General features: G+C 38.0%; 1 protein-coding gene and 1 pseudogene across 1 annotated transcript; both read right to left on the bottom strand.

The window, feature by feature from the left end:
* Window positions 1-21,916: 21,916 nt before the first annotated feature.
* Window positions 21,917-50,312, bottom strand: LOC139198107 (protein TRANSPARENT TESTA 1-like; annotated as a pseudogene).
* Window positions 50,313-52,823: 2,511 nt separating this feature from the next.
* Window positions 52,824-66,265, bottom strand: LOC139198106 (uncharacterized). The gene is made up of 2 exons (XM_070826369.1): window positions 65,931-66,265; window positions 52,824-52,914 (listed from the first exon to the last, which is right to left on the bottom strand). The coding sequence occupies exons 1-2, from the start codon at window positions 66,263-66,265 to the stop codon at window positions 52,824-52,826; spliced, it is 426 nt and encodes a 141-aa protein (XP_070682470.1).
* Window positions 66,266-72,089: the final 5,824 nt, after the last annotated feature.

Genomic DNA, 72,089 nt, shown 5'->3' with positions numbered 1-72,089 from the left:
ATGTTTCGATCAATTTCCATAAAGATATGACTCTACCCGCCATTCCTCGAGAACGCATGAGGTAAAGTAACATCACCGTTTCAAAAAACTCCAGGTGGTCTCATCCAACTCATACCGCTAAGATTTTTTCGTTTCTCCACACTCATTTGTAGATCCGACTCTGCCCGCAATTCCTAGAGAACGCATGTTGCAAAGTGGCATTGCCATTTCGGATCTTCAACCGGTCTTAACCATACTTGCTCATACTGAGATTGCTTATGTTTCGTAGAGTATCGGTCCGATGTTGAAAGTCATCCATCAATCCATTTCGTCACCGATGAGGCATAATCTCGACACGAATTCTTGTATTTCAACCAAAATATGACAATTCAAACAGAGAAATGTTTGTACAACTGGGCCGAATGGCACCAAATCCGAAAGTCATTAAGACCGACACACTACAACAATAACATAATATCCTAAGTATGCTCTGAACAACCATGCTCTGATACCAAATTGACATGCCTGACCCTGATATCCTCCAAACACCAGGGTATGCACGTGCTGGCCGACACCTGAAGGTGACGAAGCTATACTAACATGCATGAGAACTATGAAGAAAGAATGAACATAAATAAAACTCGTAAATTTAACTATGATGAATATGCAATTATGGAACGTGTTCAGATGCATATAACTAAACCAGAACATTGAAGAAGGAATAATAAAACAATTATTCTTCAACGTACTAACCCCCAAAGTTTATGAAAACTCCATAGTATAATATGTATTAGGTTTTCCGAAAACCTTAGAATGCCATAAAACCTTCGTAAAACATATATTATATATAGTGTGCTTAGTAGTGGTATCACAATCGCCCGAAAGCACTACATCTTCCGACCGAAGCCATATAAATATCTTCTGCCCATAGGCACTACAACCCCCGGTCAAAGCCAATGTAAGTATCTTCCGCCCGTAGGCACTACAACCCCCAGCCAAAGCCAATCTAAGTATCATTCGCCTATAGGCACATAGAAAGAGTAACCACTAAGTAAGCACATAAAATCATGAACATAATCTTTCCAAAATATATTTCATCGGTGCTTAGTAGCTCAAACATCATATCATAAATCATATTCATGAATATCTCAATAAATGTAAATCCAGTGAAACATGATATTTCATAAGGCGTAAAACCAATTTACTCATAAACGTAGCCATTAAATCATGTTTTTCATGTATACATTTCTAATAGTAAAATCATGCATTTTAGAATAGGTCCACTCACAAATACTTTGCCGTCGAAGAGCTATGCAACTAACGAAGACGGAAACGCCACAAACAAATGCACCTAAGCACATAAAGGGACCAATTAATAAAACTATTCTAAGATGATTGAATTTGGAAAAATGGACGTCGGATTTGGGCTCACCACGCAGTGCTGCATTTGCGATACTTTGTTATATGGTATATATGGTATAACAAAGTATCAAAATTCTACCAAAATAACCAATAAATTAATACTAAGATTAGGGTAAAGTATATGGTATAATATCGCCTCATCAATGACACAAATACAGGGGAAAAAAATCTTCGTTTATTATGTCAAGAAATAATAACTAACTTGATAATAAAATTGACTAATGAGCTAATAGCGTAATAGTTTTTAGGGTAAATCTCAGTTTACTACCCCCCAGTTTCATGATTTTCAACATTTAGTACACGAAGTTTTTTTCGTCCCAGAGTCATACCTAAAGTATTAATTTTGGAACAATCTCATACATCCGTTACTCTGGCTGTTAAGTTTCTCGTTAACTGATGATGTAGCGTCCATGTGGACAGTGACAGGCGCCACGTCTCATTAAAGGGTCCATGTGGAAATTAAAAATTAAAAAATTAAAAAACACGTCTTCTACCTCCCCTCAGCCTCTTCCCTCCCTTTCGCAACCCATAACCTCATTTCTCTCATCTGCAAACCCCACCCATCCTCCATCCCTTCTCTCATCTACTACCCTCATCTCCTCTGATACATAACCTCTCTCAGCTCCCCCAAATTGTAAAACACCTACAACCCAACCCCCCCTCGGCTTGGTTAAAACCCTTCATCATTCTCTCCTCCATACGCAACTTTTCTCTGGTCTCTTTGACCCACTCGAGTTCGAAATCGACCACATCAATGCCGGCAAGGTCGTATTCGTTGTAGAGAGCTAAGATCTTGCAATGGAGCTGATTGGCCTTGGCGAGATCAAGGCACTCGTGGTCATCGGAGGCGAGGGATCCGAGCTTACTGGAGAGGCAGAGGGCTCTAATAGAATGGTGGAGAAGATCAGATAAGGCATGGAGATTTTGGAGTTTATGGAGTGGTAGAGAAGATCCGGGCCTGACATTAAGGTCACCATCGACCTCCCCAATGAGCACCTCTCCTCCATCGCCAAATCTCAATCTTTCACTATCAACTGGGTCCAGCGAAACGTCGTCGCTTACAACCTCAACAGCCATATCGAAGCTATTGGCGTCGACAATGAGGTCTTGACCAGTGGGGGAACCCCCTTGAGGCCCAAAGCAGATCTGGCTGTCTACCTCTTCACTCTATTCAACGAGGACAAGAAATTCGATCCCGCATCAAAAAGAAACTACGGGCTCTTTTTCCCTAACGAGCGAAAGGTGTACGACATATAGTTTACTATCGAAAAACTAAAGAACTACCACGACCGCCGGTCATCCGTATCCGGAAACTAGCATGTGACTGCTTCAGTCAATGAGGGAGGGGACGTGTCGAAGAGCTTGATCGGGAACACGTGGTGCATGGTGAATAAGGAGGCCGGAAAGGAAAAGCTGCAGGCAGGACTAGACTACGCTTACAGAGGAGAGAATGGAGGCTGGTGTGGTTTGCATAAGTGAAAATGGAGGGACTTGCGGGTTGCAGAGAGAGATGAGAGTGAGGAGTGGGGGTGGGGTAAGAGACGAGTAGGTTAAAAAAAATGTTTTTTTTTTTGTATTTTTAATTTTTTTTAAATTTTCATATATTTAATTTTTTATTTTTAATTTTAATTTTTAAATATTTTTAATTTCCTCGTGGACCCATTTTGACACGTAACGCTCAGTCATAGTACATGTGGGTGCCATGTCATCAGTTAATGAAGGTTCTAACAGAAAACTTAACGGATATATGAAAGTGTCCCAGAATTATGATTTTAGGTACCAAACTGGAACAAAAAAGAAACTTCATGTACCAAATGTTGAAAACCAAGAAACTTTAGGATAGTAAACTGAGATTAACCCTAGTTTTTAAGTGTTGCTTTTGTCGACTTTTAGAAGTCATGGACCAAATTTTTGCTGGTAGCATACAAAAGGGGTTCTAAGTGGTAGACCTAGGTACAGTTTGGTTTGATCAATTTCCCACACCAAATATCGATCAAATCAAACAATTATTGTGCATTTTGTTTTGGCTGGTTTGAGCTTAATTTCCTAGACGTTCTCTCTTTTGTTGTTTCTAGTTAGTTACCCAATTGTAATTTGTAAAGCCAACTGAGATTCCTTTCATTTTATCGGAAAAAGTGGTGATGGACTCGGTACAGTTAGACTCGGATTTTTGTCGGAACCGACAAACAAACTTATGTCATGTTTTTTTTTAATTTTATTTATTTATTTATTTATTTTTTTTTAAGGGAGACATCTGGTAGCAAGTCACGGTTATCCACCCCTTCTGGGAGCCAAGAAGACTCACAAAGACATTTCAGCCTCCTCCTGGCCACAAACTAGCAATTGAGTTCGCAGGATGCAGAGGATATCAAAATTGTGTTAAATTTGTGAATTTATTAAAATTTAGGGTTCTTTAGAGAAAGGCCCTTGAAATTCTTATTTTTCAAACAAAAACCCAATTAATATTAAACATTCAAATAAAACCCAAATTTCAAATAGACTACCATGTCGATAAATATATAGCCAATTATTACAACATATTTATAAATTATGCCACAAAACCCTAATTATGTTAATAAATATTATTACTCACCCTAATTATGATTAGCAATTAACCCCATATGGAAATTTTACCTTTTTTGTTTCATAAATATTATTAACATATATATATATTAATTTACCCATATTCATAAACAATTATAGGCATATTTTTCGTATAAAAAAAAAAGGATCCTTTGTATAATCAGCTATTTTGCATCAAATAATATTGTTTGATAAAAAAAAACAAGAATCAATTAATATTCTTTTATTTTGTAGGTAAATTATTTTACACAGATTATTACATACATTAGCCATTTTGATTTGTTATTATATATCCGTGTCAAAAATAATTTATCTATATTTATATGTAAAGTATAACTAAATTAATTTTTTTATAAGAATTAAATAATAGGTAAATTATATTGAATGTACATTATTTTTTTTTTTTTTTAAAAAAGAAAAATTGAAATTTATAAACAAAAAGTAGTAGATATATTATCTTTTCAATCAAATTACATTCCTTTATTTTGTAGATAATTTTTTTTAAAGCATTATTACATATACCATATACCGGGCACATTTTACTACTAATATATATATGTGCAAATAAATATTAGTTTTAGTAGGAATTATTTATATTAGGTACATTACATTTGTACAAAAAAAAAACAATATGTCACAACCCGTCCCAAGAAATAATTATTGTGGTTGTGAAAAGGCGAATTTACCTTTGAGCGTCGGGTGTGTGTTTGTATTTTGGGTTAAGAAATTGGGTCAATTAGTTCTATTCCTAACTAATTGGACCCAATTAGAACTAAAAGATTAAAGAGTTTTGATTGGTGTGCATTTTGGAACCACTCACACATCCGTACTCTTTCTCTCTCTTCTCTCCCGTACTCTCTCTCTCTCTTGGACTCACCCTCTCCTCTCTCTCCTCCGTACGGACAACCTTGGACCAAGCCAAATCTTTACAGATTAAGGGTGTGAAGCACACCATTGTGTTAATTGTTCCATTACGAGTTTAAAGGTACCCATTTCAGGTAAGAACTCGTCCGATATCATGTTGAAAACTCAAGCTCCGAGTTGAGCACTATTCATGAACTTTGAAATGGTTATGTTTTAGGACAATCCAAGCTCACAGGAAGCTCTATGAGGATCTCACGAAGCTCGGAGTGCTTCGTTGGCTCGGTTTTGACGTTGGGATCACGAGGTTCGAAGGTGGCCGATTTGGGTAGGATTTTCCAGACGAGTTTTCGAGAGATTTGAAGCTCCAAAGAGGTATAACCTTCTTCCTCTCGTAATTTGTGGCATTTCGGTGAAAATTTTGTGGAAAATGGTCCAAAAACGAGCGAGAAAAAAGCAGTTACAGGTCTGCCCAGAATCCTGCGCCGGTGACACTGTTCCAGCGTCTGGAGGTTGAAGATGATGCGCATGAGGCCGTGCCATCCTCGGCGTGTGAGGGCACCTGAGCCATAGAAAAAATATTTTAAAAATATCACGATGTTCGTGAGGTTGTGTAGGTCACGTTGGTATATTCAAATACCAAAATTGAGCTTTGTATAAGAAGTTATTAGCTAGTTTTACCTATGTGCTTTAAAATAACATTTTTATAGTTAATTCGCATATAGGTGAGACGTATCCCGAGGACGAACGTATCCAAGGGCGACTCGGGAGCTACGACCCTTCGACATACCAGTGAGTGGGTTTTTGGTTTTCAGTATATATTATATACTTGATATTTTCCCAGAAAAATGTGTTTAAATGATAGTATGCCATAATACAATGCATATAAGTTTATAATTCATACATGAATTGGTATGTGATGCTTTATATTTATAAATGTGGTGTTGTGGACGCTCAAGTAAGCTCAGGTAAGTTGTATTTGGTTATGTGAATCATTGATGAAGTAATGTGATTGATTAATGTTGAGCTCATAAAACTACACTTAGGGTGATTGTGATTTAGCCATAGATATGGCACAGGTTTGTTTATTATGTCACGTCGCACACCATATGCTCATATTGGATCCAATTTAGGTGCACAGTCTTGTCGTACAGACCTTATTTATGGTTCCCACTCGTAGGTGACTAGTGATTTATCGCCCAGTTATTATGTGAGAGTAGTATTGAGCTTGATTGTATTACACCCATTATTGTCATATAGACCTTTTGTTTGGTTTCGACTCTTGTGCAGTATATTGTCGTATAGGTTATAGTAGTGACTTTGGCTAGAGCGACTTTTGGAGCTATGAATTCAGTTTGTACCATACTTAACCAATCCTGAAATTACTGAGCACTGGTTAACGTTATACCATCAAGGACCCATAAGAGTTTCCTCCAACCAGGAGGCCAATCACAGCGCGGCACGTGTCGACATCAGAAGCCAATCATAGCGCGACACATGTCAACATCAGAAACCAATCATAACACGACACATGTCAATGTCAAAACAAAGCTAGAAACTCTCTTCTATAAAAGGATATCATTCTCCCACAATATTTCCTAATGTCATTTGTACTAAATCATTCACTTGTACTCACTAAAGGAGAGCTTGAACCTATGTACTTGTGTACACCCTTCACAATTAATGAGAACACCTCTACTCCGTGGACGTAGCCAATCTGGGTGAACCATATACATCTTGTGTTTGCTTCCCTGTCATTATCCATTTACATACTTATCCATACTAGTGACCGGAGCAATCTAGGGAAGGTCACAAACTTAACATTTTCTGTTGTACCAAAGTCCTCACTGATTTTATGCATCAACATTTGGCGCCGTCTGTGGGAAAGACACTTATTCCCACATTCTTTACCTTTGTTAAGCTAGTTTCCACCTTTCGTACACTCTCTTTTGACCAGGCATCCCTTTCCAACATGGGGAGCGTAGGAAGCCACAACACACAGAATAACACCCCTCTTGCACCTGGTGCGAAGCAACGAAAAAATTAACAAAATAAGTTTGCTCTTCAGGCTAAAGTCAATGAACTAGAGGCTCAGAACAACAAGATAGCAATGAAGAATGAGATCCTCCAATAGCAGTATGAGAAGGTCTTCGAGATGCTCTACGAGGCTAGTATACTAAAACACACGAGCTTATTACCCTTGTGGAAGTCAACCATCAACAGGGTGCCCCCCAACACGGAGGGTCATTTGCCCTCGACATGGGTATTCCTGTTGAAGAGCGAGCTATTCATCGAAATGGTGACCAACATGAGACTTTTCTCAACCCAACAGCTTCAACACGAAGCAGGAGGAGTGGATGAAGGCACCTTCTTACAGAATGAGTGGAAGGATCGAAAGCCATCTTTCGTGACTGTCAAGACTTCCTAAAGCAACATCGAGAAAATCCCATCCATGTAAGCTCGAAGATCAATGACCCAATGGTCTTTAAAAGACTCGATCCCCTCCCATGTCCTAGGCCAGCTACCAATTTGGGGAAGAGGCAACAAGTCCTAGAGAAACACGAAGGTATAGGGGACTCAGAGATGTTCTGACAGATATACCTTGGAAGTCAGTATGAAAAATCACATACTCTTGATTAAACCTTCCTACTTCCAAGAGAGGATGGAGATTTACGAAAAAAAGCTCCAGTGGTACATGACTCCACTCAGGACCCTCTTGTCCTACAGCTCCGTAAGGAAGTAAACAAGTTGAAGGCCGAACGACAAGCTGAGATACCCTATTGGAACCAACCTAGGCCTGACCCTCTTACAAGGAGGATCCTCGACATCCTCCTCCAAGCAAAGACAAAGCAGAAGCTTGGCTTGCAACTCTATACTGGAAAGGATGACCCGATTGAACACCTTAACCTCTTTAAGTTAACTATGGCATACCAGATACACACCGACGAAGAGCGATATCTTCTCTTCCCCTCCACCCTTTATGGCGGAGCTCTAAACTGGTATTGCCATCTTCCACTTGAGACAGTAAACTCATTTGAGGAATTGAGGAAACTATTTGTTTCTCAACACATTTTCCAGACCTATCGCTTACACTCTGCAGATGACTTGTACATTATTCACCAGAAGCCGGACGAGTCATTACGTATGTATACTGGCCGCTTCAGCCATAAGTATTCCCGTTATGCCGAGTCAGATGACAAGACTGCCCTCAAAGCCTTCACGGTAGGCTTACATGACTGTTTCTTTAAGTACATGATCAATGCCAACACTTGGAAGACTTACTCTGAGGTGATGACGCATGCTTATAACCATGCCTCCGCCGAGGCAAGGACATACCAAGAGAAACCCCCAACAACCATCCCCTATCAGCAAATGGGGAGTGGAAGCCAGACCTACCCAAATGAGAAGACCTTAACCTTCCAAACGGCATTGTTGCCTCCTCCTGCCTTACTTAATACTTCGCCAAGTCAACAGACATATCAATCTCAGGGCAAAAGAAAAGATTTCCATCCTCACTAGTCTCATTTTAGTAAAATGAGTAAGAGACACTATCGCAATAACCAAGGGTATCGCCATGATAATCCCTAGCCCTAGACAGTCAACACAGTGGGTCAAGCACGTGTCAGGAGAGGCCCTACCCCAAGGTATGAGGCATACACACCTTTGAACATCACATGCATGGCCATTTACCCCAGCATAGCACACCTGATACCGAAGTCAATGCCGAGGCAATCGGGTTACAACCCCACGAAGAACACGGGCACGTTTTGCTGCTACCACGAACATAATGACCATGACGGCGAGAAGTGTATCACCCTTCATGATCATATTGAAACTTTGGTGCATGAAGGAAAAATTGATCGATTCCTCTTTCACCCTTCAAGGGATAACCGTAACCAACACCAATGTGATATATTCCATAAGCGGCGGCACACCCATATCTGAACCTTCCAATAGGGCCATGAAAAATAGCAAACGAACTTTAAGGCCTGGCCACCAAGTGTTTCATGTGGAAGACATCAAGAGAGGCAAGTATCAAAAGCCTAACTAGGATCCAATATGTTTCTACCTTGATGAAGAAAGAGGTATCATCTACCCTCGCAACGACCCACTGATCGTGGAGGCTCACATTGCCAACTTTGAAGTAAGACGAATCCTGGTAGACATGGGGGATTCGATGAATATCAAGTTTGCTGAAGCTTTCAGGGCACTTAATGCAGCTAAACACTTGCTCGATCGCTCGATTTCTCCTCTGATAAGCTTCTCCGGTGATACTGTGCAACCTATAGGGAGCATACACTTACCTTTCACCATTGGTATAGGCCCTTACACAACTACCATTACCATTAACTTCCTGGTAGTTGATTGCCCAACAGCATACAATGTCATCTTTGGACGCACAAGCATCAATGATATCAAGGCCATGGTATCCACACATATGTTATTGATGAAATTTCCAACCCCCTATGGCAATGGTTACATCAAAGGAGATTAACTTAGTGCACGGTCATGTTACAACACTTTGGTCAAGCAACAAAACCTGCCTATGCCCAAGGCAACCTTTTCTATACATGACCAAGTCATAAAGACCAACCCGGACGAAGCCAACTTGGATCTTCACGGTGGCAACAATTAACCCGACGATCCTCGAGATGATTATTTCACCCAGTAAGCACAACCCGCTGAAGAGTTGGAAAAGGTTTCTATATCAAAAGATTATCCAGATCACATGGTAAAGATTGGCACCACCTTGTCACCACCCATTCGGTTGGCATTGATCTCTTTTTGAAAGAGAACACTAAGGTCTTCGCCTGGTCATACGAGGACATGCCAGGCATCTCTCTTGATATCATATGTCATCGCTTAAGTATTGACCTCAAGACCAAGCCAGTGAGACAGAAGTAAATATCTTATGACGGTGAATGATACGAAGCAATGAAGGTGGAAGTTGAAAAACTCAAAGGCATAGGCTTCGTCCGCAAAGTCAATTACCCAACATGGGTAGCAAATGTGGTCCTTGTTAAGAAAAATCCGACCAAAGAAAGTCTTTTGCTCCAAAACGTCTTGTGGAGAATATGTGTCGACTACACCGACCTAAACAAATGATGCCCGAATGATAGTTTTCCTCCTCTTCTCATTGACAAACTTATAGACTATACAGCAGGGTGTGAACTCCTAAGCTTCATGGATGCTTACTCAGGATACAACCAAATCCTCATAAACCCTCCGGACCAAGAACACACAGCTTTCACTACTGACAAGGGACTATATTACTATAAAGTCATGCCCTTCGGCCTAAAGAATGCAGGAGCAACTTATCAGAGACTAGTCAATTCAATGTTCGCCGAACATATTAGGAAGAGCATGGAAGTTTACGTTAATGATATGCTAGTCAAGAGCAAACATGCTGACCAACACATCGCTAACCTATCTGAAACTTTCACCATTCTGAAGAGGTATCGAATAAGGTTGAACCCTAACAAATGTGCCTTCGGCATAGGCTCCGCCAAATTCTTAGGCTTCATGATAAGCCAACGGGGCATTGAGGCTAATCCCAAGAAGATCAAAGCAATCCTCAACATGAAGGAACCGGTAACTTCAAAAGACATCTAGAGCCTCACTGGCAAGGTAGCAGCCTTAACTAGGTTTATCTCTAAGGCCACAGACAGATGTGCTCATTTCTTCAAAGCACTTAAAGGAAGTAAGAAGTACATTACATGGACTGATGAATATGCCGAAACATTCAAGAACCTCAAAGACTATATGAGTAAAGCCCCTCTGCTCTCCAAACCTGAAGATGGTGACACTCTCATTATCTATCTGTCGGTATCGGCTTCAGCAATAAGTTCCGTTCTCATTCAAAAGGATGGTAATGTCGAACGGCCTGTCTACTACGCTAGCAAGGCCTTACAAGATGCAGAGACACGATACTCCAACTTTGAGAAATTGGCTCTAGCATTGGTCATGTCTGCTCGAAAACTTCACCCTTACTTCCAAGCACACTTCATCATCGTGCTTACCAATCATCTTCTTCAACAGATACTCCAAAGTCCTGACACTTCGGATCGAATGATAAAATAGGCAATAGCATAGGGTGAGTTTGACATCTCCTACCAACCAAAGCCAGCTGAGAAGGGCCAAGCAGTGGCAGACTTCATTGCCGACTTCACATATCCTGTTGACATTATTTCCATGCCTAAAGAAGTGGTTTCATTACCCTCGGAAGCTCAGAAAATATAACCAACAGCCCCAGCATAGAGTCTATATGTTGATGGCTCGTCCAACCAACATGATTGTGGAGCAGGAATAGTCCTTACGACCCTTGACAAAGTGGCGATGGAGTACGCTCTTACGTTCTAAGATGCCTTACGCCCACAGAGGCGAAAACTATCATTCAGGAAATACATGAAGGAGTTTGCAGAGATCATGCTGGATCTCGATCCCTAGCACATAAGACTTTTTACCAAGGATATTACTGGCCAACACTCCACCAAGATGCCATCAGAATATCCAGCTCATATGATAAATGTCAACGTTACGCAAATATTCCTTACTCCCCTCCCGAGCCGCTCACTCCTATGATCGGCCCTTGGCCCTTCACCCAATGGGGACTTGATTTGATCGGCCCAATGCCTGCAGGGAAGGGCAAGGTTCGCTATGCAATAATTACAGTTGACTAGTTCATAAAGAGGGTCGAAGTAGAACCTTTGGCAACCATTACTGAGGCAAAAATAGAAAACTTCGTATGGAAGAACATTCTTTGTAGATTCGGTATTCCCAATGCGATAGTCACTGAAGATGGGCGACAGTTTGACAACAATTAGTTCATGATGTTCTTCTCTAAGTTTAACATCAACTTATGCTTTGCCTCCTCAGCTCATCCCCAGTCTAATGGAGAAGTTGAAGCCATCAACAAAAAAATCAAGCGAACTTTGAAAACCAGCTTGGACAAGGCTAAAGGTTGTTGGCCAGAATTTGTACCCCAAGTTCTTTGGTCATACCGCACTTCGTATCGGACATCAACAGGAGAAACCCCATTGTCACTTGCCTTTGGTACAAAGGCAGTTATCCTAGTTAAGCTTGAGCAAGCAACATTCCAAGTCCAGAACTACGTGTAAAGCAAAAATAACAAACAACTTACCTCAACTTAGATCTAGTTGAGGAACATAGAAACCAAGTTCACTTGAGGAATGTCGCCTACAAGCAGCGCATCTCCAACTACTATGACTCAAAGGACAAACCTCGTTCTTTCAAAGTGGGGGACTAGGTATTGAAGAAAAGATTACTCTATGACAGAGTCCCAAGTGAAGGAACACTTAGTCCAAACTGGGATGGACCGTTTAAAGTTGTTGGCATCAGTGGCCCTGGGTTCTACAAGCTTAGAAGCTTCGATGGCAAGACCTTTGGCCATCCATGGAACGCTGATCACTTGAAATACTATTACAAGAAAACTCACATTGTACAAGTGTAAAGCTTCAGACGTTTGGCATCTTATGTAACGAAGACAATTTGGCATGAATTCAATAAAAAGGTGATTTAGACAACTCGGTCCTAATTCTTTTACATTCCTAGTAATGAAATACTCAGGTTCAAAGCTTCAACATGAATGCTTTCAACATGAAACAAAGTCTATGTCAACAAGACTATAAAAATAAACGAACAGCTTCACAGTATATTCGTTCAATCATACATTCCAACACATTCATACATAAGCCAACTGTGCCTCGAAAGGGTTCAACATACTTTGTGTCATTCGACACTTGCTATAATGTGCCTCAACACCTTGCCCTTATTCTCACCAACTAGGTGATGAAATGTGAAGAAGGAACTCATCTTCATGTCACAAACCAGGTGATAAAATGTACAACATGTACTCTTCTTCATGCCACCAACCAAGTGATGAAATGTACAACCCGTACTTTAATATCATTTGGCAACTTGCCACTCATGCCACCAACCAGGTGAAGAAGGAACTCATCTTCATGCCACCAACCAAGTGATGAAATGTACAACCCATACTCTCATTCATGCCACCAATCAGGTGATGAAATGTACAACCCGTACTCTAATATCATTTGATAACTTGCCATTCATGCTACCAACCAGGTGATGAAATGTACAACCCGTACTCTCCTTCATGCCACCAACCAGGTGATGAAATGTACAATCCGTACTCTAATATCATTTGACAACTTGCCACTTATGCCACCAACCAGGTGAAGAAGGAACTCATCTTCATGCCACCAACCAGGTGATGAATTGTACAACCCTTACTCTCCTTCATGCCACCAACCAAGTGATGAAATGTACAACCCATACTCTAATATCATTTCGCAACTTGCCATTCATGCCACCAACCAGGTGAAGAAGGAACTCATCCTCGTGCCACCAACCAGGTGATGAAATGTGATGAAAGTCATGAAGGAACTCACCTTCGTACCACCAACCATGTGATAAAAGCAACTCACCATTCATTCCATCTACCAGAAGACGAGTGGTACAACTTATACATGTGAACTCTTAGCATTCACAAATAATCAAAAACCCTCAAGCTTAACAACTCAACTAGGGGAGCACTTATGCCCAACAAGAGTTATAGTCACCAACAAAGTCTTATTGCAAGCCAATAACAACTTCAGTGCATGGTATACGAAGATCAAGTTATTCAGCCCTCTTTCTTCTGCTTCAAACATTTCCCCTCTGTAACAATGGAAACACTACGACTCGTAGAAAGCTTCACACACAATTGATCAAGACAGTGTGAAGCAAAACCAATTTATGGTACCAACAAGAGCTTTATCAAAGGAGGGTAACCACAATTCTCAAAAGCTTCACACACTCTTGATCAAGACAGTGTGAAGGAAAACCAATTTATGGTGCCAACAAAAGCTTCATCAATGAAGGGTAGCTACAACTTATAGAAAGCTTCACACACTCTTGATCAAGACTATTCGAATCAAATTCAATTTATATGGTTTGTCCAAACCTTCGACTACTACAAGGTGTGGCTTGCGTCACAATCTCTTGCTCAATAGTGTGGAAGAAAAATTTGTATATGTTGTCTCTCCCACATTTTCAAATTTCTAGTTTCCCAAAAAAAAAAAGGGAAATTCAACACATTTCTAGTTTTCCAAAAAAAAAAAAAAAGGGAAATTCAACAAAGCTTCATCAATGGAGTACAACTACAAATTCTCAAAAGCTTCACACTATCATGATCAAGATACTGTGAAGCAAAATCAATTCATGATACCCAACAAAAGCTTCAACTCCAAAGCTTCACCTACAAAGCTTCAACTCCAAAGCTTCACCTACAAAGCTTCAACACAAAAGCTTCACCCACAATAGCTTCACCCATAAAAGCTTCACCAAAAAAAGCTTCACCAACAAAAGCTGCACCAACCATAAAAGCTTCACCTATAAAAGCTTCACCCACAAAAGATTCACCCACCACAAAAGCTTCACCAACAAAAGCTTCACCCATAAAAGCTTCACCAATAAAAGCTTCACCCACAAAAGCTTCACCCACCACAAAAGCTTCACCCATAAAACCTTCACCAACAAAAGCTTCACCCTTCACAAAAGCTTCACCTACAAAGCTTCAACACAAAAGCTTCACACTATCTTGATCAAGATAGTGTGAAGCAAAATCAATTCATGGTACCCAACAAAGCTTCAACCTCAAAGCTTCACTTACAAAGCTTCAACTCCAAAGCTTCACTTGATCTTAAAACGTTGCGTTGAAACTAGCCTTGTTCTTAATTGGGAAAAATGTAATTTCACGGTCAAACAAGGCATAGTTTTAGGTCATATTATCTCAGAAAAACGGTATTGAGGTTGATAAGTCAAAGATAGATCTTGTGCGTCACTTACCCTCTCCTACTTCGGTTAGAGAGGTTCGTTCTTTTCTTGGCCATGCAAGTTTCTATCGTAGGTTCATCAAAGACTTCTCAAAGGTTGCCCAACCTCTTTGCCGACTCCAACAAAAGGATATGGCGTTTGACTTCAATGAGGAATGCACGGCATCATTCAAGCAACTCAAGAAGTTGTTGACCACGGCACCAATCATTGTCCCACCGGATTGGAGCCTACCTTTCAAGCTTATGTGTGATGCGTCCGATTACACTTTAGGAGCTGTTTTGGGCCAAAGGAAAGACAAGAGGCCGCATGTTATCTACTACGCCTCACGGACGTTGAATGATGCCCAATTGAACTATTCCACTACGGAAAAAGAACTTCTTGCCGTTATTTTTGCTTTAGATAAGTTTAGATCATATCTAATTGGTACTAAAGTAATTGTTTTCACTGACCATGCAGCTTTGAAATACTTGCTCACTAAAAAGGAAGCCAAGCCACGGCTAATTCGTTGGATGTTGTTACTTTAAGAGTTCGATATTGAGATTCGTGACAAGAAGGGAAGTGAAAACGTGGTGGCTGACCACCTAAGCCGAATGGTGCATAATGAGGAGTCCCTACCCATTGCCAAGACATTCCCCGATGAACAATTGTTGTCCATCAAGGTAAGTGAGCCTTGGTATGCCGATTTGGTCAATTTTTTTGTGTCAAAACGAATTCCTAGCACTTTCACTAGGCACCAACGTGATAAGTTAAAGCATGATGCACAGTTTTATGTGTGGGATGATCCATATTTATGGAAATTTTGCCCGGATCAAATTGTACGTCGATGTGTTCATAATTCTGAATTTCATTCTATTCTAAGCTTTTGTCATACATATGCATGTGGTGGGCACTTTGGCACACAAAGAACAGCCCTCAAGGTATTACAATGTGGATTCTATTGGCCTAGTATATTTAAGGATGCTAGAACTTTTTGCTTAACATGTGATAAATGCCAAAGAATGGGTAACATAGGTGCTAGGGATCAAATGCCGCAAGTTTCTAGCCTTAATGTTGAAATTTTTTATGTTTGGGGTATTGATTTTATGGGTCCCTTCCCTTCCTCGTATGGTTTTATGTATATTTTGCTTGCGGTGGATTATGTGTCAAAATGGGTGGAAGCAAAAGCCACCCGGACTAATGATTCTAAAGTGGTTCCAGATTTTATTAGAACTAACATATTTGCAAGGTTTGGCATGCCACATGTAATCATAAGTGATGGAGGGTCTCACTTTTGCAACCGGACCATTGAGGCGTTATTGAGGAAATACAATGTCAACCATAGGGTTTCTACACCTTACCATCCTCAAACAAATGGCCAAGCCCAGGTTTCCAACCGTGAGATCAAACAAATTCTAGAGAAGACCGTTGGGCCTACAAGGAAGGATTGGAGCTTACAGTTAGATGATGCACTTTGGGCGTATCGTACGGCATACAAGACACCCATTAGAATGTTCCCATTTAGGCTCATCTATGGAAAGTCGTGCCATCTCCCCGTTGAATTGGAACACAAAGCTTATTGGGCCGTCAAGAAGTTCAATATGGACCTAAATGCAGCGGGAAGTCATAGGAAGTTCGAATTAAATGAACTTGATGAGATCAAGCATGAGGCGTATGAGAATGCTAGCATTTACAAGGAGAAGACCAAAGCTTTCCATGAGAAGATGATTCGAGGCAAAACATTCTTCATAGGGCAGAAAGTGCTATTGTTCAATTCCCGTTTACGGTTGTTTCCCGGTAAGTTACTTTCTAAGTGGATTGGACCATTTGTTATTACTAATGTTTTTGTTCATGGTGCAGTCCAAATCCAAAGCTTGAAAACGGGACATGAATTCAAGGTGAATGGGCATCGATTGAAGCCCTACTATGACAACTTTGTGGAGCATGCCGTGGATGACATCCCCTTGCATGCCGTGGGCTCCAATGAGGAGCGAATGAGTTCTTCATCAGGCTGCACGACGTTAAAGCAAGCGCTTCTTGGGAGGCAACCCATGTAATCAACAAAGGAAGACCAAGAAAGCACTCCAATTCCAAATTTGCATTCCTAAACCCTTCTCTTTGTTGATTGTTTCGTTTCTGCCATATTGATTTGTTTAGTTGCTGTTTGTTTGTTTATGTTTTGTTTTTGTGAGTTTATGCTTGAAACATTGAGGACAATGTTTGATTTAAGTGTGGGAGGGTAACCAAAGTGTTTTAATGCAAATTCGTAGGGTTTTATCACCCATAACTTCCAATGTTGTTCTTTGCTGTTTTTAGGTGTTTTTAGGCTGTTTTGGTGTGTTTTAGTATGTTTTGACATAAATATTCGAAAATCCCATAAAAATTTGAAAGAAATGTTTTGAAAAACCCAAAAAGAGTCGTTTTAAAGTTGTTTTGTGTGTTTGTTTGTGTCTTAGGGTACCTTCCAACACAATGATGAGGATTCAGTTTTAATTGCATGACTGTTAAAGAGAGTTATAAACATGGATGGAAGTTTGATTTACTCTTTGGTTTATGCTTGGTTGTGGTTATAACTTATGAATTCACATGTAATCATAAAGGAAAAATTAGTTTTTGTAACATGCTTGAAGGAAGGAACTCAAACTAACACTACAACCTTGAGAGACTTGAGCCAAAATGTTTATTTGGAGAGTTAATAATCTATGCATTGTTGTTTTCTTAAGTCGTTGCATGATCTCATTATTCTTTGCTTGGTTGCTACTTAGAAGGCGTTTCATCATTTAGTTCCAAACACTAGAACTCATGCCCATTTCATTCAAAGCATGCTATTGATTTGCATAACACATATTCAAGATGAAGTTGTGTAGTGACCACCATTTAAGCCAAATTGTCGTGTCCCCCATGTTCATTTGTTTTGTAGGTTTTAACCCCGTTGAGCCTTGTTTAGCCTATATTGTTTGTTAACCCACATTATCCTCACCTAGCTTAGATTAGGACCATCCATACCCTTGTTCTTGAAGCATAGTAAAGCATGACTCAAGATGAATTCCTTTTGATCAATGTATTGCAGAAAACAAGTGTGGGGGAAGGGATGTATGTGTGTGCCAAAGTCTTTAATGTGGCACGGGTAGAAAAGAAAAGAAAAAAAAATCGTGGAAAATAGAAAAAAAGAAAAGAAAAGTTGTGAAAAGTATGGAAAAGAGTGAAAAAGATGGGAAAACAAGCTCTAAAGTATGGTTGTTGAAGAAAGGGTCCAAAACGCTTGAATTTGACCCTAAGTGTTGCATGAATCTTCCCCTTATGTTTAGAAGTTGATTTATGCATTCTAAAGTGAATTCTAAGTTTCAATTTCATTGCTTTGCTTGCTATTGCTTTAAGAACGTTTGTTATCTCTATCCTTTCTTTGTTAGCCAATACCCCAAGCCCCGTTACAACCCTTGACTTCTATTTTAAGTGTTATGTGTTTCAAATTGTGGAGTTTGAAATTGGTATGAGCATATGGTGTCACTGGTTCTCGTATCTAAGTAGTAGCATTCCATTCATGAGATCATATCTAAATGTTTATTAACTCCAGAAATTTCTTTCTTTGTTATACATATATGTGAGCGTTCGTTTTCATGTTTACATCAATCTTCTCACATATAACTAGTATAGGGTCTGTAGTTAGAAAATCAGAGTGAAAATTGAGTGCATATCTTGTAAGGAATTGAGCAAATTCTCTAAGGCATGTTACTACATTCAAAACATCGGTTTAATTGGTTAAATGTTAACTAGTAAGTAGTGACTATGATTAAGTATGTGCTTAAGTGTGAAGATGACTAAAATCTGTGGGAATGGTGATTTTTAATATGTCATGTGCATTGGAAATCCCGGAGGCAAACATTGGAAGGTTTAGGTTTTGTTTGTTTGTTTTGTTTCGTTTGTTTTTCTTTGTTTCTTTGTTTTGCTCGAAGACTAGCAAAAGCTAAGTGTGGGGGAATTTGATAGGAGCATATTTATGCGACTTAGTGAGCTAGTTCTTATTCATTTTCGTTATGTTTTCTTAGTTAAAGTAGTCTTTTAAGCTATTTTCATGTGTTTTCAAGTTTTAAGGGCAAAGTATGCAAAACAATGCAAATTGGAGCTTTTTGGAGCAAAAGTGAGCTTGGATTGAATAGCACATGCTTGGAACAAAAGGTTTGGACGAAATTGAAGATTTGAAGATTTGAGGATTCCTAGTCCAATGAGGATTCCTAGTCCAAGAATGAGTCCTAATTGAAGAAGGATTCCTAATCAACGAGGGATTCCTAGTTGAAGATGGATTCCTAGAAGAATGAAGATTCCTACTCAAACAAGGTTTCCTACTTGAACTAGGAAAGTTAAGCCTAAAAGTTGCTATTTAGGGTTGATCTTTCCTAAACCTATATGACCTTAAGTTTCAGCAACATTAGAAGGTTCCTAAGCGTTGGAAGACACAAAGAAAGGTTTTAGAACATTTCCTTATCCTTGTCGTGGGTTAGGTCCTATTTCCTCTTGGTTTTGGGCTTCTAGAAGCCCTATCCTTTTCCCTTAATCCTTGCCGCACCTATCCCTTTCTAGAACCCTTTTCCTTGCCTTGCAAGGCTTTCTGGAAGCCTTATATTACCCTATCCAAACCTGCCGCACCTATTGGCCTTTTTCCCCTTTTAATTCTGATTTCTAAGCCTTTTTCCTTGTGGATTTGGGTTATTCAAGTCCATATCTGATTTCCCTAGGGTTTTTAAGTGCCTATATATACTCATGTTAACCCCTTGGCCGAATTACCACCTCCCATATACATCAATTCACGCCAGAAATCATCCTTTGCTCTTTGCCGCAGCTTTCCACCACCATACTCCATAATTCCTACCCTTAAACACCCTTGCCGCACCAACCATCAATCCTAACCACTACCACACCATTCCATATCCATTCCTCCATACAAATACCACCCAAAACCTGTCCCCAATTCTTATGCCGCAGCAAGGAAGGAGAAGGAGAACTTTGGACGTGCTTGCTGTTCAAGATTGGATCGTTGGAGCGTCTAGGTGTTTTCTTTCTTTGGATTTCAATGTTTAAATTTATTTATCTTTGCTTTGTGCGTATGAGGAACTAAACCCCCCTTGGCTAAGGGGGGATTCGAAACCTTGTTTTATGCTTGCTATATGATTTGATTACTTCTAATTGCGTTTCATAAGTTGTGAATTCAATTTGCTTATCTACATGAATTAAAACTAATTTGTGTGTGTTGGTTGAGAGTGCACGCTTAATTTTCATGCATAAATCTAATGCTAGGATACAAGGGAGTTTCACCTAATCGTTATGAACTTATATTTGCAAGTAGTAAAGGTTGTTGATCACAATCGTGTTAAGTAAATTCTTGGCATAAGTTTCATGCAATTCATAGTAACAAGTGCCTCGTCAATGCTTATGGTTTTCATAGAACTTAATGATTCTTGCTTGTATCTCTATTATGCAATTCATGTAGGGAACTTGTGGGGAATGCTTTGGGTTGTTGTATGCAATCATCCAATTCAATAACTTTAGGAAAATCTGAGGGTTAATTAGTGCAATTCACGGTTAATCTGGGGCATTGAGAATTCATAATCTATTGAAAAGCAATTGGAAATCGTTTCGTATGCAAGTGTGACATGTGTGGAGAAGAACCCCTTAGCTAGCTTTCCATCCATTCACTTTAATCAAATTCGTTTTAAAATCTGTTTAGTTTTCAAAGTTTCTGTTTTGTTTTAAATTTCGTCAAAATCAAATCCCCATTTATTTTGAAGTGTTAGATTAGTTAGAAATCAATTTAGTTTGTGTTTTTAAGTGTCTTGAGTCAAGTTATAACCTATTTTCGTCCAAATTTGTGTTGGTGTTCAAAACTGCCCAGATTGTGTTTTTAAGGCAGTTTTGAGTGTTTCTGTGCTGTTTTGAGTCTTTTGGTTTGTTTTAGTGTTTTAGAGTTTAGTTTTGCATTCTTTAAGTCTAGTTTAGTGTTTTAAACTTTGTTTTTACGTTTTTGAGTCAGTTTTCAAGTGATTTAGCAATCCCTCCTAATCCCCGGCCTAGAACGATCCTTACTTACATACTTTGCTACAATTGATAAAAAGAGGGTTTAATTTGTGTGCTTATATATTTCGCATCAGTGCCCCTATATAAGAAAGGGCAACAAGGCCGTTGGTTCAAAAATCAAAGAGGCACCACTCTTCGGATTTCAAGAAGCAGATTTTCCTGAGTAAAATATGTCGACAATCCCTATACGCAACATCAGCTTCTCGGGTACCACAGATAACTTTGCCAAAGATCTTTGACAAAGTTTAGACACATAAATTTTGAAGGTCCAACTACCCTACTATTACCCACAAGGGTAAAGGAACAGCACCACTACTGGCTAACTGAAAAGTCTCTATGTGTGCAATTTCCGTGTTCTCCGTGGCAAGGCAGACTGGCAAAAATGCCCAACCTTTACTCACATTTTAGAAAACACTCTTAACATGATTGGTTGCTCAAAAATCGAAGAGGCATAGCTCTTTGAATCTCGAGAGCCAGACTCCCAACAGGATTACTTGCTTAAAAATCGAATAGGCATCGCCCTCTGAATCTCGAGAGCCAGACTCCCAAAATGATTACTTGCTCAAAAATCGAAGAGGTACATCTCTTCGAATCTCGAGAGCCAGACTCCCAACAGGATTACTTGCTCAAAAATCGAAGAGGCACCGCTTTCCGAATCTCAAGAGCCAAACTCCCAACAGGATTGCTTTCTCAAAAATTGAAAAGGCACTGTTCTCCGAATCTCGAGAGCTAGATCCCTGACAGGATTGCTTGTTCAAAAACCGAAGAGGCACCGCTCTCCGAACTTCGAAAGCTAGATTTCCTTGCATAAAGCTTGTCTGCAATCTTCACATGCAACATCAGCTTTCCAGATACCATAGACCACTTTTTCAAAGTGCTCTAACAAAGTTAAAACACGTGAATCTTGCAGCTCCCACTACGTTGCTATGACCGAGAAGGGTAAAGGAACAGCGTTACCACTCGCAGTTGGGACAATTTCTATATATGTCAACCTTCATCCTCCACAGCCAGGCAGACTTGCAAATAAAAAAAACGCTCAACTTCTCTTCACATCCGAGAGGGCACTCTCAGCAGAGTCTCTCAAATACTTAGCTTCTTTTTCCCCTGATAATACCTCTGCAAAAAAGCCACACCAGAGCAAGATTATCTCATATCAATAGGGTTAAAATCAAGAGTATCCCATATCATGCTTTTTCCCTATCTTTTCCTTTGGCCCTGTTCTTACCTGCAAGATAAGAAGAAAAAGAACAATCAGTCAGCACTTGGAATCAAGCTTCCAGTCAAAAACTGATTGCCTGGAACCCCTTGCCTGATTACTTACCTGACATTGATCTCGAGTACTAATCTTCAACATCTTATGCTTCCAAAGAAGATACCACATCTGCCTGAGGAACAGATAGCGCAAGTGAGAATGATACAAGGAAGCATGTGGAGATAAGCGTACCAAAACACGTGCTGATACATCCACCACTTTGTCAATAGAAAAGTATCCCATATCATCAAGGTCGAACGTACTATAGATTTGATGGACTTGTTTTGACCCTCAAATTCTTGAGTCGGCCTTAAACTTTGGAGGAAACCAGAAAACCCTCCAGCCCAGTTCAAGAATAAGCCTGTGGAAAGTTACATCTTCAAAAGCAAAAGTATCCCATATCATCTCTTCTCCTTTTTCTTCTCTTTATCCTTCATGCTGCCTGCAAGATAGGGAGAATGAGAACAATCAGCCAGAACTCGAAATCAAACTTCTGATTTAGCACTGATTGCTGGGAGCTCTAATTGCTTACCTTATCTGTCACCTCTTTTGGTGGATCTCCTAGCTCGACGACTTGGGGGACTCCTACTACATGGTTTGTATCGCACTTGACCAAGTCTAAAACTACAAGTAAGCTTCAAGTAAAATTGATACATTACCTTGTTCATTTCCACAGGTTAAAGATACCACCCTTGGATGGAGGAAAAGTACTTCCAGAGAAGATGCCACATCTACCTATGAGACAGATAAGGCAAGTGAAAACGATACCACACTTCGGTACTTAGAAGTTTCATGATTACTCAGCAGCTTAGATCTTGCAAGTCCCCAACCGAGGAGATTCCCTCACTCGGGAACTTAAGGGAGCACTATTTGTACCATACTTAACCAATCTCGAAACTACTGAGCATCGGTTAACGTTATACCATTAAGGACCCAGAAGAGTTTCCTCCAACTAGGAGGCCAATCATAGCGCGACACGTGTCGACATCAGAAGCCAATCATAGTGCGACATGTGTCAACATCAGAAGCCAATCACAACACAACACATGTCAATGTCAAAACAAAGCTAGAAACTCTCTTCTATAAAAGGAGATCATTCTCCCACAATATTTCCTAATGTCATTTGTACTACATCATTCACTTATACTCACTAAAGGAGAGCTTGAACCTATGTACTTGTATAAACCCTTCAAATTAATGAGAACTCCTCTACTCTGTGGACGTAGCCAATCTGGGTGAACCACGTACATCTTGTGTTTACTTCCATGTCTCTATCCATTAACATACTTATCCACACTAGTAACCGGAGCAATCTAGCGAAGGTCACAAACTTAACACTTTATGTTGTACCAAAATCCTCATTGATTTTGTGCATCAACAAATTCAGCCGTACAGACTACCATAGAGGTGGCTCACATGTTATATTTCTATGAAATTATCCTTACCTGAATTGCTTACTCTGTTATATCTTAGCATGGCATATATATATGATTATGATTATGTGATACATGAATTGAATTGATATGATTTCATATATTATGTATATGCTTATATCTTGATTTTGGGAAAAATTATACATGTTTTACAGCGAGGGGTTAGTTATGTTGATAAATGAAATGGTTTTGTAAAACATTTGTTTTTGCCCACTCACACTTTCTATTTGGTGCCCCTCCAGGTTTTAAGTAAGTGATGTGAGAATTACTTGACACACAAATTAAACCCTCTTTTTGACAGTTGTAGTATAGATGTAAGTAGGGTATCGTTCTAGGCCGGGGATTAGGAGGGATTGCTAATCTATTCTAAATTAATTTAAAAATATTAAATAAGACTCAAGGACACAAAACTAGGCTAAAAACTCTAATAACTCGAAACACACTTAAAATGACTCAAAATAATGAAAACAATTAAATTAAACACTAGGAACTGAAATGGACGGAAATTAAATTAAAAGACTAACAATAAAGAAAACTAAATAAATAATATAATTTAATAATGGATGGGTGTTTGGTTTTGATGAAAAGTAAATTAAACTTAATTAAATTACAGAATTGACAAAAACATGAAATTAAGGTGAAAGGATAAATGACGGACTAGCTAGAGGGTTCTTCTCCACACATGACACATATGCAACCTAAATTGATTTTTAGTTGTTCTTTCAATAAATTGTGAATCTCAATACTCCAGATTAACCGTGAACAGCACTTTTTTAATCTTCAAGTTTTCCTTAAGTTATTGAATTGGACGGAAAAACGCATACAACAATTCAAAACATTCTTCAAAAGTCCCCTACGTGAAAAGCACAATAGAGATACAATCAAAGATCATTAAACTTTGTGAAAACTATAAGCATTGACGAGGCATTCGTAACTATGAAAAACATGATACTCTTGCCAAGAATTTACTTAACGTGATTGTGACTAGCAACCTTTACTACTTGTGAAAATAAGTTCATAACGATTAGGTGAAATTCACTTATATTCTAGCATCAAATTCATGCATGTAAATTAAGCGTGCACTCTCAACCAACATACACAAATCAGTTTTTATACGAACGGATAAGTAAATTGAAATCACAACTTATGAAATCACAACCGAAGGTAATCAATTCATATTACAAATATATTCATGGCTTTGAATTAACCTCTAGCCAAAATAAATTTAATTACACATTATTAAAACATAAATAAAATAGAAGTTTGGAAAGATTTAACCGAGAGAGAAGGAAGTGAAGCTTTGCTTCCTGTCGTGCCTGACTTCTGATTAAAACTGCCCAAGGTAGCTTTGCTGCTTTCTTCACGCTGCAAGGCCCTTGTCTTTTCCGCACTGACTCCCCCTTTGACCTTCCGTGTCAGTCTCCTGTCTCTCACGCTGCCAATGGCAGCTTGTCTTTTGTTTCTTATTCTATTTCCTCGCTGCCAAGCTTTTTGTTTCCCCCGCTGCCTAACGCAGCTTCCTCCTTCTATCCTGCAAAGCCCCCCCGTGACCCTCACTGCCCTGCCTTCTCCTTCTTTTTATATTTTTCTTTCCGTTTCTGGTGGTCTCTCCCCTCCCCGTAGCTGTCTCCCACTTCTCCGTTTCTTTATTTTTTTTATTTCCTTTTTCTTAGCTGTCCCAGCAGCTCCCAATCCTCTTCCCTTTCTTTTCTTCTACAAAACAAAACCATCATGATGATGTTTCAAACATCATCATGATTTATCATTATTATATTTTCTTTTTAATTTAATTTAAAAGCTGATCTACACAGACAGTTTGACGAATTTATTACATAAAATTTCACTTGTTCTATTTTTATTTTCTTTGCATAACAAATCCTATAAACACAAAAATAACGTAAATAGCTCAAAAATAAAAGAAACTAACTAAGAAAAGACGAGTGAATTCGAAGTAAAAATATATATAAATATGATCCGATCAAATACCCCCACACTTAACTTTTGCTAGTCCTCGAGCAAAACAAAGAAAATAAGAACAAGAAGTAACAAGAAAAACATTAGCTTCCCTCTATGTGACCCTCATAGAATTTCATTCAAGAAAACAAATCATCAAGAACCATAGCTAGCATCAAGGAACTAATCCAAGTTCATCTTCCTTATTCAAATATTAGCAGTAATCTTTAAATCATCCTTGAAGTGTAGTGTGTGAGATAGCCATGCTAATGCAATTTCAAGTTTTTATTTTTAAAATCATCATATGCAAACTAGCGACCTTCTCACGGGATATGCACTGAATCACACATGTGTTTAGTTTTAATGTGTTTTGCTCAAAGAATCAAATGTGAAATTTCTACCATAAGCTTGCATAAAGATCTCATCTCCACAATCATAATTGCAAAACTTAAATCAAGAGGACTTTTATTGGATGTAATGAGGCTTAGGGATAGGGTTATTGAAACGAAAGAATAGGAAAACACAAGTTCCAAGCTACATTGCAAGCGATTCTTTTCTTTAGATTTATAAGAACTCAAGCTCTCCAGCAATTCTTCTAGCACCTCCAATCACACCCTTAAACTGAAACTTTAAAAACTTTTTATTTTCTTTTTATACAATCTTTCTCTTTTCTTTTTCTTTTCTTCTCTTTTTTCCCTTTTTTTTTTTTTTTTTTTATACAAACATGAAATACCCCCACACTTATTCTTTTGCCAAACACCTTCAAAGTACTTCACAAACGTTTCTCATAAGACAATTTCGCATTGCTCGCTTGGAAAGGGTAAGGAAAAATGTTTCAGGTATAAGGGTAGACATATCTGGTGATAAGAAATAAAAGGCTCAACATACACGGCTCAAATTGGCAATCTAATGATATCATTTTTCTTTGGGAAACATGGTTATTTGGGCCATGGTGGTAAACCTAATGCCTCTATCATTTCCAAGTTCATGCAATCAATGACAAACATTTCGAAAGATCGTTACGCAAGTTCTAGAGATGTATCTCACATAAGTTCATCACACATGAAAGAATAGGAGTGTATGAAAAATGCACACACTTTCAATCGGCTCAAAAACTCACATAGGATGTATATGGTCACTAAATTCACATATGAAGCTTTAAGTCATACTTTAGTTTCACATCAACAAGGCTATGTGCATTTGGTTTTTCAAAGATGATCAAACATGTACAAAACTAACAAGAGAATTAGGAATTTCATAAAACACATGTTAACTAAGTTCTTGATAATCGTGATTCAAATTTGATCTAATTATATCATTGGGTCGGGAAACTAACAAAAATCTAATTCAAAACAATAAGGGAAACAAGACAATATTTTTGGATTTTTAAATTTTCCGAAATTTTTTTTTAATTTTTTTTTTTTTTTTTTAAAGAAAACAAAACTAATTAAGAACACAAAAAAAAAAAACAACAACACAGAGACAAATGAAATTCTGGAGATTTCTACCCCCACACTTAAACTTGACATTGTCCCCAATGTCAGAAAACACTATAATGCAAAAATAAATAAAATAAAATAAATAAATAATAAGAAACAAAATAACGCAATTGGACTGAAAACTTCCCTAATTTGCAGTAAAATCAAGCTATGACCCCCAAGCTAAAATTCTGCAATCAACTTCAAGGGTGGAAATAACCAAAAGTTCCTGCAAAGAAAAGGAAAAATTCAGTTAAGTACGCAAGAAAATTAATTAAAAAAAATTGCAAACGAAAAATTGAAAATTACGATAAAAGATAATGAATAAAACTAATAAATAATCATTGGTCGTGCTTGTTGACTTTCCACAGCTTTCCTCTTGAACAGGGTGACACTTAGCTTTTTACTATTTGATGATATTGTACGGCGGAGCTTTGCTCTTTGGTTATGTTGCAGTTCCTTATTTGTTCTCCAAGCAGATGTGGCAGCTTCTCTAGTTCCTCAGTTCGGACTCCTTCCGCTGGGATGATTGTGCAAGCTGCATTCTTCTCTGCTTGTTTCTTCTGCACAACGGGCAGGCACGAGGGAAAGGTGTTGGTCCTTATTTCTTTCTTCAATCTTTCCAAGTGCCCACCTCTTGCTTTCTTTCTCCTTGTCCCTAGCTGAATTGTCTCCACATGCTTCGAGGTCTCATTTTCACCTCCCTTACTTGTCCCCCAAGTAGATGTGGTAGACAAAACGGAAGCATAAGATGAAGAAGATGAGTACTCGAGAGCAAGGCTAGGTAAGCAATCAGGAAAGGGTTCCAGGCAGTTGGCTCCAGATTGGAAGATTGATACCAAATGCTGGCTGATTGCTCTCTTTCTCCTTGTCGGAAAACAAAGACAAGGAGAAGGACATGGAGAAAGCATGATATGAGATACTCTTGCTTTCAACCTTCATGATATGAAATACTTTTGCTTTGAATGGGTTGTTTTCAGGAGTATCCCAAGGAATGAGGAACACAGAGTAACTTAGGAGGATTCATTGGGAATGCATTTTCGGAGATGAAGAAGTGTTGAGAGGGTGTGCTGAGAGAGTGTGCTTTTGCTGTGGAAGGCGAAGGTAGAAACTTATAGGACTTGTCTTCACAACCGGAACTGTTCTCTCACTTAGTGTCGGCAGCCGGTGGATGGGTGAAGAATACAAATTACGCGCTTTCTGACAAAGCTGCCCGTAATTTCCGCAAAGCTGATTCCTCATTGATATCTGTAATCGGCGCTTCGAGCTCTGAGCATCGTCGATTGTAGAGGTAGCATGTGACACGTGCGGATAAATCTGGAAAAGAAGATTTTCCCGTGGGTTGAAGCCCAGCTTTTGAGAAAGCTAGCGTGTCTTTGACTGTTGAATTTCCCTCTTCGATTTCTGAATTGGTGCTTCGACAAATTGCCCGAGATTTCCGCAAAGCAATTTGCGTGTGACAAGTGACGACACGTCTGGACAAATTGATCTTTTGAAATCCGGGGTTCGGCTCGTGGTTTCTGAGCAAGCCCAGCCTTTAAGAAATGAAACGCCTCTTTTGAGAAAAGAATCCGGCTTTTGAGAAAGGAAACTCCTCTTTTGAGAAAAGAATCAGACGTTTGAGAACGGAGCCCCGACTCTTCGATTTGCGAGAGGACGCTTCTCTGAGGAGCGCCTCTTTGATTTCTTCCTTTTTATAGAGACGTTAAGCTTGTTCCACAACACACTTGAGTACCCTCCTGTAAACACTCCCTTCTTGCACTTGTTTAATCTTGATCATTCCGACTCTCTTCTTTCTTCACCACCTCTGAAAAATGTCTGGCCCTTCCGATCGTCGTTTTGACTTGAACCGTGGTGAAGAGGCAGCTCCGCCTTCACCAGACAACATATGGCGCCCATCTTTCATATCCCCTACCGGTCCTCTTACCGTTGGGGATTCGGTGATGAAAAATGACATGACCGCTGCGGTGGTGGCCCGAAACCTTGTCACCCCCAGAGATAACAGACTGCTCGCTAGACGATCTGATGAATTGGCGGTTAAGGAGTCTCTGGCTCTTAGCGTGCAGTGTGCCGGTTCCGTGTCCAACATGGCCCAACGCCTATTTGCCAGAACCCGTCACGTTGAATCCTTGGTGGCTGAAATACAGAGTCTCAAGCAAGAGATTAAAGGGCTCAAGCATGAGAATAAGGAATTGCACAAGCTCGCACACAGCTATGCCACCAGCATGAAGAGGAAGATTGACCAGATGCAGGACACCGATGGTCAAATTTTACTTGATCATCGGAGGTTTGTGGGTTTGTTCCAACCGCATCTGCCTTCGTCTTCTGGGGCGGCACCGCGTAGTGAAGCTCCAACTGATCAACCTATGCCGCCTCCTCCTTCTGTGGCCCCGCCGACTACTGAAGCACCACCCGACCAATGAATACTATTAGTTTACATCATTGTAAAATATTTGTACTTTTTTTTTTTTATTTTTTTTATTTTTTTTTATTTTTTATTTTTTATTTTTTTTTATTTTTGAATTTTTTTTTTTTATTTTTTATTTTTTTTTTCTTTATTTATTTTTGTTTTTTATGTATTTTTTTTTTTTTTTTTTATCACTAATTTTAAATTTTATCTTTTTTTTTTTTTTTTTTTTTTTTTTTTTTTTTTTTATATATGTAAATTAATGTAAAGAGACTTTGGTTAACCTTCCCCCATACTTAAACTAAATAATACAAACTGACAGAAATCAACCAAATAACACAACTAACTAAACAAAACAAAATGAAAGCAGTAAAGATAAGGGTGGAAGAATGCAAAGCTGATTGGGTTAGCGATTCCAAAGTCTCCCTTTCGTTGAATGCTTGGGTTGCCTCCCAAGAAGCGCTTGATTTAACGTCTTTAGCCGGACGCATCTTTCCTTTAAATTTCTTTCGGCTCCATTTGAACCTAAAATCAAAGAAAGAAAAATAAATCAAATATCAAAAGTAAAATACACAAACACCAATATAAACATAAACAAAAACAAAAATAAAAGGATTAGCAAAGTTGCTAATCCCCGGCAACGGCGCCAAAATTTGATGTGAGAATTACTTGACACACAAATTAAACCCTCTTTTTGACAGTTGTAGTATAGATGTAAGTAGGGTATCGTTCTAGGCCGGGGATTAGGAGGGATTGCTAATCTATTCTAAATTAATTTAAAAATATTAAATAAGACTCAAGGACACAAAACTAGGCTAAAAACTCTAATAACTCGAAACACACTTAAAATGACTCAAAATAATGAAAACAATTAAATTAAACACTAGGAACTGAAATGGACGGAAATTAAATTAAAAGACTAACAATAAAGAAAACTAAATAAATAATATAATTTAATAATGGATGGGTGTTTGGTTTTGATGAAAAGTAAATTAAACTTAATTAAATTACAGAATTGACAAAAACATGAAATTAAGGTGAAAGGATAAATGACGGACTAGCTAGAGGGTTCTTCTCCACACATGACACATATGCAACCTAAATTGATTTTTAGTTGTTCTTTCAATAAATTGTGAATCTCAATACTCCAGATTAACCGTGAACAGCACTTTTTTAATCTTCAAGTTTTCCTTAAGTTATTGAATTGGACGGAAAAACGCATACAACAATTCAAAACATTCTTCAAAAGTCCCCTACGTGAAAAGCACAATAGAGATACAATCAAAGATCATTAAACTTTGTGAAAACTATAAGCATTGACGAGGCATTCGTAACTATGAAAAGCATGATACTCTTGCCAAGAATTTACTTAACGTGATTGTGACTAGCAACCTTTACTACTTGTGAAAATAAGTTCATAACGATTAGGTGAAATTCACTTATATTCTAGCATCAAATTCATGCATGTAAATTAAGCGTGCACTCTCAACCAACATACACAAATCAGTTTTTATACGAACGGATAAGTAAATTGAAATCACAACTTATGAAATCACAACCGAAGGTAATCAATTCATATTACAAATATATTCATGGCTTTGAATTAACCTCTAGCCAAAATAAATTTAATTACACATTATTAAAACATAAATAAAATAGAAGTTTGGAAAGATTTAACCGAGAGAGAAGGAAGTGAAGCTTTGCTTCCTGTCGTGCCTGACTTCTGATTAAAACTGCCCAAGGTAGCTTTGCTGCTTTCTTCACGCTGCAAGGCCCTTGTCTTTTCCGCACTGACTCCCCCTTTGACCTTCCGTGTCAGTCTCCTGTCTCTCACGCTGCCAATGGCAGCTTGTCTTTTGTTTCTTATTCTATTTCCTCGCTGCCAAGCTTTTTGTTTCCCCCGCTGCCTAACGCAGCTTCCTCCTTCTATCCTGCAAAGCCCCCCCGTGACCCTCACTGCCCTGCCTTCTCCTTCTTTTTATATTTTTCTTTCCGTTTCTGGTGGTCTCTCCCCTCCCCGTAGCTGTCTCCCACTTCTCCGTTTCTTTATTTTTTTTATTTCCTTTTTCTTAGCTGTCCCAGCAGCTCCCAATCCTCTTCCCTTTCTTTTCTTCTACAAAACAAAACCATCATGATGATGTTTCAAACATCATCATGATTTATCATTATTATATTTTCTTTTTAATTTAATTTAAAAGCTGATCTACACAGACAGTTTGACGAATTTATTACATAAAATTTCACTTGTTCTATTTTTATTTTCTTTGCATAACAAATCCTATAAACACAAAAATAACGTAAATAGCTCAAAAATAAAAGAAACTAACTAAGAAAAGACGAGTGAATTCGAAGTAAAAATATATATAAATATGATCCGATCAGTAAGCTTGTTGTTGGTGGCTTGAGGGCGTCGACAGTTTTGACCTACCTAAATAATAGTAAGACATTCCTAGTACTGTGTAACTAGTACTTATCCTACTAGACTGCACCTAGACTTATTATGTTCTGATTAGGAGTGTTTATAGTTGTAACTAAATTTTATCACTTCATGTTTAGTAGTGAACTCTAGTAATTCAGTTTTTAATTATTTGTATATTTCTTATCTTTATTACTTCCGCACTGTACACATGGCTACGTCACTTTCACGTGACGGCCAGCATGTCTTAATCTCAGTCGGGGTGTGTCAGTTTGGTATCAAAGCCTAGGTTTAGCAGTCATGTATAATTCTTGAATGTTTTAATCCTTGTGATGTCTTATGTTAGAACTATGCCACCTCATAGTGAGCCCCGTCACTCAGCTGAGCCTAGTTTCCCCGATATTGCTCAATTAAGGGAAGCTATAGTTTCTGCCATTCAGTATGCATTCCATCCTCCCCAGAGGACACCTCTTGAGATAGTGTATAACCTCAAACTGAATCACTTCATTGGAAATAAAGGTCATGAGGGGGCGGAAAAATGGCTTAATCATATTGAGAAAACCTTTCTAGTGATGCAGAGTCAGGGAATCTTCCTCCTTATAGGTGGGTCGAGACGACTACCTGGTTTTTGGGAGAGCGGCCTGCAGCCTGCATCCTGGTGGAGACAGGAGTCTTACCAGTTGACCCCAGCGGAAACTACGGATTAGGGAGTATTTAAAGAGCTGTTTCGAAAAAGGTTCATTCCTCCTGAGTATATTGATCATAAGAAACAAGAATTCACTCATTTGAAGCAAGGAAAGATGTCAGCTAATGAGTATTACAGGATGTTTACTAATTTGTCGCAATATGATCCAGAAGTTACTGCTAATCTGGTTGAAATGCTTCGTCGCTTCAGATTAGGTTCTAAGAAGAAATTGCGTTCCATAGCGACATCGACTCACTGTGCCACTTACCAGGAGTTTTTTGAGGTTTTACTGCAGATTGAGGACTCAAAGAACATGCCTAGTGAAAGTGAGGATGAGGAAGGAAAGAATGGGAACCAGAGGCGAGATGATAAGGGCAAAAGGCAAGCATTTCAGGGACGTCACAAGACTAAGAATTTCAAGAGAAGCGGTGGCAGTTCTAGCTCTTCTAGTGAAGGATTGAGTACTAATATGCAGATGAGAGGTGGTAGATTTACTGAAGGCCTTAGGTTCCAGAGGCAGAGAGATTTTGGTGTTTCAGGTGGATCTAGTGCTCCCTTATGCCGCAGGTGTAATTTTAGGCATTTTGGGGAGTGTAGGAGAGGCAGCAGTGGATGTTTTATTTGTGGTCAGATGGGTCATAGGGTTGCTCAATGCCCTCATAGTCAGTTAAGACCCCAGCAGCCTTCATTCCCAAACCTGCACCAGCCCAACAAGTTTAAGGACCTGGTGGTTATACCCAGACTGGGCGAGAAGGTGCTTATCATTATCAGGGTGACGCCGCTCCTTACACCTCAGGACAACATCAATACTCCCAAGATGCTCAGTATCAGAGTGGGTACCTTCAGTATCAGGGAGGATCTATGTCTTATCAGACATATTCAGCCAGAGGATCTTAGTGGTACCAAGGGGGACAGCCCCAGCAGGGAGAGATTGCTACTAATAGTGCAAGATCTTCGAGGCAGTCGGGTCAGCAGAGGCAGGGACATGGTGTTCATGCCAACAGAGGTCGCGGTGGACGACAGCAGAATCAGGGGTGTATCCACAACTTGTCATTGCAAGATGCCCAGAATAATCTAGATTTAATCATGGGTACGTTAAATATTCTTGGTCATTTTGCTAGAGTATTGATTGATTGTGGTGCTACACATTCTGTTATTTCTCATACTTTTTCTCAAGTGACAAACCCTATCCTACACCTCTAGGATATAATTTAGAATTTTCTATGCCTAGAGGGGATAGATGTTTTATGGATCAGGTATATCCAGGATGTTCAGTGATAGTAAAGGATGTTATTATGCCGGCTAATCTTATGTCGTTAGATATTATGGATTTTGATGTGATTTTGGGCACTTATCGGTTACACTATAATCGTGCCAAGATAGACTGTTATGGAAAGACAATCACATTTCATTGTCCTGGATTACCTGAAGTTACATTTGTAGAAGAGCCTAGTGGGGGGTGAGACATGGTATTATTTCTGCCATGAAAGCCAAAAGATTGTTGTCGAAAGGTTGTCAGGGATATTTGGTTCATGTGGTATTAAATGATGATACTCCTAGTAGTATGGAGGATGTTTGTGTGGTTAGATATTTTCCGGATGTATTCCCTGAGGATTTGCCTGGGTTGCTGCCAAATAGAGAGGTGGAGTTTGTTATTGATCTACTTCCAGGTACGAATCCAATATCCTTGACTCATTATAGAATGGCTCCTGCTGAATTAAGGGAATTGAAAGTTCAGTTGCAAGAGTTAGTGGATAAAGGTTTTATTCAGCCTAGTACTTCACCTTAGGGAACTCCAGTTTTATTTGTGAGGAAGAAAGATGGAACTTTGAGGCTGTGCATTGATTACAGGCAATTGAATAGGGTAACCATTAAGAACTGTTATCCACTGCCTCGTATAGATGATTTATTTGATCAACTCAGAGGTGCATGTGTATTTTTTAAGATTGATTTGAGGTCAGGTTACTACCAGTTGAAGATTAAAAATGAAGATGTCCCTAAAACCGCATTCAGGACTCAATATGGTCATTATGAGTTTCTTGTAATGCCATTCGGGTTAACTAATGCACCAACAACTTTTATGGATTTGATGAATCGAGTATTCCAGCCATATTTGGACAGGCTTGTTATTATCTTCATTGACGATATTCTGGTATACTCTAAGTCTAAGGCTGAGCATGCTAGAAATCTGAAGTTTGTGTTGAGCAATTTGAGGGAACACCAGCTATATGCTAAGTTTAGCAAATGTGAATTTTGGTTGAATCAAGTGGCATTTTTAGGACATGTCATTTCTACTCAAGGCATTCAAGTAGATTCTCAGAAAGTGGCAGCTGTGGAGAATTGGGAGCAACCTCGAACAGTCACCGATGTACGAAGTTTTCTTGGCTTAGCAGGCTATTATAGACGGTTCGTTAAGGATCAACCTCGAAAGGATGTTAAGTTTGAGTGGGATAATAAATGTGAGCAAAGTTTCCAGCAGTTGAAGTATTATCTCACTCATGCACCTGTTCTAGCACTTCCAGATGATAGCGGTAATTATGAGGTTTATAGTGATGCTTCTCTGAATGGTTTGGGTTGTGTATTGATGCAACATGGTAGGGTGATTACTTATGCTTCGAGACAATTGAAACCTCATGAGAAGAATTACCCTATGCATGATTTGGAGTTGGCAGCTATCATATTTGCTTTGAAGATTTGGAGACATTATCTTTATGGTGAGAAATGTAAGATCTTCACAGATCATAAGAGTCTTCAGTATCTGTTTACTCAGAAATATCTTAATCTTTGACAGAGGAGGTGGCTTGAGTTACTTAGTGACTATGATTGCATAATTGAGTATCATCATGGTCGTGCAAATGCAGTTGCGGATACACTTAGTAGGAAGACTCCAACCAGACTTAATGCCATTTATGATTGTCATGTTCCTTTTCTAGCAGATTTGAGATCCATCGAGAAGAAGCCTTGCTTGCTAATTTTCAAGTTAGGCCAATTTTAATTGATCGTGTACTTGACGCTTAGATGAATGATGAGGAGACATAGGAAATAATTCAAGCAAGAAATCAAGGCAAAAAGAAAGATTTCAGGATTCGAGAATCGGATGGTATGCTTATGCAGGAAAGCAGAATGTATGTGCCGAATAATGCAGAGTTAAAGAAAGAAATTTTGGATGAAGCACATATTTCGGCATATGCAATACACCCAGGTGGCACTAAGATGTATCATACCATTAGACCATTTTATTATTGGCCGAGTATGAAAAAAGAAATTGCCGAATATGTGAATAGGTGTTCCATTTGCCAGCAGGTTAAAGCTAAAAGGAAAAAGCCATTTGGATTGATGCAACCACTTCCCGTTCCACAATGGAAATGGGAAAATATTACTATGGATTTTGTGTACAAGCTTCCTCGTACACAGGGTGGATATGATGGCATTTGGGTGGTAGTTGATCGGCTTACGAAGTCAGCACATTTCATTCCAATGAAGGAGAAATATTCTTTAAGCCGATTAGCTAAGTTATTTATATCACAAATTATGAAGTACCATGGTGTGGCAGTTAATATTATCTCGGATTGGTACCCTAGATTTACTTCCAAGTTCTGGATAGCATTCTAGGAAGCTATTGGTACGAGACTGCTTTATAGTACAGCATATCACCCTCAGACAGATGGACAATCTGAAAGGACTATTCAGACATTAGAGGATATGTTGAGATCTTCAGTGCTGCAATTTAGGGATAGTTGGCATGATTGTTTGGATTTGATGGAGTTCACCTACAACAACAGTTATCATTCGAGTATTGGTATGGCACCATTTGAGGCACTTTATGGGAAATCTTGTCGTACGCCTTTATGTTGGTCAGAGGTTGGCGAAAGAGTTGTAGTGGGCCCTGAGATTGTGGATGTGACTACTCAAAATGTTCAAGTAATTAAGTCTAACCTGAAAATGGCCCTAGATCGACAAAAGAGCTTAGCAGACAAGCATGCCACTGATCGAAAGTGTAATGAAGGTTATTGGGTATTTCTAAAGCTATCACCTTGGAAAGGTGTTGTAAGATTTGGGAAGAAAGGAAAGTTGAGTCCTAGGTACATTAGACCATATATGATCACCGAGCGAGTCAGTGAGGTTGCTTACAGACTTGAGTTGCCTCTAGAGTTGTCCAGGGTGCACGATGTATTTCATGTTTCAATGTTTCATCATTATGTTTCAAATCCTTCACATGTGATTCCTCCTCAACCTTTGGAAATTAATCCAGGTTTGAAATATGATGAGGAATCAGTGATTCTTTTGGATTGGAAGGATAAGGAAATAAGGAATAAGACCATGAGCTTGGTGAAAGTATTATAGAGAAATCATTCAGTGGAAGAAGCTACTTGGAAGACAGAGGATCGGATGAGAGAGATGTACCCACGCTTGTTTTATGATTATTAGTGGATATATTTGTTATGTGTAATTTCGAGGATGAAATTTTATAAGGTGGGTAGATTGTCACAGCCCGTCCCGAGAAATAATTATCGTGGTTATCAAAAGACGAATTTACCCTTGAGCATCGGGTGTGTGTTTTTATTTTGGGTTAAGAAATTGGGTCAATTAGTTATATCCCTAACTAATTGGACCCAATTAGAACTAAAAGATTAAAGAGTTTTGATTGGTGTGCATTTTGGAACCACTCACACATCCATACCCTTTCTCTTTCTTCTCTCCCGTACTCTCTCTCTCTCTCTCGGACTCACCCTCTCCTCTCTCTCCTCCGTACGGACAACCTTGGACCAAGCCAAATCTTCACAAATTGAGAGTGTGAAGCACACCATTGTGTTCCTTGTTCCATTACGAGTTCAAAGGTACCCATTTTGAGTAAGAACTCGTCTGATATCACGTTGAAAACTCAAGCTCCAAGTTGAGCACTATTCATGAACTTTGAAATGGTTATGTTTTAGGACAATCCAAGCTCACAGCAAGCTCTAGGAGGTTCTCACGAAGCTTGGAGTGCTTCGTTGGCTCGGTTTTGACGTTGGGATCACGAGGTTCGAAGGTGGCCGGTTTTGGTAGGATTCCCAACAAGTTTTCGAGGGATTTGAAGCTCCAAAGAGGTATAACCTTCTTCCTCTCGTAATTTGTGGCATTTTGGTGAAAATTTTATGGAAAATGGTGCAAAAACGAGCGAGAAAAAGGCAGTTACAATTCTGCCCAGAATCCGACGCTGGGGACACTGTTCTAGCGTCTGGAGGTTGAAGATGATGCACGTGAGGCCGTGCCCTCCCCGGCGCGTGAAGGCGCGTGAGCCACAGAAAAATTATTTTAAAAATATCACAATGTTCGTGAGGTTGTGTAGGTCACGTTGGTATATTCAAATACCAAAATTGAGCTTTGTATGAGAAGTTATTAGCTAGTTTTACCTATGTGCTTTAAAATAATGTTTTTATAGTCAATTCGCATATAGGTGAGATGTATCCCGAGGACGAGCGTATCCAAGGGTGACTCGGGGTCTACGACCTTTCGACATACCAATGAGTGGGCTTTTGGTATTCGGTATATATTATATACTTGATATTTTCCCAGAAAAATGTGTTTAAATGATAGTATGCCATAATACCATGCATATAAGTTTATAATTCATACATGAATTGGTATGTGATGCTTTATATATATATATATATATATGTGTGTGTGTGTGTGTGATGATGTGGACGTTCAGGTAAGCTCAGGTAAGTTGTATTTGGTTATGTGAATCATCGATGAGGTAATACGTGATTGATTAATGTTAAGCTCATAAAACTGCACTTAGGGTGATTGTGATTTAGCCATAGATATGGCACATGCCTGTTTATTATGTCACCTCCCGCACCATATGTTCATATTAGATCCAATTTAGGTGCACAGTCCTGTCGTACAGACCTTATTTATGGTTCCGACTCATAGGTGACTAGCAATTTATCGCCCAGTTATTATGTAAGAGTAGTATTGAGCATGATTGTATTACACCCATTATTGTCATATAGACCTTTTGTTTGGTTCCGACTCTTGTGCAGTATATTGTCGTATAGGTCATAGTAGTGACTCCGGCTAGAGCGACTTTTGGAGCTATGAATTCAGTCGTACAGACTACCATAGGGGTTCCGGCTCACATGTTATATTTCTATGAAATTATCCTTACCTGAATTGCTTACTCTATTATATCTTGGCATGGCATATATATATGATTATGATTATGTGATACATGAATTGAATTGATATGATTTCATATATATTTATGTATATGCTTATATCTTGATTCTGGGAACAATTATACATGTTTTACAGCGAGGGGTTAGTTATGTTGATAAATGAAATGGTTTTGTAAAACATTTGTTTTTGCCCACTCACGCTTTCTGTTTTGCGCCCCTCCATGTTTTAAGTAAGCTTGTTGTTGGTGGCTTGAAGGCGTCGACAGTTCTGACCTACCTAAATAATAGTAGGACATTCCTGGTACTGTATAACTAGTACTTGTCCTACTGGACTGCACCTAGACTTATTATGCTCTGATTAGGAGTGTTTACTGTTGTAACTAACTCCTATCACTTCCTGTTTAGTAGTGCACTCTAGTAATTCGGCTTTTAATTATTCATATATTTCTTATCTATATTGCTTCCGCACTATGCACATGGCTACGTCACTCTTACATGATGGCCAACATGCCTTGATCTCAATCGGGGTGTGTCACAATAGGTAAATTAAAATTCATAAAAAAAAAGTAGTAGATATATATATATATATATTTTTTTTTTTTAATCAACTTACATACCTTTATTTTGTAGGTAAATAATTTTACATGGATTATTACATATATTGGGCACATTTGAGTAATATATATGTGCAATTATACTTTATTATATCAAATGTAGATAAATTAATATTGAATCAAATAACTTTTTTTATTTATTTTGCAGATAAATTATTTTGCATGTATTATTACATATACTAGGAATATTTTATTACTAACACATATGTCCAAATAATTTACCTATGTTTTTATGTAAATTACTGATTACGCCATAGTTCTCTTTCAATTTCCATTTGGTAAGAAAATGACAAGATTAAATTAAAAATTTTATTTATTTATTTATTTATTTAAAGGAAAGTATAACATTAATGTTTTTTTTTTTCCAGAAGCATTAACATACAATTTGTTATGATATATTAATATGCAATGAATTTAAACATTAATACATTTTTTTTTTCATTAATCCCTCCCTTCAAATTTGCATAGAATTAAATGTATACATTAAAATTGTAATTATGGGTATTTTAGGCATCTGAAAAATGCAAAATGTGTAAAGCCAAACAGAATTAATGAATTTGCTTATGTGGAGCCTAGTCATTGGGTTTTATTCAAGTAAAAAGACTATGTCGGGTTTTATGTAAAGAAACTTAAGTTTCAAGGGCTAAAATCATATTTTCAGTAAAATTTATTTAGCGCATGGTGTTCGATTCCAATCTACCATGGGTTAGGCCTGTGATTATTGTCTAATTGACAATGCACTTTGACCATAGTAACTTTTTATCATGTCTAGATTCTTAATGGGCACAATGTCCATGATAGATTGCAATTTATCACAGACATCTATTGTTGTAGATGTGGGTTTGTCTTCTAGTGAAACTGACATTACCAACTCACCTACATTGACGGAATCTAGCCGAAATTGAGTTGGCCAGTTCTCTTTAAATTAGGCGAAAAACGGAGCAGTTAGGGTTTGAACTGCATATCACATATTTGGAGCATATCTTTACATGCAATAGGTGTAGAAGGTAGCTAAGGTGATCAGTAGTTGTTTGAGACCAACCTAGAGGCATTTTGTTGCCTGAATCATCAAACTGGTCGCTAGTCGTTGGTCGCCACTGTGTTTTTTGTCAATCCCGGAGAGAAGAGCTATAGAGAAGGGAGAAGGAAGAGTTTGAAGAGAGGGTTTGGTTTTGGTTGGTTTGAGGTTTGAGAGTTTTTAGGTATCGCAGAGAGAAGAGCGAAGAACGAAGAACAAGAGCGAATGAGTGAAAGCAAAATGAGGAGAAAAATCGTTACTCCACTGTACTTATGAACAGTGATTCATGTTTGAATTTTAATATTGACTAATCACACTTAGAATTTTGGATCTAAATATTTAGATGGATCTACGCAAGGCGACCGATCTAGTAGGTATATTGGAACTAAGGTTAAGTAGAGTAGATAGCTAGGTAGGCATACCAATATACAAATGCTACTTGGTTGATTTAATTCATCTTTCTTGATGAGTTCTTGTATTGTATGCTTTGACATGACATCATTTATTCATAAGTTAGACGAACAACCTTTAATATTAACACTTTAATATTAACATAATAATATTGTCATAGGTGGTACATTATCCTTAGGTTAATCATCAACTTATCTTCTTCATAATTAATAAGTTTTCTTGCATATCACTTTATCGCTTCCTTTTCAATTTTCACTTCTAGTTTGTTAGAAACATCAAATATAATATCCCTTTTTGTGCTTCCAGTACTTCCGTGTTTAATGTACTAGTTCGTCTAAATTAAAAGTGGTTTGAAAGGTAATTAAATTAGGTTAAGAGTTTTTTTTTTTTTGTTTTTTTGGGAAACTGGTTGAGAGTTAAATTTGAAGTTAAAATCCCAATATCAGTGGCAATAATCACCTTGTGCGTCATACTACTACCATTAATATTGTGCACTTACGAGTATAATTTGTGTTTGGACTAATATCTGTGTTGCACTAAAAAGCGAAGGTTGATATCAGACTTATAGAAATTCTCAGTTCAAATCATAGCCATGAAGTTTAAGGGGGGAGTACATAAAGTTTCGTGCCTCAAACATCAATTAGCCTTATATACATATAGCTGATCATCAAGAGGCTGCATCATCACTTGACAATCCTTTAAACAAGGAGGTGGTAGGTGACTAGTGTCCTCATCAAGCTCCCTGAGTTCGTCAAAAGAATTAGGTGGAAAAGGAGTGTGACCAGAGCCGCCTTGATATGGTCTTTGAGTGATCTCTTCTGCTTGAAATCCAAACCGCATACACAAAGCCAGCGCTTGCCACAATTCTTCTCATGTGTTCTCCAGTCACCTTTCACCGCCAACAACTTGCCACACTTGCGACACATAAAAGGTTTCATTCCATGCTTCCTCTTGTAGTGCGTTTGAAGGGTCTGGAAATCTTTTAGGGGTTTTGCTCTTGGGTGGTCGATGCTGTTCTTGCATCCTTCAGCACAACAATAGCATGGGATGCCTAACATGGCTCACGGTTTGTGTTCCCTTTAGTGACTCTGGCCCCCTACGATATTGTGATCCATGCCCCCACATGTGCATCTACTGTTGGAAATTTAAGTTGTTTGAGTAGAAATTTTTTTGTCCCACATTGGTTATTCCCAAAAGATTTTATCACTTTATAAAGCTTTGTCATTTATATAAAGAAATTGGATTCACCCTTGGAGTTGGGCTTTAGGGTGCACTAATTAATTGATAATTAATATATAATTAATTATAATTAATATATATATATATATAATTAATTACTTATCAAAAGACGGGCCTTAGGGCTCTTGGGCATTAATGAAGTTAATAAAAAACACAGAGAGCACTGCACCCCATCTGAAGAGATGTCTCCCAACAGTCACATCTCATTCTTATACATGTTGCGAACAGGCATAATCTCACTATATATACATCTGTCTGCATGGCATTTAGAAAGAAGAAAAAATAAATCTCCTTCTATAATCCATAGCATTCTTACTGAGAGTACCAAAAGGAAATTCGCCTGAAGTTAAGTTTTCTGGTGCTGGAATTCTAACTTGATAGTTCAATCCTGGTGAAACAGATCTAACTTGATAGTTCAATCCTGGTGAAACAGATGCCCGGAGAACTACAAGCACTGAGTAGGGGCGAAATTTCTGTTTCTAGGACATTGCGGTACGCAAGCCTCGATCTTTAATATTTATGTTTAATATTAGTTCATTCATCATACACTGTTTATTTATTAGCACATATAAATTTATCATAGATTATTAACATACATCCAACATCTACCATAGTAATATTTACATATTGCTTCATATTGGAATCAAATATCTGTAGCAACGTAAGAATATTTATATACAAGCTCATATGCGAATTTTGTGAACAAAATTGAAGCCCCTTCGATATGCATGTCTCGAAGTTTTCGTTGGGAAACTCAAGCTTATTTAATTGGCTAAAAGGAGTATAGGTTTCGAAACCAAGGAGTATGGCTGAATGGGGTTTTGGCTTTGAAATCAGAGAATTTGGCCAGTCCAAGTTATTAAGTTCGAGTCCAAAACCTATTTAAGAAGTAGGGAAGGGACTTCAATTTGTTCCACAAACGATTGCCATTGTGTTAGATGTAACCATCTTTTAGACAAATAAACAACTTTTGGTAGCATATTTACAAATCTGTGTATAGACACATGCAAAAACCAATGTGTCTGCATGAATATGTGCACTTGAATGGTTCTATACCGTGTATGCATACAACAACAACAACAACAAAGCCTTTTCCCACTAAGTGGGGTCGGCTATATGAATCCTAGAACGCCATTGCGCTCGGTTTTGTGTCATGTCCTCCGTTAGATCCAAGTACTCTAAGCCTTTTCTTAGAGTCTCTTCCAAAGTTTTCCTAGGTCTTCCTCTACCCCTTCGGCCCTGAACCTCTGTCCCGTAGTCACATCTTCGAACCAGAGCGTCAGTCGGCCTTCTTTGCACATGTCCAAAACACCGGAACCGATTTTCTCTCATCTTTCCTTCAATTTCGGCTACTCCTACTTTACCTCGGATATCCTCATTCTCAATCTTATCCTTTCTCGTGTGCCCACACATCCCACGAAGCATCCTCATCTCCGCTACACCCATTTTGTGTACGTGTTGATGTTTCACCGCCCAACATTCTGTGTCATACAACATCGCTGGCCTTATTGCCGTCCTATAAAGTTTTCCCTTGAGCTTCAGTGGCCTACGATGGTCACACAACATGCCGGATGCACTCTTACACTTCATCCATCCAGCTCGTATTCTATGGTTGAGATCTCCATCTAATTCTCCGTTCTCTTGCAAGATAGATCCTAGGTAGCGAAAACGGTCGCTTTTTGTGATCTTCGCTAGATTGCTCCGGTCATTAGTGTGGATAAGTATATAAATGGATAGAGATAGGAAAGCAAACACAAGATGTACGTGGTTCACCCAGATTGGCTACGTCCACGGAATAGAAGAGTTCTCATTAATTGTGAAGGGTTTACACAAGTACATAGGTTCAAGCTCTCCTTTAGTGAGTACAAGTGAATGATTTAGTACAAATGACATTAGAGTACAAATGACATTAGGAAATATTGTGGGAGAATGATCTCGTAATCACGAAACTTCTAAGTATCGGAGTGTGGTATCATCTTGACTTGCCTTATCTGTCTCATAGGTAGATGTGGCAGCTTCTCTGGAAGTACTCTTCCTCCATCCAGGGGTGGTATTTTTAACTGGTGGAGATGCACAAGGTAATGTATCAATTTCACTTGAAGCTTACTTGTAGTTTCAGGCTTGGTCAAGCGCGATACAAACCATGTAGTAGGAGTCCCCCAAGTCGCCGAGCTAGGGAATCTGCTGAAAGAGATGACAGACAAGGTAAGCAATCAGAGCTCCGGCTGATTGTTCACCTTCTCCCCATCTTGCAGCAGCATGAAGGATAAAGAGAAGAAAAATGAGAAGAGATGATATGGGATACTTTTGCTTTTGAAGAAGTAACTTTCCACAGGCTTATTCTTGAACTGAGCTGGAGGATTTTCTGGTTTCCTCCAGAGTATAAGGCCGACTGAAGAATTTGAGGGTCAAAACAAGTCCATCAAATCTAGAGTACGTTCGACCCTGCTGATATGGGATACTTTTGCTTTTGACAGAGTAATGGAAGTATCGGCACGTGTGCTGTTCCGCTTGTCTCCACATGCTTCCTTGTATCCTTCGCACTTGCCCTATCTGTTCCTCAAGCAGATGCGGTATCTTCCCTGGAAACATAAGCTATTGAAGATGAGTACTCGAGAGCAATGCCAGGTAAGTAATCAGGTAAGGGGTTCCAGGCAGTCAGTTCCTGGCTGGGAGCTTGATTTCAAGTGCTGACTGATTGCTCTCTTTCTCCTTGTCTTGCAGGTAAAAACAAGGCCAAAGGAAAAGACAGGGAAAAAGCATGATATGAGATACTCTTGCTTTTAACCCTGATGATATGAGATATTCTTGCTCTAGTATAGCTTGTTTGCAGAGGTATTATCGGGGGGAAAGAAAGCAGAATATTTCGAAAGGCTTCGTTGGGAGTGCCCTCTCAGATATGAGGAAGGGTTGAGCATTTTTGCAGGTCTGCCTGTCCGTTGGGGATGGAGGTCGACATATATAGGAGTCTCCCTAACAACAAGTAGTAATGTTATTCCTTTACCCTGCTTGGTCATAGCACGGTAGTGGGGGCTGCCAGCTTCACATGTTTTAACTCTGTCAGAGCACTTTGAAAAAGTGGTATGTGGTATCTGGCTCTCGAGATTCGGAGAACGATGCTTCTTCGATTTTTGAGAAAGCAATCATGCTGGGGGTCTGGCTCTCGAGATTCGGGGAGCAGAGTCTCTTCGATTTTTGAGAAAGTAATCATGTTGGGAGTCTGGCTCTCGAGATTCGGAGGGCGGTGCCTCTTCGATTTTGGAGTAAGCAATCTTGTTGGGAGTATTTTCTCGGATGTGAGTAAAGGTTGGGCATGTTTGCTAGTCTACCTTGCCACGAAGCACGGAGGTTGACACACAGGGACTTTCCAATTATCCAGCAGTGGTACTGTGCCTTTACCCTTGTGGGTAATAATATGGTAGCTAGACCTTCAAAATTTATGTGTCTAAACTTTGTTAGTGCTGTTTCTTTGCTATTCTTTTACCTTTCTTGGTCAGAGCGATGTAGTGGGAGCTGCAAGCTTCACGTGCTCAACTTTGGCAGAGACTTTGGCAAAGTTATCTGTGGTACCCATGAGCTATTGTTGCGTGTGGGAAGTGGGTGATTGAACAGTAAGATTCATGTGCTTTCTACTTCACCAGAAGTCTTCGACAGAATGCCCATAATTTCCGCAAAGCTGAGTGTGCGTGTGACAGGTGCTGACAAGGCTAGAAAAGTAGGTGCCTCTTCGATTTCTGAGATCGGCCCTCGTGGTCTCTGAGCAGCCCAGCTTTTGAGAAAGCGAGCGCCTCTTCGATTGATTCGGAGAACGATGCCTCTTCGATTTTTGAGAAAGCAATCATGCTGGGGGTCTGGCTCTTGAGATTCGGGGAGCAGTGTCTCTTCGATTTTTTAGAAAGTAATCATGTTGGGAGTCTGGCTCTCGAGATTCGGAGGGCGGTGCCTCTTCGATTTTGGAGCAAGCAATCTTGTTGGGAGTGTTTTCTCGAATGTGAGTAAAGGTTGGGCATGTTTGCTAGTCTACCTTGCCACGAAGCACAGAGGTTGACACACAGGGACTTTCCAATTATCCAGTAATGGTACTGTTCCTTTACCCTCTCTTCGATTTTTGAGAAAGTAGTCATGTTGGGAGTCTGGCTCTCGAGATTCGGAGGACGGTGCCTCATCGATTTTGGAGCAAGCAATCTTATTGGGAGTGTTTTCTCGAATGTGAGTAAAGGTTGGGCATGTTTGCTAGTCTACCTTGCCACGAAGCACAGAGGTTGACACACAGGGACTTTCCAATTATCCAGTAATGGTACTGTTCCTTTACCCTCTCTTCGATTTTTGAGAAAGTAGTCATGTTGGGAGTCTGGCTCTCTAGATTCGGAGGACGGTGCCTCATCGATTTTGGAGCAAGCAATCTTATTGGGAGTGTTTTCTCGAATGTGAGTAAAGGTTGGGCATGTTTGCTAGTCTACCTTGCCACGAGGCACAGAGGTTGACACACAGGGACTTTCCAATTATCCAGCAGTGGTACTGTTCCTTTACCCTTGTGGGTAATAATATGGTAGCTAGACCTTCAAAATTTATGGGTCTAAACTTTGTTAGTGCTGTTTCTTTGCTATTCTTTTACCCTTCTTGGTCAGAGCGATGTAGTGGGAGCTGCAAGCTTCACGTGCTCAACTTTGGCAGAGAACTTTGGCAAAGTTATCTGTGGTACCCATGAGCTATTGTTGCGTGTGGGAAGTGGATGATTGGACAGTAAGATTCATGTGTTTTCTACTTCCCCAGAAGTCTTCGACAGAATACCCATAATTTCCGCAAAGCTGAGTGTGCGTGTGACAGGTGCTGACAAGGCTGGAAAAGTAGGTGCCTCTTCGATTTCTGAGATCAGCCCTCGTGGTCTCTGAGGAGCCCAGCTTTTGAGAAAGCGAGCGCCTCTTCGATTTCTGAGATCGACTTTCGTGGTCTTTGAGCAGCCCAACTTTTGAGAAAGCAAACACCTCTTCGATTTATGCGATCAACCCTCGTGGTCTCTAAGCAGCCCAGCTTTTGAGAAAGCAAACGCCTCTTCGATTTCTGAGCAGGCGCCTCTTCAATGTCTGAAGCTCCGTCGAGTGCAGCTTTTTATAGGGGCTAGCATTAAGTTCCAAAGCACACTTGAATCTCCACCAGTAGAAGCTCCATTCTTGCACTTCTAAGATCTTGATTTGTCCGACCTCTTCTCTCTTCAACACCTTTGAAAATGTCTGGCCCCTCCGACCGTCGTTTTGACTTGAACCTTGTTGAAGAGGCAGCCCCGCCTTCTCCAGACAACATATGGCGCCCATCCTTCGTCTCCCCTACTGGTCCTCTTACCGTTGGGGATTCCGTGATGAAGAATGATATGACCGCTGCGGTGGTGGCCAGGAACCTTCTCACTCCCAAAGATAACAGACTACTTTCCAAACGGTCTGATGAGTTAGCTGTTAAGGATTCGCTGGCTCTCAGTGTTCAGTGTGCAAGTTCTGTGTCTAATATGGCCCAACGCCTATTTGCTCGAACCCGCCAAGTTGAATCATTGGCGGCCGAAGTGATGAGTCTCAAACAGGAGATTAGAGGGCTCAAGCATGAGAATAAACAGTTGCACCGGCTCGCACATGACTATGCTACAAACATGAAGAGGAAGCTTGACCAGATGAAGGAAACTGATGGTCAGGTTTTACTTGATCATCAGAGATTTGTGGGTTTGTTCCAAAGGCATTTATTGCCTTCGTCTTCTGGGGCTGTACCGCGTAATGAAGCTCCAAATGATCAACCTCTGATGCCTCCTCCTTCTAGGGTTCTGTCCAGTACTGAGGCTCCGAATGATCCCCCTCCGATGCCTTCTCTTTCTGAGGCTGTACCGACTGCTGAGACTTCTCCTAAGCAACCTTTGTGAAGGCTCCATCTTGTTTGTTTATTTTGACTCATGTATATGTACACATTTGTAGCTTATCGGGGATATCAATAAATAAGCTTTTCTTCATTTCAACGTATTGTGTTAAATACACCAAAGCCTTCTTCGCTAAGTTCTTTGAATTTTCTTTTGTTGAAGCTTGTATGTTGAAGCTTTCTGAGTGGAGCATGTAGGTTGGGGTAGTGTTCTCTTAATTTTCCGAGTGAGGAAAACTTCTCGGTTGGAGACTTGGAAAATCCAAGTCACTGAGTGGGATCGGCTATATGAATCTTAGAACGCCATTGTGCTCGGTCCTGTGTCATGTCCTTCGTTAGATCCAAGTACTCTAAGTCTTTTCTTAGAGTTTCTTCCAAAGTTTTCCTAGGTCTTCCTCTACCCCTTCGGCCCTGAACCTCTGTCCCATAGTCGCATCTTCTAATCGGAGCGTCAGTAGGCCTTCTTTGCACATGTCCAAACCACCGTAACCAATTTTCTCTCATCTTTCCTTCAATTTCGGCTACTCCTACTTTACCCCGGATATCCTCATTCCTAATCTTATCCTTTCTCGTGTGCCCACACATCCAACGAAGCATCCTCATCTCCGCTACACCCATTTTGTGTACGTGTTGATGCTTCACCACCCAACATTCTGTGCCATACAGCATCGCCGGCCTTATTGCCGTCCTATAAAATTTTCCCTTGAGCTTCAGTGGCATACGGCGGTCACACAACACGCCAGATGCACTCTTCCACTTCATCCATCCAGCTTGTATTCTATGGTTGAGATCTCCATCTAATTCTCCGTTCTTTTGCAAGATAGATCCTAGGTAACGAAAACGGTCGCTCTTTGGTATTTCTTGATCTCCGATCCTCACCCCTAACTCGTTTTGGCCTCCATTTGCACTGAACTTGCACTCCATATATTCTGTCTTTGATCGGCTTCGGCGAAGACCTTTAGATTCCAACACTTCTCTCCAAAGGTTAAGCTTTGCATTTACCCCTTCCTGAGTTTCATCTATCAACACTATATCGTCTGCGAAAAGCATACACCAAGGAATATCATCTTGAATATGTCCTGTTAACTCATCCATTACCAACGCAAAAAGGTAAGGACTTAAGGATGAGCCTTGATGTAATCCTACAGTTATGGGAAAGCTTTCGGTTTGTCCTTCATGAGTTCTTACGGCAGTCTTTGCTCCTTCATACATATCCTTTATAGCTTGGATATATGCTACTCGTACTCCTTTCTTCTCTAAAATCCTCCAAAGAATGTCTCTTGGGACCCTATCATACGCTTTTTCCAAATCTATAAAGACCATGTGTAAATCCTTTTTCCCATCTCTATATCTTTCCATCAATCTTCGTAAGAGATAGATTGCCTCCATGGTTGAGCACCCTGGCATGAACCCGAATTGGTTGTCCGAAACCCGTGTCTCTTGCCTCAATCTATGCTCGATGACTCTCTCCCAGAGCTTCATTGTATGACTCATTAGCTTAATACCCCTATAGTTCATGCAATTTTGTACGTCGCCCTTATTCTTGTAGATAGGCACCAAAGTGCTCGTTCGCCACTCATTTGGCATCTTCTTCGTTTTCAAAATCCTATTGAAAAGGTCAGTGAGCCATGTTATACCTGTCTCTCCCAAAACTTTCCACACTTCGATTGGTATATCGTCTGGGCCTACTGCTTTTCTATGCTTCATCTTCTTCAAAGCTACAACCACTTCTTCCTTCCGGATTCGACGATAAAAAGAGTAGTTTCTACACTCTTCTGAGTTACTCAACTCCCCTTAAGAAGCACTCCTTTCATGTCCTTCATTGAAAAGATTATGAAAATAACCTCTCCATCTGTCTTTAACCGCATTCTCTGTAGCAAGAACCTTTCCATCCTCATCCTTGATGCACCTCACTTGGTTTAGGTCCCTTGTCTTCTTTTCCCTTGCTCTAGCTAGTTTATAGATATCCAACTCTCCTTCTTTGGTATCTAGTCGTTTATACATATCGTCGTAAGCCGCTAACTTAGCTTCTCTGACAGCTTTCTTCGCCTCTTGCTTCGCTTTTCTATACCTTTCACCATTTTCATATGCATATAAGAGAAAATTTGTACCAAAGATGATTTCTAGTCGGATTGTACCAAAACTTTGAACGAGATCAATTATGTATTGAAACAAAACAATGGTTATATACCTGCAGATTATTGTAATGTTTAAACGTTTTGAAGCAGACATGGCAAGAAAAATGTGTGAAGCCAATGAGTATTCGTTCTGGAGTTGGAATCCAATATTTTTGTGCTGTCACATTATCTTCGTCATCTTTCCAATCAGTCAAATAACTCATAGAGCCATCCGAATAATCTGGAAGACCGATGTGCAAGGCCACAGTGACTTCATCCTCTTTATGATCTTCATTGCATATTGCTTTATGGTTTTCATCTTGGGAATTTGGCACTTGGTCAGGAGAACGAAGTAGGCAGCTTATCAATGGTAGAGGCTCAAGATTAGCATTTGGGATCTCACTAGGAAAAAGATTGAAGGTCTCGAAATTTTGATTTGAAGAAAATAAGGGGGAGGAGCTCGGAGAAATTTCAAAGGGCTCCATTTTATAAGAGTGATTATTAAAAGTGTAATAGAACGCTGCATGTAATTGACTAAAGATCAAGGTTTTTATAATGAGACCATAGCATGAAATATATGCATGGTATCATGAGAGAGAGAGAGAGAGAGAGAGAGAGAGAGAGAGAGAGAGGAGTATAGAGGGGTGGCTGGAGAATATTGCAGTTGAATGAAAGGAACCATTGTTGAGGGGGTCATAACTATGTGCTGTATGGACTGTGTATATCATTGGGGAAAGGAAGGAAATAACCTTAAATTCTGTGGCCCATCTCATCTGAATTTAGCAACAATTGCACCACATAGGGTTGAAAATCCAAGGCAATGTGTATCATCGTGCGGTATGTGCAAATTATATATCCAACAGTCAACCCGCACCAGAAGAGAGAGAGAGTTGCAGGGTGAATCATTAATTTCTAGTTATTTAGGAGCCTATAGACATTTACCTTACGTGCAAGTTTTAGTTAACCTAGCTTATACAGTTGAGTTGTCATCCTAGCTACCTTTGTTTTCCCCCAATATTTGACATGTTATCTTCAGTTTAATTAATTGCGACCTGTTGGAAAATTAAGATTTTGGAAAAATAACCAAAATTTAGACCTTGTATAGAATTATAGTCATTTTTTTAATTTTATGATAATTATAACCAAAAGTTGATATAAACTTACTAATATATCCTTAATAAATAAAAACTTCCTCATATAAAGGAACTGCAGGCCAGAGCTTCTCCTCTTACCTCTAAGAGATCATCCTCCAAAATCTGCAAACTTAATTCGACAGTAGAATGTCCAGTAACTCACTGGAATTGCGAGCTGAAATTGCCCAAGATGCTGTCAACATAATGTAAACATGATAGATCAATTAGATAAAAGTCCCATATATTGGTATGAAAGCAATCAGATATTCAGGAGATTATGATAGATCAATCATTTGTCCACGATGATGTCCTGTCAAGTGAAACCAATCATTTGTTCAAACCCAGGTTTGATCATGCAAGTATTTTTCAGAAAACAATTCAACAAATTTTAACTCAGCAGAATTACAATAACAAGATCAAATTGTACGCCACAAAACTACCAAGATCATATTCAGCATAATTTTTTCAGTCCTAGCTTGCAAACACAAGCATTCAAATTTCAATTAAAACCATCGAAAATTCAATATCTTTTTCATTTCCTTACCTTTCCCACCAACCAAACAGAAGCCAAGAGAATCTGTAAACCAAGAACCAGAAGAAAATTTCTAATCAGCGAGAAAGTGGTTCTGGTTTTAGAAAGAGAGGTTGGCATAGTGAGAGAGAGACAAGGGGAGAAGATGCTAGTTTTTAGTTATTAAGGGTATATTAGTAATTTTATATTAAATTTTTGTTATAATTATCATAAATTTAAAGGGTGGCTATTATTCTATACAAGGTCTAAATTTTGATTATTTTTCCCAATTTCCCTAGAAAATCTTAGTATTTTATGATTATTTGGGTTTGCTTGTTAGTTTAGTTTATCGATGTAACTCATCCAAATTAGGGTTTTTAGGTTTTGCTCTTTATAAATATAGCTTATAGTTTAATACAAAGTTAAAGGGGGTGAATTTAATGGGGAATTGGAGGGATTTTAATTCTTTTAATGAATCTAGGGGTATTCAATCAGGATTTTAAGTGATTCTCTGAAATTTAAGGTGTATTCAATTAGAATTTTAAAATAGTTTATTAAAAACCTTAGAAATCAGGATGTATTTAATTAAGATTTTAAAGAAGTTTATAACGTTTTATATGTATTCAATTAGAAATTGATTTTAAAAATTTTAGAAAGTTGAGGAATAAAGGGAATCTGAGAGATTTCGTAGTGTATTTTAAGCATCCACAAATCTCACTCTCCCCATGAAATTTTAAGGGAATTGAATCAAAATTTTATATGGAATCTCTACAAATCAATTCAACTCCATAAAAATTCATGAATTTATAAATCAATTAAAGTCTCTCAAATTCTCAATTGAATACATCTCCTAAATTAATCAAGATGTAACATCTTGCAGTTTTGTAGCTGTTTTGACATTCTCATTTGTTTAAGAATATTCTTTATTAGTGTGTAGTCTTGTTTGATATCACTGGTTGTCTGTCTCGTTTAGGTTTGTGCAAAAATATTTTGGTTTTGTTCTGGGATTTTGTCTTGATTAGGGTTTAGACTATTTATTCGTGGGTAGTTTGAAAAAAAAAAAAAAAAAAAAAAAAAGAGTCGGTAAAAGAAAAACTGGAGTCTCGCCGCTAGCTAGCCTACTATGCTGAATCTGCATCGGAACCACAAGTTACACCATCATCGTTGAAGTTTGTTTCTGGAAACCCAGAAATCCCCTGCTCCAAACCACGATCGAGTCGCTGCCCACTACACTCTCCCCGCCTCACCGACCTTCTGCATCATCCCGCCGTCCGTATTCGTCCCTAATGAAGCCCAGATCCGAGAACCACTCGAATCGAGTTCGTCTCCACTTGAAGTCCTGTAAGCCTGCATCACTGACTATCTGATATACCCGCATCAAACCCACCGCCGACCACCAGGTCTACTGTGCTTGTTTTGCAAGTATGAAGAAGACCAAACCTCCTAAAATGGAAGTAAGAAAAAAAAAAGGAAGAGAAAAAAAAGAAAAATAAAATAAATAAACGCAAGGGAAGAGAAAAAAAAATGAAAAGAAAAAGGAACCTAAATATTCGGCTGTTTGTTTTGAGAGGCCCACACGGGTAAGTAAGAATGCAAAAATGATGGACCTTGTTTTGAAGGCCCACATAGTTTGGGTATCTGCCGTTTTTCTTCGCAACGATCACTCGAGTGCTTGGACTTGCGACCACTCGAGTGATGTTGTATACCTAGTTATAAATTGAATCATTTTCTATAATTAGATCGTTTGCTGCCATCTCAGTTCGCTAGTTCTCCATTCACTAGTCAAGTCAATGCCAGTCAAGTTTGCATGCCTACCAGTCCGCCTAACAGAGCCAGTTCGCATCTGCATGTTTCGAAATCAATGTCGTATATCGCCATGAGTTTGATGGGGTGTTGGAAACTATTAGTATTTTATGATTATTTGGGTTTGCTTGTTAGTTTAGTATATGGATCTAGCCCGCCCGAATTAGGGTTTCTAGGTTTTACTCTCTATAAATATAGCTTATAGTTTAGTATGAAGTTAAGTTAGTCAAGATGGAGCCTTTTGCGATTCTGTAACCGTTTCAGCATTCTCGTTTGTTTAATATTATTCTTTATTAGTGTATACTCTTGTTTGTCGCACTCTGATATTCAACTAACCTCACTGCTAGAACATACAACAAAATTATTGTGGTAAGTTATTCTAGTTTATTGTTATTTTCATAATTTTGAACATAATTACTACCTCGTTTCCATTAGAGCTCGAAGAGTTCGAAAATGTAGTTCGAGCTCGAAATACCTAGTTGCCATCCCGACTCATAAGCACCACTACCAAATGAACCAACAATTTGGACTAGAGATTTCGAAAGACCTAGTTACGAAAAATCATATCTTAGGCCTTTTTGTCTTTTGCATGAGATAACATTTATGCATGGACCTAGCCTGTAACGAATGCTTGTTGGAGCCACTAGTAGAAAAAACTATTTAATCGATCAAACTTTACAAGGCGCACCAAATTTCGTTGCGCAAGGGAGGGTATCATTGCACGAAAATGTCATGACCATAAAAAATAAAAAACATAATGCAACGAAGAGTTTCGTCGCGCAAAGCCTTTGCACGAGAAAAGTAACGATTCGGCGTGCAATGTCTAAGAAAAAAGTGGCAAGATGGAGACTTGGCACCAACATCTCGCCCAACGCCCAATTTGCACAAAAATCTTGAGCTATCGAACATTTCGTTGCGCAAAGGTCTCTGAAATGGCCAGTGAGATGATGAGTTGATATTTTACTATATTTTATCATAATCTTAGTATTAATTTATTGGTTTTTTTGGGTGAATTTTGATGCTTTGAATTATATTTCTAATGTAGCACATTTGACTTCCTCTTAAGCATAAAGTAATCAAAAAATGATTGTTTTAAAGTTTCATATTTTTCTACTAAGTTGTTTGACTGTGGCAATGAAACAAAGGTCCAACCCGTAGCTTTCCCAAATTGTCGTTTTTGGATGTTTTGGGCATTTTGGAGGTCAAGATGACATATTTTAAGGAAGATTTGTTCTGAGGATTTCTAGGGACGTCTTCATCTTTCAAAAGAGACCTTTTGGGACCAAATCAGAGTTGATTTGGTCAGTCAAAAGTCTGATTTTCTGAGAAGTCCGAATTTCAGTTCAATTAGGAAACCTTTTATTTGCTAGTTTATTATTTATTATGTTTCCTAGGTTTATTCTAAGACCTTTTCTAGGTAGGGTATTATTTTGTAGTAGTATAAACAAGGCTTTTTTTTTTTTTGGATGAATCCAAGGTATCCCCCGCAGTAGGCGAGGACTAGTCCGTTGAGCTGGGTCGAACTCTAATCGAGGGGCAAGCTCTCCCAGTGTTGGCTTCTTCATTCACAATGCTCGAACTCGAGACCTTACTTAAGGAGAACAAGCTCCTTACCACTTGAACGACCAAGCATTGGTATAAACAAGGCTATTTAGCCATTAGGGAAAACATATCAATTTAGAGAGCTTTTGACGATTCAAGTTTATTTTTAAGGTATTTTCTATCTTTTTTTCTATTTCAATAACATTCCTTTTGTTTTATGGTTGTTCGTAACTAATTTCCGTTTGTTAAGGCGAGGCCACTAACCTTAGCATGAATATGTAGTCTTTATTCAATTGCTTATGATATTCTGCATGCATACTTTGAATTATTAATCATTGTGTTTAAACTGTCTCTATATCTTAATGCTTAGCTACCATTAGGATGTTTAGATAAGTAATCGGATGCAAGTCGGTCGGAATATCACCGGAGGATAAAGTATTGCTTCTTGTGGTTAATAATTGTTATTTCACCTAAGGAGAATTATCATGCTCTTAGGGATTGCATGGTTTTTCAAAGGGTTTTTACATAACTTAATAAGCCTTGCATGTTCATATTTGATATGAATATCACAAACGGGTTGCATGTTAGATATACATTCTTGCTTGAAATCATGAGGTGAATATGCATTAGGAAAACCTAACCTTCAAAGTTGTATGTGTAATTTATAAGTAATTGATAAAGTTACATAGAATTGTTAAGGTGACGACAGAACCCTAGTGTTTCTCAACTTTAATTTTCAAAATTGTTTTCTTTTGTTTCCTTTATTTTACCAATTTATTGAATTATTTTTATTTAAAATTCGTTTTTAATATTTTAGGTCACAAAAATAACATTTTTCAAACCTTGTTTTAAATAGTTAATTAAGAATTAGTTTAAATACAAATTATTCATTCAATCCCTGTGGAAAACGACTTTGCTTGAGCTGCTATACTACTATAACATTGTACTCTTGCAAATATTTTCTAGTGTTTTTATCCCTAATTTTTCGATTTTAATAAAATTCCTTTTGTTTATGGTTGTTCGTAACTAATTTCCGTTCGCTAGGGAAAGGCCATGAGCCTTAGCATGAATATGTAGTCTTTGTTCAATTGTTTATGATATTATACATGCATACTTTGAATTATTAATCACTGTGTTTAAATTATCTCTATGTCTTAATGCTTATCTACCATTAGGATGTTTAAATAAGTAAACATATGCAATTCGGTCGAAATATCACCGGAGGATTTACTATTGCTTCTTATGGTTAATAATTGTCATTTCACCTAAAGTGAATATCACGCTCTTAGAGGTTGCATGGTTTTTCAAAGGGTTTTCACATCTTAATGAGTCTTGCATGTTCATATTTGATCTGAATATCACAGACGGGTTGCATGTTAGATATACGTTCTCATAGTGGAGCCAAGGTCGGTGCAATGGGATTCCTTGACCCCAATAACCTTGTGGCCAAATTGTAGGCTCTTTTCGGCTAACAGTAAAAGGCAAAGAAAAATTGAAAGGCTAGAGCCTTTTCAGTGTCGAAAGCCCCAAACAAGAAAAAGGAGATGCTGCTCCATTTGTTAGCCATCACTAGGGGTGGGAAATTTTTCCATAAACCAATTTACCGATCGAACCATACACATTGGTTCATAATGGTATGGTATAGTTTTGGCATTTTTTCATAATCGGTTGGCATTATACCGAACCAACAATTAATGGTATGGCTTTGGTATTGGATTTTATATACCGGCAGTATGCCATACCTACCAATATATATATATATATTCTATTTAGATAATTTAGGTATTTTTTACATGCTTGACATGTGAAGAACTGGAAAAATCTAAGTATTGCTATATTTTTTCTAATTCTAATTATAGTACTTCAATCCAATATTTATTGATATTTTTAATTTATTATTCAATATTACCTCTTATTCTAATCATACTTTTTTTTATGTAAAATTTGAATTGAAATAGTTGATGGTTCTACATCTTAAGCAGGAACATCAATTCGAAGTGCTTCGAAGAATTGATTCATGGAACATTTCACATGCATTGGTTGATGTTACTTCAATGATGTTGCATTATCAAAACAACAAGTTATTTGTTTTGGGATTATAATAAGGGGATCTTATAACCAGAACCATACTTTTGAGTTTTGAATTTTTTTGTTTTATGCATTAGTTGCTACAATTGAACTTTGACAATTATACTAGTTAAACTTTTCAGTTTGTGAACTTATAACTATTTGGATTATGTTTGATGACATTGTTGTTGGCTTATTAAGTTTTGATTTGATTTTCATTTTAATTTGTTAAGTCATGATTATGTTGGCTTATCATCAATTGAAAAATTGCAGCAGCAACTTCTTTTTCTCTTTTCTGGTTTGTTGTTTACAGGTCGGTGCATGGTCCTGAGCTATTGTTTTTGTAGCTTATTTACAAACCATTAGTTGTGCCATTTACCAACCGAACCAACCAATAATTTTGGCTGAACCGATTTTTGGCAACCTCAAGAAGATGGTTGGCTAGCGGTATCTAATTTTCAATAATTATGTATATGTGGTTGGAATGTGGCATAAGGAATTTGGCACGATTTGCCAACCGAACCCAGCCCTAGCCACCACTCCATCAAAGTTGTAGTTGTTGTACTAGTTTTGAGTTACACTAACTATGGAGAAACCTCATTAAAATTTTCGAGTCTTTTATGTTTTTTTTTTTTTTTTGAATTTTATTTGTTATATTTCATGTAGGTTTGCTTGAGTTCGTTTCCAATTGGTTATGGTGTTGTTTTTAGCACAATAAACCCATCGTCCATCTCTGTATACATCACCAACAGCTCTTTCTCCCTCTCAGTGCCTCTTCTTCACCCATGCCCACAAATCTACCACCTAGCTGTTTCCAAATCATCAGACCTGCGTTTTAGACCTCCCATGTCTAGGTCGTCGAATCAGCCAGCAGCTTGTGATTCTGAACACAAAATCTATAGCATAAGCCACAACAGTATACTCTTGACCTCGTCATTGTAAAGTCCTGGCTCCGTCAATGTACATTCTTGCTTAAATATCACGAGAAGAATATGCATTAGGAAAAACCTAACCTTCAAAGTTGCATGTGTAATTCATAAGTAATTGGTAAAGTTACATAGGGTTGTTATGGTGACAGTGTAACCCTAGTGCTTTCATAACTTTAATTTTCAAAACCATTTTCTTTTGTTTTCTTTATTTTACCAATTTATTTAAAAAAATTAATATTTTAGGTCACAAAACCAACATTTCCCAAACCTTGTTTTAAATAGTTAATTAAAAATCAGTTTAAATACAAATTATTCATTCAATCCTTGTGGAAAATGATCTTACTTGTACGGCCATACTACGATAACCTTGTACTCTAGGGATAAAAACACTAAAAAATACTTGCAAGAGTACAAGGTTATCGGAGTATAGCAGCTCAAGTAAAGTTGTTTTCCACAGGGATTGAATGAATAATTTGTATTTAAACTAATTCTTAATTAACTATTTAAAACAAGGTTTGGAAAATGTTGATTTTGTGACCTAAAATATTAAAAACGAATTTTAAATAAATTCAATTAAATAAATTGGTAAAATAAAGAAAACAAAAGAAAACGGCTTTGAAAATTAAAGTTGTGAAAGCACCAGGGTTCCACCGTCACCCTAACAATCCTATGTAACTTTATCAATTACTTATGAATTAGACATGCAACTTTGTAAGTTAGGTTTTCCTAATGCATATTCTCCTCGTGATATTCAAGCAAGAACGTATATCTAACATGCAACCTGTTTGTGATATTCAGATCAAATATGAACATACAAGACTCACTAAGTTATGTGAAAAACCTTCGAAAAACCATGCAACCCCTAAAAGTGTGACATTCGCCTTAGGTGAAATTAGAATTATTAACCACAAGTAGCAATACTTAATCCTATGTTGATTTTCCAACCAAATTGCATCTGTTTACGTATCTAAACATCCTAATAGTAGCTAAGTATTAAGATATAAAGTAGGCTTGGCAAACGGGGCGTGTTTGCCGTGTTCGTGTCATTTTCGTGTAACACCTGTTATCTTAACAGGTCATGTCATGTCACACCCATTATCTTAACAGGTTGGATCATTTTATCCAACAAGTAAAATGACCTGACTCGTTAAGAAAAATATTACTTCAAAAACTTATTCGTACCGATAAACCCCAATTTTCACAAGCCGTAGAAACGAAAAACCCCAAATTGAAGAAATGAAACCAATCTTAATTTGAAAACTAATTCAAAGCAAAACCCTATAGTTTGAAACTAATTCGAAAGAATCAACCATTACCTTGATTAGGGCTCGAGATTCGCTCGATCCAAAGAGAATCAGAGACAAAAGTAGTAGATCGACTAGTGGTGGGTTACTAGGTTGTATGTGGTGACAGTGGTGTGGTGGAGGGAGACTAGAGAGGGTGGTCATGGAATCATGGCTGGCCGGAGTTGAGGTCCGAGACTGAGATTCAAGAGTTCAGTTCGAGAAAGAAAGCAACTACTTCGATTTGAGCCTTCGATAATGAAAGAGAGTCTGATTTAGGATTGAGAGAAACATTCGACGGCCGAGATTAAATCTCTGCCAATCCAACGGTCATCAATTTTCCTTTTTTTATTATTTGAAAAAAATACACACACACACACATATTTATATTTTAACTTTTAGTTCAGTTCGGCATTAAATTCTAATGTTTAATTATAGTATTTGCTTTTAGTGCTATAAAATTATTTAATTAATATTTTTATTATTGTGTAACGAGTTGTCCACGTGTATACAGTATACCTAGACCGACCAGTTATTTAACAGGTGTTTATCGGGTTACCCGATTCGTTATCATGTTGACTTGAAAAACTGTTAATTTCGTGTCTTGTCGTGTCGGGTTAACAGGTCGTGTTAAAAATTGTCAGGCCTAATATAGTAACAATTTAAACACAGTGATTAATAATTCAAAATATGCATGCAGAATATCATAAGCAATTAAATAAAGACAACATATTCATGCTAAGGCTTGTGGCCTAGCCATAGCAAACGGAAATTAGTTACGAACAACCATAAAACAAAAGGAATTTTATTGAGATAGAAAAAGGATAGAAAACACCTTGAAAATAAACTTGAATCATAAAAAGCTCTCTAAACCGAATTCTCTAAACTAATGCGTTTTTCCTAATGGCTAAATAGCCTTGTTTATACTACTTTAAAATAAAACCCACCTAGAAAAGGTCTTAGAATAAAACTTGGAAACATAATAAAATAATAAACTAGTAAATAAAAAGTTTCCTATGTGAATTGAAATTCAGACTTCTCATAAAATTAGACTTCTGACCGACCAAATCAACTCTAACTTGGTCCCAAAAGGTCTATTTGAAACTTGAATATCCCCTACAAATCCTCAGAAGGAATCTTCCTGAAAATATGCCATCTTGATCTCCAAAATGCCCAAAAACGACAATTTGGGAAACCTGCGTGCTGAGCCTTTATTTCATTGCCATGGTCAATGGCTCGGTAGAAAAATCTGAAACTTTGATACAATCATCTAGAACATGAGCATCCTCCAATTGGAATCACTCTAAAATTCATCCATTTCATTACCTTATGCTCTAGATGAATTCGAATGTACTATATTAGAAATATAATTCAAAGTATTAAAATTCACCAAAAGAAACCAATAAATTAATACTAAGATTAGGGTAATTACTGTAAAACAAAGTATCAAAATTCATCCATTAGGTTACTTTATGCTCCAGATGAGTCGCACGCCATGCTTGTGCACGACGTTGGGTCATTATTGTAGAACAAATGTCCTCCAAAGTGCGTTTTGGAAAAAAAAAGTGTTAGAGGACATGAAGAAGTCTATGTTGGATGAGTTAGCAGTAAGTGCCAATTAGACTGAGGATAATTTTAGGATAATTTCTTAATTTTAGACTAAAGATTCAGGAAAAGTTTTAATTAATAATTTTAGGATTATTTCTTAATTTTAGAGGAGCTTAGGAGGAGCTGCCACTTCATGAAAATCGAAGGAGTTCATCTCGTGTAAGGCAGGGTTGCACAAAGGTAAAGCTACTCTGTAGATAGGGATCTAGGAATTGAGCTTGTGGGGTCTTTGTATGAACTTTGTTTATACTAGTGGATTAGACTCAATGGAGAATTCCCGATTTTTTTACCCATAGGTGGGTTTTTCCGGTCAAAAACATCTTGTGTTCAAAGTTATTTGTATTGTGTCATACTTCTTGAAGGGAAAATAATGAGATTCATGTGGGATTTCTAGTGACTAGCATGCATATACACTTCAAAATTTATATACATAGCAACGGAAGCATGTTATCACATAATATCAAAGCTATAGTCATGCAAATCCTCTTCAAGATGCATAGGTTTATATAAGATACATCAAAACATTTTAGTGAAGAACAAAGTGTAGGTTTAGTTTTATACCTCTTGATCTAGATCTTAGACCAAGGATGGACCACCTCCAAGCCCTTTGCTCCTTGAACTCCTTGAGCCTAGCCTCCTTCCTTGCCTCCTCCACTTTGTTTAGAATGAGTGCTCCTAGGTTCTCTTCAAGTTTCCAAAATTGAAAACCTCTAAAGATCCTCACCCACTAGTGTAGTGAGAAGGATGAAGGAATAACCAAAGGGGTGAAAAGATGATTAGCTAAAATCCCCCTATGGTGGCCAGCCCTTTAAGTGTTAGAGAGATATTTTTCTTTTTTCTCTTTTGTTCTTTTAACACTTCAAAAACCCTAATGAAACATTTGCTATAAAGTTCCTTTTATAGCAAAAAAGAAACAAGTCAACATTTGACCTTTCTCTCCCTCCTTTGGCCGGCCCCTTTGTGTTGTTTGGGCTTTGGGCTTTTATTTATTTCAAGTCATCCAATACTTGAATAAAAGCCCAATGGGTTTAGGCCCAATGGGCCCAATTAAACCCGAACGTTTCTTTAAGCCCAAAACGATCTTATATCGCTTTTATGATTTCTTTAGCCTTTCTAATTAATCACAACACTTAATTAATCCAATTAATTATTTCCATCATCCATTAATTACTCACTACAAGAGTGTATTGGTGAACAATCGTTTTAGGTTCTAATTAGCAAGGCAGTGAGGTGATTGGCACCAATCCAATTGATTACATTTAATCCAATCACTTAGTGAATTAAAACTTACTTTTAATTCACCTTCTTCTTTGACGACTACATTTAATCATCTAGAAGAACTCACAAGCCACGAGTGACATCTAACCATATATCATGGCTACCCAAGCTAATGTAGAAGTTGTTCGGAGAACCTATTCAGTTGGAATTACAATGTAATTCGATCCTTCTCTAAAACAATACTCTCAATCACATCACTAGGGTATGGATATATTATGTCAAACCCCTAATGTGATTATTCCTTCTTATATGATTCAATTGAGTCGTATAGGAACGCTTTCCTTTATTACGCTCGATACTTCGGCCGAAGATTCCAGAATCATATCTTAGAGTATTCATCCTCTCTTAACGAGGATTAGAGATTCCTTGTTGCGCATTCACTTGCCTTCATGTCTAAGTGGCTTAACCCCGACTATGCCGTGGACACCCGCGGATGGAGTGATTTTGACATAATCAAAGATCAAGTACTTAACCACAAGACAACGATGATGCCTCAGGTCAAAGGACTACTTACATTATTCCAACTATTAGAGTTACTTGCTTGACATGTGAGTAGACCTCCATGCAAGTACTCTCGTTTGATTGTGTTCAGTGAACTCATTCCCTTAATGAGCACCTACATACTTGTCTTAGTGTCACTACACGAATGGGATGAGACTTTCCATCCTTCTAATTGAAGCGGACATAGTATGTACCGGTCTATGCATTGTCAGTATCCCTCCAACAATCCTATGACCAGGAACCTTTTGGACATGATGGTTATGTGAAGAAGGTCTCTGTAGTCTAACTTCATTAGATTACTTCTTCAATCGATCCATTGTCCATGGATTCACCATTTAGGACATATATCGTTTATAAAGATAGTCCTAAATAGTATCTTTGTCATTTGATGTATAAGAGTCATCTATACATCCATTTATTGTCCTGAAAGGTTTCTTCCAAAGATTGACTTTCAGGGCATATTTCCAACAGTCTCCCACTTGCACTAAAGTCAATCACTAGTGTATCTTATACATGCTAGTTGAGAGAGCTTATGCTCGTAGGTTAACTTGGTTATGTATTAATCCTTTTTATTTAAAAGGGATTCACTTATCAAATGTTTCCAAAACATTTGATGATGTCTCTTTCTTGTGTTCGAATACTTTGATGAGACCTTGATTTCATGGCTTGAGCTATCGCCCCATTACGTCGTAGTGTCCTACTAACGACCTTATGGTTTGGATTCAATCATTGGTTCTAAAAGAACCTCTTCCATTCAAAACACCTTTTGAAGCAGTTTCTAAAACAATATATCGTCATATATTTCGTTTGTATACTTTATACAAACTTTGCTCCAACCTTGAGACCATTGTAGTACAATACTTACAATACATTCATATGATTAGTACTTCATCCATTATGCAGTTCCATTTGTTAAAATGGCTTATTTTCACTTTGGTTTATAACCTAAGTGAACGCACACTTCCAGAGTCCCACTCTGATGTTCCTTTCTTAAAGGCAATAATACTCTATCAGTTGCTTTGGTTCTGATCCTGGGCTATAGTAATATCTTAAAGTGACAACCCCTGTGGTTTTTCACCTTTGGATATCATCTCACAAGTCCATACATGTGTCCCTTTTGTGATTTTATGACATATTCATTATAAGGGTTATGAAAGTGATTTTCTATCATATAGGAAAACACCTTCTCAAATCTTCAACATTTGAGATTTAATTTCCCCATTAAACATTCTTGAGATAGCCTTGCTATATCATTAAGTCCAATTTCAAGTCTATACTCCAAAATTGACCGTGTCACAATTTTGTCATTTTTTAGTAACATCTATGTTTTATCAAGTCTGTCAAATAGACTTTATTCATATCTTGTTGCTCAAATTATGACATCACTCCCACTGGCCTTGTTGTAACTTAGCATTCATTCAAAGTTTAATACTTATATTTTCTTGATTTGAATGCATATTGCTCCCACTAACTTGTCTTGGATCTATTGACAATCATTGAGATCCATTAGCTTATTTGATGATGTCTCAACAATTTTGGGACTATCAACAACTCTAGCTAACAAAAGTTATTTAAACGAACATACATAAAAGAATTCCTTCTCAAGTAATTCCATTTGATATGTGTGACTTGTTTTATCAAGTCTATTCATTTAAATTATATGGTGTCATACACCATACTTCAAGTTTTAGTCATACTAAGACCTTTAATGTAGTCATATAAGAATTATCCAAGTCTTTAGTGGAAGCATGGCTCCTACTAAGGATATAGAAACTCAACCATTCCTTCTAGGTGGTTGATATAATTTTTTATCAAAACTACATAGAGCGTTATAGTTACAAGAGGTGCAGAATTTGGATTGTCTTGTTGTTAAACCATATGTTGTGACTCATTTTGAAACTATTCCCTTTTGTTTCATCAACTTGTCCAAATGCTTTGTTATTAGCTTGTTCTCATGAAAGAGAATGATGGACAACTCCCAACATATAACCATTTTATGCTAGGTTGACGACACCAACATTCAAAGACTATTCTTTAGAATGTTACACAACATTGAATTTTAACGTTTTGAAGAGCTTGAGTCTTTTAACAATTAAAATTACAAACTCTTAATAGTAGTGAAGTACTATTATTCTTTAGACAACTATAAACCAATCATATTCAAGTTTATATCCTTTTTCTCACCTCCCACTATTTCTCATGAGTTTAATGAGAAATTCACTTCATACATTCAAAATGTATAAACGTGGAGTATACGGGTAGAGGACATTGTGGAGTAGCTTTAAAACCTTTCAAGCTCATTTGTTTCAATCTCCACTAAGTCGATGTCTTGCTATTAAGTGACTAAAGTCTTTTAAACATTTCATAGATTTAGACACATCATTCTTGGTTTAATCACTAACACACTTGTCATTTTAAAACGATTTTAAGAATGCCCAATTAGTTGTTCAAAACTACTAATTTAATCAAGAGTGATCTTGATTATTGTGGTTTAAGTGATAACCATATAAGAAACGTTTTTCTTTATTACTTATATCATTATAATGTGATATTCCTTTTCTTCAAGAAAGGAATCTCTAGACCCTTTTTCAATTCATATAGAACTCATATGTAGACAATTGGAACCAAATCTAAAGATTCATTGTATCCTTCTATGTCCTACACGTGAGATCTATCCATAATTGATAAGTCTAAAGTTTGGATATCGCATTACATAAGTGATATAAATCTTGCATCTCAACTAGGATACAACAAGACAATATTCAATTCATAACACTACTTTAAGGAAATAATATATTAGAAGGCATTCATCACATTACATTGATATGATAATTCAAACATTCATAATGTTTAATACAAAAAGAATTAGCTCTATACATTTAGAGACTAATTATATACCTTCATGTAGGCACCAATAGTGGTCTTCCATCATATGAAGCCACATTATAAGTTCTTAACAAAATAAGAAAGTTTAAAGACTATCTTTAAGTGCCTAACAAACTTCCTAAGTAGTTAGCAAAAATATGGTGGCCGAACCCTTCTCCAACCTTTTCCTTGCTTGTTCAACTTCTACTTGGCTCCTCCACCTATATACAATTATATAAGTGATTAGCTCTTTATATCAAATATAAATATTTAGAAGATCTAACAATTAGAATTGAAGATAAGAACATAAACCATACATTGTGGCTTGTCCTTTAGAGTTGCAAGGTATAACCTGCAATTCCTCTTCCAATGCCCCTCCTTTCCACAGTGGTGGCAAGTCCTCTTGGGCTCCTTTGCCTTCTTTTTCCTCACTCCTCCTTGCGGCTTAGGAGTGGGTGACTTCTTCTCCTTCCCTTTGCCTTTGCCTTGCGGCTTGGCCTTGGAAGAGGATGGCTTGTTGTAGGCTACTGCAGCAGTCCCTACAACATTCTCTTTCTTCATAGTCTTCTCAGCGGTTACTAACATGTTTAGTAACTCAGAGAGAGTGCTATCCATCGTGTTCATATTGTAGTTCATAACGAACTGCGAGAACGAATCAGAAAGAGAAGCCAAGATGAAGTCCTGGGCCAATTCCCCGTCAAGTGGAGTCCCTAGGTTCTCCAGTTGTTCAATGAGTCCAATCATCTTCAGTACATGTTGATGCACTGGAGCTCCCTTGACCATCTTGGTCTTCACAAGTTCACTGACAGTGCTAAAGCAACGGTTGCGCGTCCCTTCACCATATAACTCCGTAAGATAGAGTATGATGGAAGATGCACTGTTCATGCCCTCGTGCTGTCTCTGTAGCTCCTCATTCATGGAAGCCAACAGATAGCACTTAGCTTGTGTATCATCCTCAACGTGCTTGTCATACTTAGCACGTTCATCCTCAGTGGCCTCAAGGCCGAGAGGTATGTGAGGTGGGGCCTTGTCTAGCACGTAAACAATCTTCTCCAATGTTAGGAGAATCTTGACATTACGATACCATGATGGGAAATTGTGCCCCTCTAGGCAATGTTTGTCGAGTATTTTCGCAAGTGTGCTTCCAACCATATCTAAATACATAAACAATAAAATAATTAGTTTGATTGTTGATTAAATCAAACGATTCGGGTCTTTAAACTGAATGACACCATCTACCATTTTTGGCAAATTCCATATCCCTCAAGATGGAATCTCGGAGATTTCAATGAAAGCTCCTAGCGGGTTATGGGAGGCTCACTATTACCAAGCCCACCTCACGATGATACGATATTGGCTAGCAAAAATAATAATGAGAGGGTACATTTACCCATTCACAACAACCTCTTGTGATTACCCATCTTTTTGGCCTCTAGAAAACAATGCCTCACGATGATACGATATTGGCACCATTTTTCTTAGTTAAGTTCTTTCCCACCATGCCGGTTTAGATAGGGGTCTAAGTATGACCTCACGATGATACGATATTGGCCACACTCGTTGCCTACCTTCACCTCATCAAATGTTTTAAATAAACTCCTCCTGAGTATAAGCATGCACTTTGCACTCCCGCATGATAGGGTGAAGGCGGTGTACAAGTCATAAACGATTGGAGCCTACCACGGTGGAAGGCCACGAAAAAGTGTTCAAAGCACTCTTACGCTTTCAACTTAATATTGTATGTTGGTTGAGGGATTTTAAGGTCTCATCAATTTTATTTGTTTAATTACATTCAAATAAATTGTGTCCTATTATAACTACTAGTCCAAAGTTAATGAAATTAGTAGCATATGATATCCCCACTATTTGTTTTCATAAAACAAATCAATATCAAAACATTTTTCAAAATATTGGAGATATATATAACTACTAATTGTATTCATTATAGTTTAGTAGTGTATGATACTCCCACTATTTGTTTTGAGAAAAACAAATCAATATCAAAAACGAATTTTTCAAATATTGGAAGTAACTACTACTACTATGGTTTTTGCATTCCTTTGAAATTGGACTTTATAGTTATCTCAGGCTCTTTGGATGACCATGGACTTATTGGGTTAATTCAACAACGAGCCAACATTGTTGAATAAGATCTAGGGAAGGTTGTGTCGTTTTAATTACGTGCTTTCAATCCAATTAAAACATTTTTCATTGAGCCATTAGAAATGAAAGACAATCATTCATTGCTAATTAGGGCGTTGGACCCAATTAATCTTTAATCTCTTGACAAAACCCTCTTTTAATCATGTCACCTTACCAATAGTTAAAGAAACTCTAGTCTAGTACTAGAGGGAATCAACTAATTGAAAGAGATTAAGAAGTAATAAGAATTACAAACCGATTTGTACAAATTCCTACAAATTACAAATACTAAGAGGGAGAGAAAGATTAATGTCTATCATGACAAGGTCCAATTGAAATAGTAATTAAAACACATTCCCAAGGTTCAAACAATTTGAGTTTAGCGCCTTTTCTCATAGCTCAATTATCGTTTAAGGCATAAGTCCATAGTCAACCATTTTCTAACTACTTAATCACATTAAATAATTAATAGGAATGCAACATAAACAATTAGATTTAGTGCATATGGGCATAATAGTATTATGAGTTTAAACAACTAACAAAATTAAAATCAAATATTTTAACTTTCTAGTTAGTATGGGCCTAAATGCAAATACAAAAAGTTAGGGGTCAAACCGTAAATACTTGAAAGTAATTATCAACTTTTCAAAAAATTACAAAATAGCCCCACAAGTGGATAAATCCACTAGGGAGGCCGGCCAAATTAAGGAGGATGGGAGGTTTCTTACACATTGCATTGAATTAATACAAAGTAGAAAAAAATCCAAATTTTACTTGTCACTTGACTTAAGCTTTAAAGACTTTAAGAAAAGGGTGATGGAAATTCACCTAGTCAAGTCTAGGTTTTATTAAATTTTTGGGAAGGCTATGGATGGTATGTATATCATCCAAAACCATAAAACATTATATAAACATCAAATAAAACCACTTTCACCAAAACCAAAACCATGAACACCAAGAACAAAACCATGAACATAATTTCAAGATTTGTATATTCTTGGTGATTTTTTCAAACCCAAAAGCAAAAATGACAAGATCTCTACTTTCTAGCTTTAAAAGGATGTGTGAGTGGCTTACAATAAAACACAAACACAAGCCAAAAACCACCCCCAAAACCGTGCCCTCCCCTATGGAACTTTAGCCCCAAATTTTGTTCCAAAACTCAATATTCATTCATGCATCCAAAACACTTTTTGCATGCATATCTTTTTCAACTCTTGATTCACATTTTTCAACATTTGAAAAACAAAAGATAAACATACTTTGAATGAAGAAATAATATGTCATACATCAAATTAAAACTCATATGCATAAAATCCAAAAGGACACATCAAATATAAACCTTTGGCTCTGATACCACTTGAAGGGAAAATAATGAGATTCATGTGGGATTTCTAGTGACTAGCATGCATATACACTTCAAAATTTATATACATAAGCAACGGAAGCATGTTATCACATAATATCAAAGCTATAGTCATGCAAATCCCCTTCAAGATGCATAGGTTTATATAAGATGCATCAAAACATTTTAGTGAAGAACAAAGTGTAGGTTTAGTTTTATACCTCTTGATCTAGATCTTAGACCAATGATGGACCACCTCCAAGCCCTTTGCTCCTTGAACTCCTTGAGCCTAGCCTCCTTCCTTGCCTCCTCCACTTTGTTTAGAATGAGTGCTCCTAGGTTCTCTTCAAGTTTCCAAAATTGAAAACCTCTAAAGATCCTCACCCACTAGTGTAGTGAGAAGGATGAAGGAATAACCAAAGGGGTGAAAAGATGATTAGCTAAAATCCCCCTATGGTGGCCGGCCCTTTAAGTGTTAGAGAGATATTTTTCTTTTTTCTCTTTTGTTCTTTTAACACTTCAAAAACCCTAATGAAACATTTGCTATAAAGTTCCTTTTATAGCCAAAAAGAAACAAGTCAACATTTGACCTTTCTCTCCCTCCTTTGGCCGGCCCCTTTGTGTTGTTTGGGCTTTGGGCTTTTATTTATTTCAAGTCATCCAATGCTTGAATAAAAGCCCAATGGGTTTAGGCCCAATGGGCCCAATTAAACCCGAACGTTTCTTTAAGCCCAAAACGATCTTATATCGCTTTTATGATTTCTTTAGCCTTTCTAATTAATCACAACACTTAATTAATCCAATTAATTATTTCCATCATCCATTAATTACTCACTACAAGAGTGTATTGGTGAACAATCGTTTTAGGTTCTAATTAGCAAGGCAGTGAGGTGATTGGCACCAATCCAATTGATTACATTTAATCCAATCACTTAGTGAATTAAAACTTACTTTTAATTCACCTTCTTCTTTGACGACTACATTTAATCATCTAGAAGAACTCACAAGCCACGAGTGACATCTAACCATATATCATGGCTACCCAAGCTAATGTAGAAGTTGTTCGGAGAACCTATTCAGTTGGAATTACAATGTAATTCGATCCTTCTCTAAAACAATACTCTCAATCACATCACTAGGGTATGGATATATTATGCCAAACCCCTAATGTGAGTATTCCTTCTTATATGATTCAATTGAGTCGTATAGGAACGCTTTCCTTTATTACGCTCGATACTTCGGCCGAAGATTTCAGAATCATATCTTAGAGTATTCATCCTCTCTTAACGAGGATTAGAGATTCCTTGTTGCGCATTCACTTGCCTTCATGTCTAAGTGGCTTAACCCCGACTATGCCGTGGACACCCGCGGATGGAGTGACTTTGACATAATCAAAGATCAAGTACTTAACCACAAGACAACGATGATGCCTCAGGTCAAAGGACTACTTACATTATTCCAACTATTAGAGTTACTTGCTTGACATGTGAGTAGACCTTCATGCAAGTACTCTCGTTCGATTGTGTTCAGTGAACTCATTCCCTTAATGAGCACCTACATACTTGTCTTAGTGTCACTACACGAATGGGATGAGACTTTCCATCCTTCTAATTGAAGCGGACATAGTATGTACCGGTCTATGCATTGTCAATATCCCTCCGACAATCCTATGACCAGGAACCTTTTGGACATGATGGTTATGAGAAGAAGGTCTCTGTAGTCTAACTTCATTAGATTACTTCTTCAATCGATCCATTGTCCATGGATTCACCATTTAGGACATATATCGTTTATAGAAATAGTCCTAAATAGTATCTTTGCCATTTGATGTATAAGAGTCATCTATACATCCATTTATTGTCCTGAAAGGTTTCTTCCAAAGATTGACTTTCAGGGCATATTTTCAACACTTCTTACATACACATACATTGTACAAAGTATCAAAATTCATCCATTAGGTTACTTTATGCTCCAAATGAGTCGCACGCCATGCTTGTGCACGACGTTGGGTCATTACTGTAGAACAAATGTCCTCTAGAGTGAGTTTTGGAAAAAAAGTGTTAGAGGACATGAAGAAGTCTATGTTGGATGAGTTAGCGGTAAGTGCCAATTAGACTGAGGATAATTTTAGGATAATTTCTTAATTTTAGACTAAAGATTCAGGAAAAGTTTTAATTAATAATTTTAGGATTATTTCTTAATTTTAGAGGAGCTTAGGAAGAGCTGCCACTTCGTGAAAACCGAAGGAGTTCATCTCGTGTAAGGCAAGGTTGCATAAAGGTAAAGCTACTCTGTAGATAGGGATCTAGGAATTAAGCTTGTAGGGTCTTTGTATGAACTTTGTTTACACTAGTGGATTAGACTCAATGGAGAATTCCCGATTTTTTTACCCAGAGGTGGGTTTTTCCGGTCAAAAACATCTTGTGTTCAAAGTTATTTGTATTGTGTCATACTTCTTACATACACATACATTGTACATATATGTGTTGAACATTTAAATGGTATGTGCTCACAATCATGCTCATTTGACACATTAATAACTTTCAATGAACTAATGTCTTGCTAACTAGGATAGTTTTTGGGAATTGAAATTGGTAATTGAATCTTTGATTTATTGACTAACAAATTTATCTTAGTTGACTAGCCAATCCAGCGGATTATAATTTATATATACAGTGTATTCAGCCTGGTACCGTATTAGAGCCTTGCTCTAGATATACATAGAGTGATCTTAGGGATTTGCTGGTATTGGGTGGAATCTCACCATGGACCGTGATCATGTCGGTGGCTTGTGGAATACACCTCCATTCTTTTGATGGTACAAATTATGCTGCTTGGAATTAGAAATTTTAAATCTTTCTTAAGGCTCAAGATATTATAGCTGTTAATTATCTCACCCTTAAGTAGAAGGCTCTATTGAGGCTAGTCAATGGAGAGTGTGATTAAGCTAAAAGGTGAATGGACTCAAGGAGAAATTGCTTCAACCATGGCTAGTAAGAAAGCAAAGAATGTTATTGTTTCTGCCATTTTGTCTAATAAGTTTGGTCATGTTTGATATTGCACAACTGCCAAGCAAGTTTGGGACAAGCTCTAAATTCTTCATGAGGGTGATAAACAAGTGAGAGATCTAAAACTCCAAATGACTCTTTCAAAATTTGAGGATTTGAGAATACTCGAGTCTAAGACCTTCTCAGTTTATATGAGAAAGTTAAAATGTTGACAAATCAAGCCTTGGGGGTTAGGAAAGCTTATTGA

Source organism: Malus domestica, chromosome 08 (assembly GCF_042453785.1).
Source record: "Malus domestica chromosome 08, GDT2T_hap1".
Lineage (NCBI taxonomy): Eukaryota > Viridiplantae > Streptophyta > Magnoliopsida > Rosales > Rosaceae > Malus > Malus domestica.
This window is presented reverse-complemented; position numbering and strand designations above follow the sequence as displayed.

What these genes read in the sequence shown, in the direction of transcription:
- LOC139198106 (XM_070826369.1), bottom strand. Translation starts at nt 66,265, where the DNA reads ATGAATGAGGAGCTACAGAGACAGCACGAGGGCATGAACAGTGCATCT. An exon ending in CTCTCTGAGTTACTAAACAT is followed by an intron (nt 52,915 to 65,930) that starts GTTAGTAACCGC and finishes CTTCCATTTTAG; the next exon opens with GAGGTTTGGTCTTCTTCATA.